Source organism: Lissotriton vulgaris, chromosome 6 (genome assembly GCF_964263255.1).
Source record: "Lissotriton vulgaris chromosome 6, aLisVul1.2, whole genome shotgun sequence".
Taxonomy (NCBI): Eukaryota; Metazoa; Chordata; class Amphibia; order Caudata; family Salamandridae; genus Lissotriton; species Lissotriton vulgaris.
In genome coordinates, this window is record NC_141694.1 from 165,504,660 (window position 1) to 165,576,748 (window position 72,089).

The window sequence follows — 72,089 nt, forward strand, 5'->3', positions numbered from 1 at the left end:
ACTGGACTGCCGACCTCACACATGGATAGAACAATACATGCTATGCCAAATAGCTGTTAAATCGAGGATTCGTTCAATTACATAACTTCCAACACAGCATTAGAGTATACACATATCAGTTTATACAGAATAAGGAAAAGAAAGAATACCATTTTGTACTTGACTTTTTCATACTGTGATGCGCTAAAGTAGCAACACAAATCCAGATTTAACTGTGAACACTTACTTATGAGTGTGAAAATGAGGGGCACCACTGAGGTGTTTAATGTATCAATTGCACTGTATGATGACCATGGCAAAAAGGGAGAGGATGGGATGTGGCATCACAGCCAGAGCTGTCGACTTTGAAGCTAGGGAATCAAATTCAAGTCTTGGCATTGGCATAACAGCCTGTAATTCTGGGCACTTAAGAGCTTATTATGAGTTTGGCGGACTCGAGACTGCCAATCCCTTAGTGACAATCCGGCTGCTGTGTTCGAGGACACCCAAAAGCCTGCCACAACACTGCCCGCATTGCCAGGATCCTGTATCCCACAGTGCTGGCGGTGTTCAGATGTCGAGGAATGGAGGCGGTGTAAGGCCCGGCACCGCCGTCCATATTCCTTCTTGCCATTCCGCAAGCCGTGTGACCACCATGAAAAAGCTGGTGGAACGGCAATGAGGGGGCCCCAAACAGGGCCATCTGGGCATCTTTTGTTATGTGACTGGGGGCACATGTTGTGCCCCTATGCCTGCACTGTCGTGTATTCACTGTGTGGCATGCACAAGATGGTACATGCTAGCAGCGTGCGAACGACAGTGCATGCACTGATGGGCTGCTGCATTGGCGTCATGCTCACTCAGTGAGCCGAAGCATATAGTTTGCCAAAATAACGGCCAAAACACCACCTGTCCTGTGGTCCAGTCGTAATGTAGCAGTCTCAAGACCACTAGCATAGTGGTCGTGGTGGATGCTGCTTTGAGAGTCCGAACACTGAAGTCGTAATAAGCCCCTTAATCTCCTTGTACCTACCAAAAAATTGAATGTGTCCTTGTGTTAGGTAACTGGTGCTCTCATGTAAACTGCTCCAATATCTTCGGGTCAAGTTTGTGCTAAATAAAAATGCAAAAAACAGGGACATTTTAAATCATCAACATGATCACTCATTAGTGAACTCTGGATGTGTGAGGCTTAATATCTAACAGTGGTAACAATACATCACTCCATCAGCCAAATACTCCATTACAAATGGATAACTCCAGAACTGCAAGCTAGAGAGTGACCGCCAATCATCTAATTAATACCTTTGTGTATGAAGTGTGTACGGTGATAGAATTATATACTGAATCAACAGGAGTGCATAGTCATACCAGGGTTGGTAATGCATACCTAATGCCAGGAGTTAAAAAGCATACTTACTGGTGGATCTAGTCATTGTAAAATACATCACAATTATGTGCTGGTATGACAGACAACGAGCAAATGTGATCATGAAAAGAATGATAATAACTGCACATCAATAACTATCAACGCACACGTCTTGTAAGGTATTTTGTGAAATGCGTCTAGTCACTGGAGGAAAGACGTGGTAAACCATAAAAGCACTACACTGATTAATTCAGATAGTTTGTTTTATCCCTCTTTGACCATCTGGAGAAGACATATTCATCTGCATTTGTTAAGTGCATGGAGGTTGGTAACATTTCCACCTTTTAAGTCTGTTCTAACCACTTCAAGTACTGTCCACTCTACGTCATCCACAATGTGTTTCTTGTCAAGATATTGTGCAACTAAAAGAGCATGAGGAGTGACACAACTGATTCTGCTTCTGCGTTGGCAAATACGTTGTTAAATCGTCTGTGTTGTCTGTCCTAGGTCGTTTTGTTAACATAGGTATTTAATGCCATTAATCACATTGGTGGTGTTCCAGCTGGAGAATTTCTGAGTGTAAGCCGGATTTACGAAGATGTGATGCAGCGCAGCACAGCAAGACAACTTGCTGCGCTCTGTCACATGGACAGGGCAGGAATGCACCATATCTAGTAAGATAAGGTGCATTACTGCTCCCTCCCTGCACTGATGAGTACAGTGCAGCGTAGGGCCAATGCAGACACCTATGTACCATGGTACAAGTGTGCCTATGTTGTAGGCAGGATTGTTTTTGTGCAGGAAGGGACACTTTCCCGCAAGAAATAACCCTTAGAGGCTTTTTCCTCTTTCTATATGTACTGCAGAATGCACCATGCATGGAAACAGGAAAAACAAGAAAATAAGTTATTTCTCTACATTGAGCCTTCGCTGTGGTGGCATTCATTTTTGAGAATTCCCAGGTTTACTTCTGACAGTAAATCAGAAAATGCGCCAAAAACCATGGGGGGATTTAATAAATGTATGACATTACAATGCAAACATTTACAACGCATGCCTTGACAACACAGTTTTTACATCGCAACATCCATTACAAGGCATGTTTTTACAGGTATAGAGTCAAAATATCGAGTTTTTATTATCGACTAGACATAATATCGATAATTTTAATATCGAATAGAATGGACATAATATCGAATCAAAAATATAGAATGGACATAATATCGACTAGATAGAATATAGACAACAAAAATATCGAATTTAAGGTAAGTTAATAATAATTTTTAATTTTTGTGTAATATAATTCTGTAGCGGGTTGTGGGTTTATAGGGGAATAGGGTGAGAAGTAATTTAATTATAATTAATTAAATATGTTATTTTATTTATTGGTATTTATTTAGAATTAATTGGTAATTAATTATTAATTGGTAATTATTTAAAATATAATTGGTAATTAATTGTAATTGATTAATTGATAAATATGTTAATTTTAGTAATTTATTTTTTGTAGCGTGTTATGGGTTTATAGGGGAATAGGGTGGGAAGTAATTTAATTATAATTAATTAAATATGTTATTTTATTTATTGGTATGTATTTAAAATTAATTGTCAATTAATTTTTCCTTTGTAAATAATTAAAATATAATTTGTAATTTATTGTAATTGATTAATTGATAAATATGTTTCTTTTATTACATTATTTTCTGTAGTGGGTTGTGTGTTTATAGGGGAATAGCTTCGGAAGTAATTTAATTGTAAGTAATTAAATTTTTTAAATATTTATTTTTGTGTCTAATTTTTATTTATTTTTATATTGAAAAATAATTTATTGGTAATTGGTAAATAATTAGGGGCCCCATTAGGATGGCGGGATGGCTTTGCCCGCCCGCCATCCTATCGGAAATCGGGACCGCCCGCCCTAAGGGCGGGGGTCCCGCACGCACCATTAGGATGTGCCCACCACTGTGGCGGGCACATCCTGTATTTTTAGTATTGTGGCAGGCGGAGCTCTGTGCTCCGCCCGCCACAATACTAAAAATGCTTTGCAGCATTTACATAATCAAAGCGGCAGGCACCGCGCGGTGCCTACCGCTTTGATTATGTAAATGCAGGGGGGTACCACAGGTACCCCCGTGTGCCACCCCCCTTTGGCCTTCACTCTGGGGGCCCACAGGGGGCCCCCAGAGTGAACACTGCATGCCTTTCCGTGGCGGCATTGCCGCCACGGAAAGGCATAGAAAAATGCCCATTGTAATATTGCGGGCGGTGTCTGATAGACACCGCCTGCATGTTACTCATTTTCCGCCCCGGCCGCAGGGCGACCAGGGCGGAAAAGTGGCGGGCGGTGTTTGGCTCCGCTGCGGTCCCCCGCCATTGTAATGTGGTGGGGGGGGAAAGGGTGGCGGGCGGGCATTTCTGTCGGGCGGATCGCCACCGCCACCATGGCGGTGGTGATCCGCCTGACATCATAATGGAGCCCTTAGTATTAGTAGGTAATTTCTATTATTAGTAAATTTGTAATTTTATTGATTAAATAATATATTTTATAAAATTGTAAAATATTTTAATTATTTTGTAATTGGTATTAATATTTATGTTATTTATATTTATATATGAAGTATTTACTTTCCCTACTGTTGCACTCACTGGGGTGGGAATAGTAATTTTTACCCCTACGCTATCCAACACTTTCCCTACTGTTACACCCTCTGGAGTAGGAATAGTCATTTTTATCCCTACGCTATCCAACGCTTTCCCTACTGTTGCACTCACTGGGGTAGGAATAGTAATTTTTACCCCTACGCTATCCAACACTTTCCCTACTGTTGCACTCTCTGGAGTAGGAATAGTAATTTTTACTCCTACGCTATCCAACACTTTCCCTACTGTAATGGCATGCGATGTAAAGGATGCTGCGATGTAATTACTACCTTGTAAAGGTAGTGCGTTGTAATGACTGCGTTGTAATGGTTGTTTTCTGGATTGAATGTATTTTTTTATTTGAGGAGTTTTATACAGCACGAACATGATCCATGATGGTATCAGAGAGCTGAACACAAAAGCAAACAAGTTATACATGATCCAGAAAAATGTTAGCTATAAATTAAACTCATAATCAAACATAAAAGTGAACAATGCAATCAAGAATGAATGGCAACCAAACAGAGTTAAATAACAAGCTGCCCAGCTGATTCGGGCTCCAGTGGCGTTCACAGGGAATAGTTATTAGACGTAATGGGGTAACCCAGTAACCCTCAGAACCTGGGTAGTTTAATTGGACAAAAACAATGGTTCTGTTGGGAAATCACATTTACATTGAAAACATACGAATAAATACTGGTAAGGACATATCCTCTGAATGAAATGTCTGAAAAATAAATTTCAAAGGAAAACGAGAAAAAAGAAAAACACAACTGACCATAATGACGTTTGTAGACACATCTTTTGTATTTTGCCTTTCAAATGATTTGATACTCAAGTTATTAAGGAACACAGGGAATAGTTAAGCTGAAATGAGTTCAAAGAAACTATAAATAGAATCTGTTCAATTGAAGCATCTTTACTTCATTTTTTAAGGAGTTAGTCGAGGGGTTTGATCTGATTTCCAGAGGTAGTACTTTCCTTTTTCTTAGGGCTAGACCAGAGAAGGAGTGTTTGTATGTTTTCTTTTTATTGAACTCATTAGGTTTCAACAGTAGGTAGTTAGCGCTTGCTAAGGAATGACAGTGACCAGACATTAGAGTTTCTTGGCCAAATAAATGGGCGTGTTATAAAGAAGGGCATTATGAGTCATGCATGCTATCTTCAGGTGGATCCTTATTTGAAACGGTTGCCATTTTACAAGTTTTAGATCTGGTGGGATCTGGTTAGGTCTTTTGGATACCATGATGAGCCTAGCAGCAATGTTTGAAAGCTTCAGAATTTTGGTAAGAGGTTCCATGAACAGGTTGAACATTGTGGGTGACAGCGTGGATCCTTGAGGTACTCCTTTCAAGAACGGAGAAATGGCAGAGAGGGTGTGATTGACTTTTATTCTCTGAGCTCCATTATATAGGAATGAGGGAAACCAGTTTAGAACAGGACCAGATAGACCATTCCTATTCGCCAGGGGGTTCAGCATGTTCTCATGTTTGACCATATCAAACACAGATGAGTGATCAAGCAGAATATTCAGGCAAAACTAATTCTCCGGCAAGGGACCCCTTCCCAGTTCAAAGTAATGTGAGGCAGTGACTAACGCTGCGTTACGTCACTCCAGATTTATTATGTCATGCAAAATGGCAAGGGCCGCACAATCCTTTCATATATTTGGCCCCGAGTTTGACATTTTTAAGTTCAAATGTTGCGTTACAATGCACAAAGAGGAGGCTCTGCTGTGAGCACACTTAAATATGGCAATTGCTATTAATAATTTCTTTAAGCTGTTACTGTCATGATTAAAAGTCGTAACATGTTACCCTGACACTGCTAACATTCTTGGTTTTAGGTTCTAGTAATATTTCATGGAGGATATGCTATTCCCTTTTCCTTGTTTATTTTACAAGTGATTTAGAGTGTCCCCTGTTCAAACATTTATGTATAAATGTATCTGATTCAGGAAAAAATTTCAGTTTTTAATTGTGTGGGATCCAGAACCAGTCCAATGTGTAGATTGTCCCTTAGACTATGCAGCTGGTGGCTATTGTTCTTTTGGTTTCTTGAGTGACATGCTATACAATTTACTGTTTTCATGCAATATGGACAAATCAAGGTATTCTAATTCTTCATTGCTGTGGAGTGAAGTACTTCTCAGATCATTACTCTGACCATTTAGGCACTAGATAAATGCACATAGTTCTGCTAAAGAACTCCTGCCATGCCATGAAAATATTGTCTATGTATCAACATATGTGCCCATGTTGTGAGGTGCACATGCTATGGTTTTCACTCTTTGTTGATAATCCTTTTTTCAAAATCTCCAACATACAGATTAGTTATGTTTGAAATAAAATAAAAACCCTAACTACGCCTTTCTTCTGATCAAAAACTAAAGTAGTTGCATGTTACAGCAATGTACGGCCAGTTTGTATCTACCTGCACTGCATTTTAGTGTCCAGAGTGTTGCAGAGTAAATTTAAGGCTCTGTCCTAGCATATGTTAGTGTTCAATGACTCAGGAATCACTAGAATATCTTGTTCAATGTTAAATGGCATATCTTTAATAGTGTTATTGAATTGCAGGTTGCTTCTGACATATGAAGGAGATAATTCTATGGAAATCACTATGGCTAACCTGTGAGTGCACTCAGTCAGACACAAGATGGGAGTTGGTCCTGATGATGGTTTGTACTTTTACACTATAAAATATTATGCAGCAGACTGTATCCAAGGGGAGATCCAGGAGGACAAATAACTCTAGTGCGAGGCCAGTCAAAAAACAACATTGATGGCACAAAGCTAAGTATGAGATGAAGTAAAATATCAGCCCCTCCTGGAAGTGTTTCAGGCTAAATGCAAGTTGCAGGGATTTCTCTTGTGGATGTTCACTTTAGGAAATTGATTTTTTTCTGGAGCCCCAATAGGTGAAAAATACCAGGGTAGTAGAATATATGTGTTGAGGCAGATGAACTTCATATAGGATTTTGAAAGCTCATGGCATGTCCTGCAGCTGTGTAAAGAAGCTGTCCTTATGGCTTGACAGGCGAGTCACCTAGCATAGTGAAAATGTGGGATTACAGGACAACAGGTTGAAGAATCACAGAGTGCACCGAGGGCAGTAGTGAAACAAGACATGAAAAGGCCACTTGCAGAATGTGACCAGTGCCCTTGGGATGCTCAGAAGCTTTTGGTCACCAAAGTGGGCCAATTTAAGGGTGGGGGAAATCCGCACCGCAGGCACTGCATTACACCGTTGACAAAAGACAATTGAGTTGAAATATACCATGGACTCCCACAGTCACTGCTCCGCCGTCTCCAAATTGTACAAAATCAGGCTGCCAGACTTATTTATAAAACTCCAAAGTGGCAATCAGCTAAACCACTATTGCGCAAACTGCACTGGCTGCCAGTTGAGCAAAGGGCGGCCTTTAAAATTGGCTGCCTGACTTTCAAGGCTCTCCACTGCACTACTCCTGATTTCCTCAAAACATTGATCATGCAGCACCGTCCAATGCGCAACCTCTGTTCGGCTCACCTTCACCTGCTGGTCGCCCCTACAGTAAAACTCAAAAAGTTTGGCGGCCGCAGGTTTGCCCACCTGGCCCCTAAATTATGGAATCCTTTGCCCTTGTTAGTCAAGTCCAGCTCCTCCCTACTGAATTTTAGGAAACTTTAGAAACCCCGGCTTTTCACCCAAACTGGTTATTCCCCCCCCTGCAATCTCTGCACTCTTTCTTTTAGTGCCAGGAAACTTATGGTGTCAGCGCGCTTTATAAATCTCGGTTAAGATAAGATAAGAGTGTTGTCATACCCCTGGACTGTGAACCTTTCATTGAGCTTCAGACTTTCCAGCAGGACTTAGACATAGAAAATATGTCACATGACAACCCCTGCAAGCTCAGATCAGCCTTGAAGGAGACCTCATTGAAAACTTTGCTAGAAGATGAAAATCTCAGATCTTTAAAAGAATAAGCAGTCATGTTATCTTGTTAACACCTTTGTCACATGGTGCTGCTGATCTTCGCCCCCACGAACCAGCAAATGTGAAGCTTTTTCACGGACAGGAGGCAACACCTCCTGCAAAATAAAAATTTCAGGATAAACTGTTTCAGTGACGTCAGCCCTCTATCATAGAATTTTTGGGAAGTTCAAAACCCCTTCCAGTATTCCAAGTAAAAGATCTTTTACTGCTGTAAAACAATCTGTTAGAAATGGGGTCTCTGGTTGGCAGAGGTATGCACCTTTTTTTAAGTAGGGACCATCATTCTAACCAGGGTAAGTGTAGTGCACACTAAAGGCCCGATTACGAGTTTTAGTGCTGCGGGCAGTATGCCATCACTGCGCCCCCACACTGCCAAAACTTACTGCCACCAGCCAGATTACTTTAAAGTGGCGGGCACGCGGCGTGGCTGTCGCAGGTCGATGCCTATGAAAAGGGCACCACAATGGGAACGCCTCTCAAGTTTCCTGCATGGCATGGACTCGAAAGTCCATGCCCTGCAGGAACTGTTGTGCATGCACATATGGTTGCACATGTTATGCCCCCCTGTGTGCATCCACAAGTGTAGGAGTCACAGTGGCCCCTGGTGGAGAGGAAACTCATATTATGCTTGGCAGGACTGTGGTAGTCCCGCCAAGCATATTGCGATCTCCTGACCATTACGCCACGTATGGGGAAAGGAGGTTCCTTGGCATCATCAGCGGTCCCAGGGTGGTCCGACCGCCCATCTCGTAATGGGTTGGTTGAACTGCTGGTGCGGCGGGCTGGACAGACTCCACTGCACCCCTGCGAGACTAGCAGGCCTCAGACTGCACGATTCGTAATTAGGACCTAGGAGCTTACCTGCTCTCACCCTCTGGTAGCTTGGCACAGAGCAGGCCAAGTGATGTGTCAGTTCCTGATGGTGGTGCAAGGTCCTTGAAGCTTTGTTGCCCAGGAATGATGTGGAGTATGAAGGAGGTTCTGTGTCGGCTGCTGGTGCGAGGCCTCGGTTCCTGAAGGTGACATGGAGTTGATGATGCATCAATGTCAAGAGCGCAATGCATTGATTTTACGGCAACCATGGTGAACTGCTGGGCTGAAGGTGTTGCGTCGATTGGAAGACACGCAGGGCCGGCGGAGTTGGAATAGGGCATCACAGACTTCGGTGAAGCAGTGTTCAAAACTCACAGAGAGGCGGTTCTTCTGAGGCACTGTGGGAAAATGTAATTGTAAATGTAAATGTAAATGTGTTTGTATTTATATAGCGCCTTCTCCCAAGAGGTCTTGTAGCGCTGTATTCATACCGCTGTGGAACCATTCCTGGCTTTCCTGTGAGATGTCCACTCCTGGGCACCCCCAAGGTGAAGCCAGGCATCCAAGCGCTGCTGGGGCCGTTGTGGAGATTAAGCAAGCTATGGCCCAGAGTCACAGAGTAGGACGCATGATTAGACTAGGCACTGAGGCGAGAATTATCAGATTCGGGGAGATTGAGTCCAAGAGCTGCAGAGGCGGGAATTGAACCCCGGCCCCGGGCCAGACCTCTGCATCAGGGTCTGCGGCACTAACCATTGAGCCACGCTTTTCCACTTGGGGCTGCGTTGTATGTTGCAATCGATGCGTCATGCACTCGGCGAGCTAGCACCACGGCTTTAATGCAGGCAGCTGCGATGCATTGATTTTGCAGGGGTCCGCTAGTTTGGAAATTAAACTTTGGAATCAATGCATTGGTTTCTTGGTTGCAGTACCAACACTCACTTCCACGGGGCCAGGACAAGATTTGGCACCACTTGACAGAGCAGGACTCACAGCAGAGGAGCCCAGGTGCTGGTAGTAAGATGCAAGTTAAGTCCTTGTTGTCCCTGCAATTTCAGCAATATGAGGCAAGCCCAAACAAGCCCTTGGGGAACCTTTAGATGTAAAGCGTAGGTCCAGTACTTTCACCCCAGGCAAGAAGCACCAAGCAGAAAAATAACACAGCAAAGCAAACAGCAAAGTGGCAGTCCCTCCTGACAGCATATCTTCCTGGCAGATTGTCCTCAGTCCAGAAGTGCTCTGATTATATGGGGTTAGAGATCTAGTACTTGTAGCCATTTTGGCCTTTGAAGTAGGGAGACTTCAAAGAAAGGTCTTTGTAGTGCCAGGCCCCGCCCTTTCTGGCCCTATCTCCGGACACACTACAGGATGGTATGCAGCTCTTTGTGTGGGACTAGCACAGCCCTATTCAGGTGAAAGTGTCCACTCCTACCTCCACTCTAGCTCAGGACGACCCCTCAGCCTGGTGATGGTCCATCAGGATATGCAGGGCACACCTCAGCTCCCTTTGTGTGACTGTCTAGAGGTAATGCACAAAGCACAGCCATCACCCTGACCCAGATGTCTATTCCAGGGACAGGCAGAGGCACAGAATGGTTAAAATGAGAAAATGGCAACTTTCTAAATGTAGCATTTTCAGACCTGCAATTTAAAATCCAACTTCACTAAAAGATGTGTTTTTAAATTGTGAGTCCAGAGACACCAAACTCAAATTTTATGTGTGCTCCCAATTGGATGCTACAAGACAGCTCCAATGCTAACCTATGGGAGAGATATACCTTTCTGTAGTTAAAAACAAATTTAGTAGTTTTGCACTACAAGGACATGTAGTATTCACCAGCACATGTCCTACCTTTTAAATACATACACACTGTCCATGGGGTTGCCTATTGCCTACTTTAGTGGTTCTAATAAAAGGAAATGTTTGGGTCTTTCAAGTAGGTGAACTTGCCTGGTCGAAATGGGGGCTCTGCAGTAGCAGGCCTGAGACATGTTTGAAAGGCTACTGATGTGGGTGACACAATCAGTGCTGCAGGCCCACTTGTAATATTTGATTTACAGGCCCTGGGCACATGCAGTGCACTTTGTTAGGGACTAACTGTAAATAAAAATGCCAGTAATGGACAAACCAAATTCTGTTACATTTTAGACACAGAGCACATGCACTATAGCACTGGTCAGCAGTGAAAACGTACCCAGAGGAGGAACAAGGCAAAAAGGTTTGGGCTAACCCTGTAAAAAGGTCAATTTCCAACAGAATCCTTAGTCTGTTTTTACAATAGGACCCTAAAAAGCTTTTGGAATATTAGGAACATGTCAGCAGGCAATATGCAGAGAAAATATAAAAATGAGCAAAATGCACAGCACTCCTTAATCTTAAACGGGTGTCCTGTCTACCTGTGGATAACCTTCATGGCACAGATTTAGGATTACCATGCATATACCAGGAAACGTACAATTTTTTAAAAAATTTACAGTACTTGCTTCTGGGCTCTTTATGAGCAAGGACACGGACCTTTCTATTTGTGCTAATGGTATATGAATACTCCCATTTTATTTCCACATTAGATGCTATTGGGACAATTCACAAAGTGCCCTCGTGAATCATGAACTAGAAAATAATTAAATAATTTTCATACAAATTTTCAATTACATGTTTTTTCAAGAGGACACTGGTTCAGGAGTGGGAATATATTCAAGGGTAATTGATTCTTCTTAGATTATTGCACATTGGTATTCTCAAACTTACATTAGGAGGCCTCCTTTTTTCCTATCTATCCTTTATGGAAACCTTAGTCCAGGTTGGGGAGATCAATGCACATTTAAGTCTGTTATTTAGTAGTAAATATAAGAGGGGGAGCGGATGGTAATGGAAAATACTTACTATAAAAGGAAGATGTTTAGGGAATAGTAAGGAGTGGTTTAGGAAGGGTGAAGGACGGGTTTAGAGATGGAGGTGTACCCACCCAATAAAGTGAGACTGTTGAAACTACTACATCCACAAAGATCCCAAAACAGTCATAATTGTACTCCAGCTCAGACTAGAAGAGGAGTAAGTACAGAACCATATGTGGCCAACCACTGGTATTGGAGCACTCTCCCATAGAAAGTAATAGGGAGCGGGACTTTAAATCGAACCCCATAGAAAATGATGCAAAATTGATTCATTTACTTTGACTTTTTAAAATCTATATATGGATTTGATTGCATATATACATATGTATATATTATCAATGAAAGAACAAATGGCAGACCAAGATCAAGCACATTCAGTCCGTATGTACTATAAACACGAATGGGGATGCAGTTACTTCCCACACCCGCAGTCCAGGGGTGTCAATAGTAGCCAAATTCAGAGAGAATGGAAGTCAAGTTCAAGTTCATGTGTATAGCGCACTACTCACCCAGAGGGTTCCAGAATTGCTTCTTTTTATTGAATAAATCTTTAAAACTGGCACACAGCCGACGCGTTTCGTTCCCGATTCTTGCCAGAGGGAACTTCGTCAGGGCTCCCATACATTCTGCTGGTCGAATAACAAAAAAAGATGTATATATTATGGAAATCGGACCAAATGGGGCAAAGGTTAACCTCAATCATGGTATAATTTGCGAAGTTTCTCGCACCTCCGAATAATAATCGGGGCCAATGGGGCAAGAGGTTAGCCACAATTATGGTATGGTGGGCGAAGTTTCTCGCAATTCCAAGTGATAGGCCTAAGAGCTTCCTATGCAGTAATGTAGAACTGTAAGTAGGGTCCAAAAAGTATTTTTTCCATCAACGAGCTGTGAATTTATGGAGTAACGCTGTATAAGCTGATGAAGAAAAAGTCTCTTCGTAGAGTGGCTTGATAACCATATATATGTGTGTGTGTGTATATATATATATATATATATATATATATATATATATATATATATATATATATATATATATATATATATATATATATATATATATATATATATATATATATATATATATATATATATATATATATATATATATATATATATATATATATATATATAATATTTATACATATACATATACATATTACCAGACAGAGAGTCATGAAAAATATAATGTACAGCTTAAGCAATGGTATTATTCTTCACTCTTGACACATGATGAGTACATGTATCTCAAGATAGATTTCCCGACTACCGCTGTATTTTATTTCATCCCAAAGGTGCATAAAGATCCATTAAACCCCCCAGGACGCCCAATAATTTCAGCAATAGATAGCGCACTAGAACATACTTCCAAATTTGTTGACTCGTTTTTGAATCCCTTGGCAAAAACACTTCCTTCGTTTTTGCTAGACACTGGTGACTTTCTGAAAAAAATTTATGATACACCATGGGAGGATGACTATCTGTTGATTACTATCGATGTGGCCAGCTTGTACACCAGTATCAGACACGCAGATGGAATTCGTGCTGTCAAACATTTCTTGGGTACAAGAGCGATTAGCTTATGGCCACATACACAAATGCTATTGAGTATGGTGGACAAGTGTCTAACCAGTAACTTCTTCCTATTCTATGGTCAGTTATTCCATCAAATTTGTGGCACTGCCATGGGCACCTGCTTCGCCCCCAGCTATGCTAATTTGCATATGGGCTGGTGGGAGGAGCAGGTGGTCCGGACGCAGTACCAAAAAGAGTGGGAAGAAAATTTTATCCACTGGAGTCGTTTTATTGACGATTTATTTTTGGTCTGGAGGGGTACTGAACTTGAAGCTAGCACATTCATATCTAATCTTCAGAAGAATGAGCTAAACCTATCCTTTACCAGTACCATAAGCAAATACAGTGTCAACTTCCTAGATTTAACAGTGTATGTTGAAAATGGGAGGATCCAAACTAAACTTTACAGAAAGCCCACCAGTGGCAACACTTTGTTGCATGCTAAGAGTTTTCATCCTAAGGCCCTCAAGAGCAGTATACCCTATGGGGAGAGTCTCAGAGTCATGCGAAATTGGAGCACTGTTGAGGAAACTGAAAAAGAACTAGAAATACTTAATATGAGATTTAAAGAACGGGGTTACCCCACATCTTGGATAGCAGAGGGAATTAACAAAGCCTCAAAACTGAAGAGAGAACAAATTCTCTTCGGTAACACAAAAGTTAATAATGATGAAAACCAATGCAGATTTATAACAGGTTTTAGTAACCAACATGTTGAGGTGAGGAGAATACTCAACAAGCATTGGCGCATCATTAAGAATGACCCTGTGTTAGGGAAAGAAGTCCCCAAGAGACCTCAAATTACTTTCAAAAAAGCGAAATCCTTTAAAGACTGTTAAGTGAGCAACACCTTAAAGAAACCCCAACCCAAAAAGACTTGGCTTGATAAAAACGGCTTCGTAAAATGCACTAAGTGCAAGGCATGTACTCATGGCATAAACTGTAGCAAGTACAGATTAGGCCTTTCCAGCAGAATGGAGAAGATAAAGAATAAATATACATGCAAGACCGACTGTGGGCAGCACAATCAACGAAGCATACAAAAGGATATTGCAACACCTGCGAGCAATAAAAAATGCGGACAGAGCTTATCCTGTAGCCAGACATTTTGAAACAATGCACAACAAAGACACAAAGGGCTTGACATATTGTGTAATTGACTCGGTTCCAGCTAGTCAAAGTGGGGGCAATAGACTCAATAAGTTAAGGAAACTTGAACCACGTTACATAATCAAGTTAAACACCAAGCAACCTAACGGTCTGAATATTGAAGAGGATTTACACAGGCATTTGTGAAATTAGTCAGTCGGTAATAACAAGTAGCGGTTGCTGCAAACAAATTTTTTTTTTTTTTTAATTTGTTTTTATTGTTGCATCAGGTTAACATAATCAGTAGTTCAAGCATTACGAGGTGTGGCGTCAACATTCCGCCACATCCAATCAGAATCGTAACATTTTCTTTTTTTTTTAGATTAAACAACAAACAACATTCAGGTGTATAGCTTGGTCTTACAGAAGCATGTTAAGTATACATCATCTTTCTAGTTGTGTCAGGCCAGCGGGCCAGATTTCACCACCCACAGGTAATCTTACCATCTTCTATGCCAGAAGGGCGTGGGAGGACTTATGCAGCCCGCACCCATGCCACCCTGCCCCTCCCGCAATTCCACTTTTACTCTACCTCATCCTCTGAACTATCTACATCTTCTTCTTCAGGTAGTGGTTCACAAGGCTCCCCCCTGTATGCGTTCCATGGCAGCCATATTCTGTTCCATTTACGTGAATTAGCCCTCTACTGATATACCACCCGCTCCACCATCATGAGCATATCCATATTTCTGCACCACTGTGTCAAAGTCGGCGTCTCCGACGCCCCCCACTTTTGCGCTATATCTCTTTTCGCTAGCATCATCCCTATAACCCCCCATTGCCGCCCATGTGGTGTCAGGTTGGTCGGGCCCCACACATTTAACAGACAAATTCTAGGGTCGGGAGTGAACGGGAGCTGTAGCGTCTGGGCGACCGTGCGTGCCACTCGCTTCCAGTAGTCTATTATGTTCGGACAGGACCACAGGGTATGGAACAACGTTCCCTCCTCCCCACAATTTCGTAAACAATACGGGTGATCTGCCCTTTGGAATTTGTGTAGGGTGGTGCGTGTGTAGTACACTCGGTGTAGTATCTTGAACTGTATCAATCGGAATCTTGCTGAAATTCCCGCTTCTCTAGGCGAAGCCATTGCGGCATTCCAGTCTGCCTCGTCCAGGTCACCAACATCATCCTCCCACTTTTCTCTCAATTTCTGTAATGGGTCAGGCAGGTTATTCACTAATTTGCGATATGTGAGGGATGTAGCGCTAGCTTCCATGTAATCAGTGAGTAGGCGGTCCTCTAAAGGGGCCGATTCCGGGACCATAGTACCCGGTGTCAGTGCACCCAGTAATGCATGTCTAATCTGTATGTATCGATATGTCTCAGTGGTGCTCAGCTCATACTGTTCTCTCAGAGTGTCAAACGGAACCACCCCATCCCTTGTCCACAGATCACCCACCGTGGAAATCCCTATAGTGTCCCAGTGGTCAAATCCTTTACTACGTCTCAGGTTTCCCAGTGACCTAGAATCCCACAAGGGTGTGAGCTGTGTAATCACCCCCCCCACTTCAGACGGCATTGAGCTCTATGCCACAATGTTACAGTGTGCTTAGTCGGGCCGATCAATTTTGCCGTCAGGCCTTTGTTATAAAGCGGGGCCAGAAGTGTGTTTGTGCCAAGCTGCCGTCTGTCCGCTAAGTACGCCGGGTCCTCCTGCGGTGCATGCAACCATTGGTTAATCACCTTGAGGGGCGCCGCCCAATAGTACAATTCCAGGTTTGGGAGCGCAATCCCCCCACTGTACCAATCTCTAATCAGTTTCGCCTGCGCTACCCTCGCCGGTCTGTCTCCCCACAACAGGCCTGACAGTTGCCCCGTTATCTGTTTGAAAAAGGAAGGCGGGACCAGTGCCGGCGTATTTTCCAAAACATAGAGGAACCAGGGCAGCGCCATCATTTTGAAAAGCGCCGCTCTGCCCAATAACGTCAGCGGGAGTGTCTTCCAGTGGCGCACGTCCGCTTTCAATCTGTCGAGCAGTGGCCTTAGATTCATATCCTGAAAGGTCACGTGATCTCACGTGATCTGAATCCCTAAGTATCTAAAGGAAACGGCCTCTACCATCAAGGGGCAGTCCACCTCCAGACTTGGCGGGGTCCCATGCAGCATGTAGAGCACCGATTTCATCCAGTTAATCTTGTAACCTGAGGCAATTCCCTGCCGCTCACACAATGCCAGTAATACTGGAATCCCCTCTGCCGGGTTCGCTAGGTATATTAGCATATCATCAGCATATAAGGACACTCTGTCCTCCCAGCCAGTACCCCAGGTAATGCCCCGCAGCAGCGGCGTGGTCCTAATGATAGTTGCCAATGGCTCCAATACCAGGGCGAACAGTAGCGGTGAGAGCGGGCAGCCTTGTCTTGTGCCCCTTGCTAATGAAATGACTCTCGAGATGTGTCCGTTTGCTGACACTCGCGCCATAGGATTCTTATACAGTAGCCTGATCCACGCTATGAATTTTGGGCCGAAGCCCATATGGTGTAGGACTGCAAAGAGGTACCGCCACTCTACCAAGTCGAACGCCATTTTGGCGTCCAATGAGAGGATTGCTGCATCGGTTGTCAACAACGGAGCCCTCGCCATAACACCATGCAGGCGTCTGAGATTCAGTGCCGTACTTCTGTGCGGCATAAATCCCGATTGGTCCGGATGAATGAGGTGACTAAGGTGAGGCAACAGCCTGTTGGCTAATAATTTCGCCAGGATTTTGCTTTCGGCATTGAGTAGGGAAATCGGCCGCAGTCCTCAGGGGGCTTGCCTGGTTTCGGGTTCGCCACAATGGTAGCCATGCACTGATCAGATGGCAGGTGTCCTCGTTCTAAGCTGTCTATGTACATGTTGAGGAGCGGTGTTGTGAGCGTTTCCGACATGGTTTTGTACCATTCAATCGGGATTCCGTTGGGGCCCATGGCTTTTCCTGGGTGTAGTGCCGCAATAGCTGATTGTACCTCCTCAGCCGTCAAGTCTGATTCTAGGTCTTCAACATTGTTCTGCAACAGGGTGCGGGTGGGCACTCCCACGAGCGCTGTCTCCGCCATTTCCCGCGTAACCTCTATTTCATAGGTATATACCGCCTGGAAGTGATCAGCCAGGAGTTCGACTACCCGGGCGGGGCGGGTGTGCATTGCCCCCGCAGAGTCTTTCAATTGTAAGATAGTCCTCTGCCCCTCCTGTTTTTTCTCTAGCCAGGCTAGGAGCTTACTCGCCTTATCTCCCACATCGCATATCCTATTCGTAATGGCCGCTATGTCTTCGACCACTCTACGGCGTAGAAGATCAGTATGACGTTGCTGACACAGTCGTAGTGCGTGGAGCGTGTCTCTGGTCGGGTCAGTCATATGAACCTCATTTGCCTTGGCGAGTCTGTCCTCTAGGTCTAGTAGTTCCATTTTCTGGGTGCGCTTGTAACTCGTTATAGTGGAAATGGCTTGGCCTCGGAGAACCGTTTTATAGGCTTCCCACAGGATCGATGGGGATGAGACCGAGCCATTGTTCTCCGTGAGGTAACACCTTGTCGCTGATTTAAGAGCTTTGTTCACCTGTGGGACCCTAAGGTAGCCCGGGAATATCGGGTATATGCGCTTTTGGGACCGCTCCGGGTTGGAAAGAGTCAGCGTCAATGGGGAATGGTCCGAGACACCCCTCGGTTTAATTTGGACGTCATCGACAGTGAGCAGCCCGTGCCCCGGTGTAAGGAAATAGTCGATCCGTGACAGACTGTCATGGACCGCTGAGTGGTAAGTGTAGTGACGGTCAGTCGGGTGTAGGCGCCTCCAAAGGTCTATCAGGCCTTGTGCTTCTAGGAAGTCATTCAGCCGGGAGGGCCCTGGAGCCTGTGTTCGTGTCGGGAACCTATCTAGTGTATTGTGCGCCACTGCATTAAAATCCCCCCCTACAATGAGGTCTCCTTCTGGGAGTTCCAACAGAAATTTCCCCAGTTCTGGGAGAACTATTGTGTGCAGCGCCGGCGGAACGTACGCCGAGACTACATTCAGCTGTCTCCCTTCCCATTGTCGGAGTGCTGCAAACAAAATTTAATATTCATTTGGATCAGGTACAATTTTGTGGGCAGTACTTCCGAAAATGTGTATTACACTTGGCAGTCAACAATGGTCTAAGAATGATTATAATGTTAAGCTTATTTACAAAAGTCATAACTGGTGTGCTCAACAAACACACAGTTATGCTTTAAATAATGAATTGACCGATTTAATGCATTTGGTTAAAATGTATTTATTTTTGTTTAGGCAAATGTGTATAATGACATTTTGCGAGCAAATGAATCGGAAGTCTGTCTTTCCGGTCGATTGACAGGTAGTCTCGATGACGTTGCATGAAAGGTTTTCCTTTAAATAATTGCTGCGCGCTTTCAAACCGTAACCAGTGACCAAGGCTACTGTGTAGTCGAAACGCGTATGGCAGCGGCAAAATAAATACTATTTGAACAATCTCACACGGCGTGGTCGTTTAATGATGGATTGCAAGCGGAACTCAGTCCAAGGAGTTCCATGGTGACGACGCAACTCTCGTTAAGGTGGAGGCAGTAAATGCTTGGATATTTCTAGCATATATATATACCGGCGCCAAAGTTATTCCCAATAGAATGTTGCGGATTTCCTATGGAAACTAGGTCCTAACTATATATACCTACTGGCGACCGCCAGTAGGTAATATATATATGTATATGTATATGTATATATATAAATAATAAATATATATTTATTATTTATACATATACATATACATATACATATATATATTACCTACTGGCGGTCGCCAGTAGGTATATATAGTTAGGACCTAGTTTCCATAGGAAATCCGCAACATTCTATTGGGAATAACTTTGGCGCCGGTTAATGAATGTACGCGATTTTCTCAAAGAAGATGGCCTGTTACGCTCCGCTCTTTCCCTGAAAATTTTGGGGGGATTCGTGAAGCGGGAGCCAAGAAAAAAGGGGTGCCCCAAAACGTGTTTTTCCCCATGCAATTTTCCATAGGATGATTAGACACGGCTACAGCCCGAACGGATGAACGGAATTACACCAAACTTGGCAAAATGGTAGAGCCCGGTACGCAGTACGCCCTTTTGGTGTAAATCCCTCCAGAAGTTGTTAAGAAAATTGGATTTTAAAAATATATATATCTATAGGCATTGCACCGTGCACTCACTGTAAGCTTACTGTACTCTGTACCTTACCGAGTACGAGCTGCATGCTGATTGGCTGCCACTGTCTGTCAACACTCCAAAACAGAAATTGTTGGCAGCCATCTGTTCCTCGGTAGACTGAGGCACAGGAAAGCAGAAAAACAAACGTGTAGAACTCAAAAAGGGGGCAGGGTAGAAGTACCCTGACCCCCATAGGCCTGCTCAATTGTATTTATTTTTTTAAATCATGGGGTGCGAGCACCGTACGCGTACCTAAGGGGAGGTATGCGTACGGTGCGCCTACGGTGCGTGCACCCCGTGATTTTTTAAAAAAAATACTTGTTTTTGTCCTGGGGGGTCCTTCTGGGACCCCCTGAGCAGGCCTAGGGGGTCAAGGTGCTTCTACCCTGCCTCCTTTGCGTGTTTTGCACCTTTGTTTCACTGCTTTCTTGTGTCTTGCTTCTACCGAGGCACAAGATGCCTGCCAACACTTCCTGGTTTGGAGTGTTGACAGACAGTGGCAGCCAATCAGCATGCCTTTCACAGGAAAGCAGCATGCTCATTGGCTGTCAACACTCCTAACCAGGAAGTGTTGGCATTCATCTTGTGCTAGGTAGACCGAGGCACAAGAAAGCAGAAAAACAAACGTGTAGAAAAAAAGGGGGTAGGGTAGAATCACCCTGACCCCCTAGGCCTGCTCAGGGGGTCCCACAAGGACCCCCAAGGCCACATTTTTTTTTTTTTTTTAAACCCGGTATGTTTATTTAAAAATTACCCCCAAGAGGGACCAAATCGCGGGGGCATAGTGATAAAGAAGTGTGGGGGGTGCCCAATCCTCCCCACACTGCCCCGGGGACCGCCGCCCTCCTGGCGCATACTGGAGGCTCCTGGTGGGTTAGTTGCCCCTATGGACCCTCAGTATGCAAGGAGAATTAGTTCCCCCTCTGCAAACATGCCCGGGGGCTGCGTTGCAGAGAGGTGTAAAAAAGGGTGTGGCCTCATTACACCTCTCTGCAATGCAGCCCACTGGCTTATACTGGAGGCTCCTTGTGGGCTAGTTGCCCCCAGGTTCCCCTAGTATGCAAGGGGAATTAATTCCTCCTCTGCAAATGCGCCAGGGGTTGCGCTGCAGAGTGTTGTAAAAAGGGGGCGTGCCCTCTGAACACCTGCCTGCAAAAATGTAGAAAATCAGTATAAAAAAAATAACAATTAATGCATTTAAAAATTGTCATTTAAAAAACCTTTGAAATTAAATGAAAAAACCATAGGTTTCAGGTCTGATATAGTTAGGAATTAGCATTTAAAAAACCATTGAAATTCACTAAAAATAACATAGACTTCAGGCCTTATATAGTTAGGAATTAGCATTAAAAAACTTTGAAATTCAGTGAAAAAACCATAGGTTTCAGGCCTTATATAGTTAGGAATTAGCATTTAAAAAACCTTGCAAATTCACTGAAAAAAACATAGGTTTCAGGCCTTATATAGTTAGGTATTCACATTTAAAAAACCTTGCAAATTCACTGAAAAAACATAGGTTTCAGGCCTTATATAGTTAGGAATTAGCATTTACAAAACCTTTGAAATTCACTCAAAAAAGTTTTAGGGGCGTTATAGTTGGACATTTCACATTCAAAACCATTGAAATTGCACCTATATAGTTAGTTGTACTAACTATATTTTGCGCACCCGCAATCCACTGCTGATGATGTCACATATTAGATCATTAATGACATGGTCAGTGACATCACTGATGGCATCTCAAATGACATCAGTGAATATATATATATATATATATATATATATATATATATATATATATATATATATATATATATATATATCTGCAATACCTCGCAGCAGCAGCACTCCACCCATCAAGTGGAAATGCGAGGCATGGACCAACTTGTTGCAGCATTCAATTATTTATTGTTCCCAAAACAGCTTTGCCACGACACGTTTCGGCCGTCCCTGCGGCCTTGATCACATGACAATGCATTGTGCTCAGCCCATGTTCTCATAGACATAGAAGTTTTACTATCCGCATGAATGCATTTAAAATGCTATGATTATTGGAAGAAGCAATTTGTATAAATACAATAAAAATGTATCTTCAAAGTACAGTTTCTGTTTTCATGAAACATGTAATAAAAATTGTAAATTTCATCAGTATTACTGTATTTCCTCTCACTGCTTGAATGCATTTGATTCTATAACATATATAATCCAACATATGTCTTTTCAACATGAAAAATTAAATCTGAATATTAACATGTGCCCACCCAAACGTGAAAAAAGTTTTTTTGAAATACATTTTCTGATTTTTCTAAAAACAAAAGATCAAAAGATATTTTCGGACATTTCATCTTGGCATAATGAAACAAATCATAGTTGTAAGGCAGATTTATACATAAAAAGTTATTGTAGCCAATAAAGATTCACTTTACACTACAAAAGGTATATTTCCTTATGTTCTGCTTGGAGCCTTGTAGTTTATAAAATACTTAGCACTTTAGATATATTTCTTTTCTAAGAAATAATAGGTATCTGTTAGCCACAATTTTTTAGAAGGATCTCCTTCAATTGATAAAGTGACATGGTGCTACAGTACAGAATTTAAAGTGACTCATGCTACAATAAGTAAAAACAAAAGCTGAATATCATATGGTATGAACATTCATAGATATATCGGTTTGCTCATCATTTCATGGGGATAATCAGTTAGCTGGGGACAGGGTTTTTGTAAACTTTATACAGTTGATCATATGACTACGGACATTAAAATATATATATATATATATATACACTTATTCTACACACACTTATTTAATCGTCTGTGCAAAATAAAAACCATTAATAGGACCTCATATAAAAGGGGAATCGGTGACATGTTAAAAAATAGCCAAATAAAAGACATATGGATAAAACCTACCCTAATGCCTAAAATATACAGCTAAAATCAATCATGACACGCAATAATTATACTGAGATAATAAAAACCTAGTGTTTCATATTTAAAAATTCATTAATAGTAATTGAATAAATATGTATAAATACACCATTACACCTAGGCAGTCTTAATATTACAAAATTCCAAAAGGGTCCAAAAATATACGGTATATACATGTATAATTTCATGTCTCATTGAATGATCATACAAACAGAGCCTCATACATAAATATGTTGTTTACAAATATGTATGGAGGTCCTCAGTGGTGTTTAATCCTCCTGGCCACTTGGAGTCAAATTCTAGAATGTAGTTGGTCTCTGTTCTTCTCATGCAAGCCTCCCTATCCCCTCCTCTATTTGTCACAGGGATGGATTCGATTGCATAATATTTTAAGCATTGAGGTTTACTATTGTGACATGCTTCAAAGTGCCTAGCAACCGGATAGGTTTGATCCTTATTGATTATTGCTCGCAGATGCTGCAAAATTCTTTTATGTACCGGCAGCTGCGTACTACCAACATATCTAAGATGGCATTCACATTCTAGAATATAGATACAGTACTCAGTCTTGCATGTAAGATGTTGCTTGATCTCTCTGCTTGACCTAGGGATAAAAGTAGTATATTTCTTCATGTTTACCCCATACTGACATGCTTTACATGACAAGCATTTAAAAAAGCCCTTGCTTTTAGGCATCCAATTTTTCTTTCTAAAGCATTCCTGGCTGTTTTTAGATAAAATATTCCCCAGGCTCTTAGCTTTGCGAAAAGTTATTGATGGATTTGAGGGCATCCGATCACCTATAACTGGGTCATTCTGAACAAAATGCCAGTTATGTCTGACTATACTCCATAATTCTTTTTCTTGCTTGGAGTATGTCAGAATTAACCTGATCGGATTAGTATCTGTACTCTGGAATTGACTCTTGTTACTGTTATATTCCAGGAGTTCACTTCTAGACTTTAGCTGTGATTTTCTCATGGCGGTTTCCACTATTCTTAGACTGTATCCTCCTTCCACAAACCTTACTAAACTTTCTTGTTGTTTTTAAACCATATCATCATCATTACTACAGATACGACGGATGCGAAGCATCTCACCGTATGGTATAGATTTAATAAGTTGTTGTGGATGAGAGCTTGTGGCATGTAGTAAAGTGTTACCAGCCGTTGTCTTTCTAAAAAGGGTGGTGCTAAGAACATTGTTAGATAAAAAAAACTGCACATCTAAGAATGTTACCGATTCCTTGCTAATACTAGAAGTAAAATTTAGATTAAGATCATTTACATTTATCTCCTGTATAAAATTTAAAACACTTTCCTCTGAGTCACGCCAAACAATAAATAAGTCATCAATAAAACGAAGCCAAGAAACTATATTGGATGTACAGTATTGGTCAAATTGTCGCCTGAGGACCAGTTCCTCCCACCAGCCCATAAATAGGCAGGCGTAGCTTGGGGAGAAACTGGTCCCCATTGCCACACCCTGAATCTGTTGGTAAAATTGGCCGTTAAACATAAAATAATTATTTTCCAAACAGAATGATAACATTTCTAAAAGCATCTTTGAATGATGAGCAAACTCCATGGGCCTAGTGCCAAAGTAATATTCACATGCACGTAGGCCATCCCTATGTTTTATACATGTATATAAGGAGCTTACATCCAATGTTACTAAGAGCAAATCAGAATCCCATTTGATACCTTCTATTTTTCTCAGGAAATCACTTGTGTCCTGAACATATGAATCTAGTGATTTCATATGTGTTTGTAGAAAATAGTCTATGTATTTTGAAAGGTTTTCTAATGGTCCACCACAGGCAGCAATTATTGGTCTTCCTGGTGGTCTAGTTAGGCTCTTGTGGACTTTGGGTATAAAGTAAATGTAGGGGACTAGAGGGTGATCTCTTTTGATGAACTTAAACTCATCCCCACTCAACAATCCTAGTCCCTTCCATGCCACCAGACTTCTGCATCGATTTTCCTGCATTGTCCTGTATTTAAGTGGATTGCTCTTCCTGTAGCATTGGATGTCATCCAGTTGGCTATATGCTTCTTGTAAATAGTCTTTAATCTGCCATAAGACAATGTTTCCGCCTTTATCAGAATTGCAGATTACCAATTCTGCTTTTTGTAGTTTTTTTACCAATTGATTCAATTTCCTTTCTTGGTTTGTGTATTTCTTGCTCTTATCACTGTTCGCGCGGGCCAGTTTCTTAATTTGCGCCACCAATGATTCACTGAAGGTGTCCAATCCATCATGTGCTGCCAGTGGGATGTACTTGGATTTTGGTTTAAATGAGGTAGTTGGTTTTGTCTGGCCACTCATTAGAACTCTTTCCTGTGTTCCTAGGCTATCTTCATTGCCCAGTTGACACATATCATGGAATAGTCCAATGGCACTGACAGTCAGTTCTGTGGCTCTCACTTCAGACTCTGGCTTCCCTGCACCAATGGGTGTCGATTTATGCAGGAACAGTTTTTTTAGTTTAAGTTTACGTATATACTGGTAAACATCTGCCCTGGTTCTTGTGTAACAGAAATTTGATTCTGAGCAATAGCTCAGACCCAAGCTTAGTAATTGGTTTTCTGCTGCCGTCAGGTCTAGGGTACTCAAATTGATAATAGATTTTGATTGTGTATCTTGAGACATACTCCCATTGCAGTCCTGCGGCTCTCCAATATTTCCTATAGGGGTTTCTTTCCCCCGATCCTGACCCCGTTTGCTTGGATTTCCTTTGTTTTGCGGCGTTGCGCCTGCCCCTCCTGCGCTGGGCTTTTGTTGCACCGCTTTGCCCTGGAATCGCGATCTGAAAGTGTCTTTTCTGTTTTGTTTTAAAATATCCAGCTCTTCCCCCAAAGTCAGTTTAATATTGGCCAGTCTCCTTGCATCCTCATTGTCTGACCCACTCTCTGCAGCCGAGCTGTTTATTGATGACTCATCAGTTACTGCTTTGGCAGCTCCTATGTTGGTAGTGCTGCGTTTACTCGCTATGGCCACTCTAAGATTGTCGTAGCGGCGTGCAAATGTAAATATTTGCCCGATGGCATAATCGTCCCTGTCCCTTTTGAACTTATGGATCTTTCTAGTTTTTATTTTTTCCTCCTCTTTGGCCAATATGGCTAGCATGTCTTCGCTTAATTTAGTTGTTTGTGCAGTTTCTTTATCGACCACCTGGGTCTTAATTGTGTCCTCCAGGGCATCTATTTTCTTTTGAAGTTCCTCCCCATCAATTTCAGCATATTTAACAAAAATTTGCATCAGGTGCCGGGAAGAATCTAAGTTACATTCACCCCACTCGACCATCATAAGTGGGTTTGGTGCTTCGTAGCTGGGGTCCAGAATAATGCGCGGCCCCCTTGGTACTCTCCCAACATCGAGGTACCTCTTGAGCGAGCGAGCCTCCCACCACTTTGACTGTTCATGATGTTTTAATTTTTCTAACTTTTTGAAGACAGTTCTTATATTGCTAGATTCGGCCTCTGCTGGTTCCCCACTAATTTCTCTGCCATTGTTCGTTCCGGTTTCCAACTCGTCCGAAAACATTTCTTGTGCGGCAAGCTCCCGAGCTCTGCGTGCATCGCCTGACATTGCTGTATTTTAAATGGGATTGCGTTTTCTGCGCTGACAAACACGTTGATACTGACTCTTTTTGCACACGGAAAGCAAACTTTCTCCTCGCTGGCGCTGGCGTTTACCAAGCCTTACTCAGATCAATGCGCTTACCTCCCCTCTCCAGAGCGCAAATCTTTATCGAATATAGTCAGCGACCTTACCGCAGTCACGGTTCCCTCTTGGCATGGTGTTGGATCCTTGCCTGTTCAGCCGAACGGCTCGTCGGACCCTCAATCCATGTCTCAGTTTCCGTTAACTGCAGGTCGCATACTTTCCACGGGTTTCTTTCCTTGCCCGCTATTGGTCGTTCTGGATGGCTTCACTCCTTCCCTTGAATGGGATTTGAAAGGTGCCCCCGGGGTCCCCGCCAAAGCTGCACCTCGCGGCGAAGAGTAACGGAGATTGTAGGGGACACAATAGACCGCATGCTGTGGAGTCTACTTGTAGAGGAGGGGTCCATCACCGACAGCAATCCAATGCCGGTATAATATCTGCAATACCTCGCAGCAGCAGCACTCCACCCATCAAGTGGAAATACGAGGCATGGACCAACTTGTTGCAGCATTCAATTATTTATTGTTCCCAAAACAGCTTCGCCACGACACGTTTCGGCCGTCCCTGCGGCCTTGATCACATGACAATGCATTTTGCTCAGCCCATTTTTAAAGTGCAAGTGCGTCACATGTTCTCATAGGCATAGAAGTTTTACTATCCGCATGAATGCGTTTAAAATGCTATGATTATTGGAAGAAGCAATTTGTATAAATACAATAAAAATTTATCTTCAAAGTACAGTTTCTGTTTTCATGAAACATGTAATAACATTTTTTAATTTCATCAGTATTACTGTATTTCCTCTCATATATATATATGCACTAACAGCCCGTCCCGACCTTGTCCGGGAGCAACAGGCAGCTTCCCCGCCCCCCGCCCGCCCCTACATTGTCCATTATGCGGGCCCCCACCCCAGCCTTCCCAGACCCGAGCCACCTCTCAATGGACTTTGGGTCCCCTTACCTCCGCCGGCGCTCCTCCATCTAAAACCCCTGTGGCTACACATCACTTTTTCCTCCTTTTCCTCCTGTAATGCACCGTTTGTCTTTTCGCCGCCTACCCGGCCCGTCCCGTCCCCTGCCCGGCCCGTACCGTCCCCCGCCTGGCCCGTCCCATCCCCCACCCGGCCTGCCTGCCACACCTGCCCCTACATGAGTGCCCTTACCTATGCCGGCGCTGCTCCTGCCAGTCCACTCGCACCACCGCTCCTTCCCTGTGCCATGTCCGCCGCTCCTCGGACGCCGCTCCTCCTCGTGCTCCTAACGTGACCACGCACGTCACGGCCGGCACTACCTTTGAGGGACTACTTTTTTTTTATATCTAAAATTTTAAATAACGTTTATTTTTTTACATTTATGTAGCCTATAACCATCTACACACCCTGCCGATTTCAACGGTGTATCGGGTGTATAGATTGTCACAGTTGTTCCCGAGTTTACCCGCCTGAAAGCCTGCAAGTTTCTGCTTTATTATAGTAGTATAATATATATTTATATATATATATATATATATATATATATATATATATATATATATATATATATATATTACCTACTGGCGGTCGCCAGTAGGTAGTTATAGTTAGGATTTTTTTCAATGTTAAATCTCAAAATTCTATTTGGAATAACTTTGGTGCCGGTTGACGAATCTGCCTGAAAATTTCCTCAAAATGGCCTCGTCGAGCTCCGGTCCTTTCCTGAAAGTTTGGGGGGGATGCGTCAAGCGGGGGCCGAGATAAAAGGGGGTCCCAAAACGTGTTTTCCCCATGTTAATTTCCATAGGGCGCTCAACTTCACTTTTAGCCCGAACGGCTGAATGGATTTTCACCAAACTTGGCAAAATTGTAGGGACTGGTAGCCCGATGTGCCTTTGCTATGTCTCAAGATATGTGCTTCAGTGGATTTTGAGTAATTTAGGTTCAAAAAAATATATATATCTATGGGAGGCCCCGGTACGCGCACCGGGAGAGCTTCGGGCGCGCCACGCGACTTGCGCGCAGAAAGCTGATTGGTTCTTGGGTGTCTGTAAACAATCGAAACAGTCCGGAGCGGCCGCCATCTTGTCTCTCGGTAAGATCGAGAGAAAAGAGGTGGCAATAACAAAAGGGGAAATGAATAAAAGGGGGCAGGGTAGACACCCCCTGACCCCCTAGATTTGAAGTGGGTGGCTGAAAAGGCCCATATAAAGCACAAAAAAAAAAATAATAATAATTTTTAATTTTCACGGGTTTCGCGCCCGGTACGCGAACCAGGCAGCGCTCCGGGAAGCGGAACAAAGAGAAAAATAGAAAGACAGGGTGTAAAAATTTAAGCAATTTTGTTATAAATGGAAAGTAGTTCTGAAAAGAACTGTTTTTTTATTCTTTTTCTTCTTTTTATTTTTTTATTAATTTTCTGACCAATGTTTAGATTTTTTGGAGTTTTTCAAATTATTTTGAGGTTTTTTTTGTGTTTTTTAGGGGAAATAACAAAAAAACAGGGTTTGAACATGTCTCAACAGGAGCAAAAAAAAATAAAAAAAATAAAAAGGATTCATTGTTTTCTCTTCTTGTTGCATTTATGATTTTCTCCAGCTCGGTTAATCAAAGTAATACTCTTTTCTCCAAAAGAAATAGTTCCTCCACAAAATATACAAACTATTTTGTAGTTTTCAAAAGGACTTTGAATATTGGGGACCATTTCTCGGCCTTCTGGTCCGGCGAATGATGTTTGTCCACTGGAGGTGCTGGGGATGACATTTGGGGGGTTGGCAGCAAGATCCCTTACTTGTGCTTGGGAAAGATTATTAGGATGCCACCGCTCCATGTGGCGAATCATTGTATGATTCCCAAAGCTGTATTTCTTGTTGGGGTTGCCACGAGAAAGTACATGTTTACATATCAAACAAGACACCTTGGATGCATTGACCTTCTTTTGTCCAGGTGGAATTTTAAAAAATTGCCATATGTAGTGCTCTTTAATATGGCTCTGCCTTGGTGTTTCTGGCAGGAACTGCTGCCTTACTTCCTCTTCCTCCTCCTCCTCTTCGTCCTCATTATCTTCCTCTCTACCAAAGTCCAGTGTTGGAGGTGGTCCTTTTGGTGGTGGTGGTGGAGGTGGTTGCTGAGAAGCACCAGCTGCAGCTATTACAGAAGCCATTGTCAAAAACAGGTCTTGCTCTCTGGAAGTAGAAAGTAAGAATGAGGTAAAAAGGTGGGGGCTTTCATCATTTTGAAAAAAAAAAATGTCTGAACCAATGAAAGGTGTTATTTTCAGGTCACATGACCTGTTACGCTTACGTTACGCGCCTCGCACCGCGCCCCGGAGTGCTTCCGGGGCGCTGCGCGTTGCGCTCTGTAGCGCTTCCGGGTGCGCTAACGCAGCGGGTCATAAGACGCATCACGCGGCTACGCGATAGGTCACACTTACGCGACACGTCACAATGTTGTTTTCGATCGCGTCAGTTGCGCTAATGGAACGTTTACCGTGGCGCGAACCGGGGCGCGATCAAAAGTTACGCTAACGGGGCGCTCCCCGGGGCACGCACCGGAAGCGTACCGAAGCAAAATTTAAAAAAAACAAAAAAACTTTCATACATCCAAAAAAAAATATTAAATACATAGAAAAAATTGTATTCACACAGTTTAGTTACTATCCAATATATTTAGTGACACACTACAAATTAGTCAAGTAAACAGTCAATCACACTGCTACTAAATCCTCCATCCAGACACTTATACATCCACTTATTCTTCAATGCGGATTGCTATATATATATATATATATATATATATATTCAATGAAAAACGATAGGTTTTAGACCATATATAGATAGGAATTAGCATTTAAAAAACCTTTAAAGTTGATATTTTACTCACACAAAACCATTGAAATATGCATAGAAAATATAGTAGAGTATAGTACATCAATACTCACATATACTAGATTAAAACATATGTCGTTACTGATAAAGACACTAGTGAGACAGTCATTCACTCACTAACACACACATATACACACTCATCCACCCATACAGTCCTGCACATATGTCTTCAAAACACATACAGTGAGTCAGTCATTGATGCATCTATATGCTAATACCCCCACCAAACCATACAGACACTCATACTGATACTAAAAAAACATCTAATAACCCATATACACACACATGTAGCTACTCACCAACCCATGCAGCCAATTATACACAAAGTGAAACACTGATACATCTATTTAAATATTTATACATTACTCGCTAATATATGTATTTACTAAGATACACTTAATAAGCCAGTTAACCAATCAATTTTTTTTTAAAACATTCATTGAAATACTTATTTAAACATTTATTCTTCCATCGACCTTTACATATACATATATAAAACATATTTATTTATCAGAAAGACCCACATTCACTGGATGGTGTAATCAGTGATGTCATGAGTGATGTCACTGACCATGTCATGAGTGATGTAATATGTGACGTCATCAGCAGTGCATTACACGTGCAAGTTATAGTGAGTCCAACTGACTTTCAATGGTTTGATGTCAGTAAAATTTCCAGCTAACTATAACTGGTGTGAAACCTATGGTTTTTTCAGTGAATTTAATAGGTTTTTTAAATGCTAATTCCTAACTATAACTGGTCTGAAACCTATGGTTTTTTCAGTGAATTTCAAAGGTTTTTTTAAATGCTAATTCCTAACTATAACTGGTCTGAAACCTATGTTTTTTTCAGTGAATTTCATAGGTTTGTTTAATGCTAATTCCTAACTAAAAGTCTCACTTTATAAGTAAGACTGTTAGCGCTCTAGTTGTTTAGAACACTCTGGTACATTCTGTCATTGGGCTACAGTTGGGCTACATCTGGCTGATATTTGGGCTACTTTTTTTTTGTCTCTGGTGGCCATCTTTGGGCTACATTGAGCTACATTGGGCTACATTTGGGCTACATTTTGGCTCTAACATATATATAGCCCAATGTAGCACAATATATATTTTTTTCAAAGTTAATTTTCGTAAAAACCACTTGAGAATAGGGCTACCAGTCCCTACAATTTTTCCCAATTTTTTTATTTTTTTAATTTTAATTTTAATTTTTTTTGCTTTGGAGCGCTGCCAGTGCGCCCCGGGGAGCGTCCCGAAAAGCGTACTTTTATAAAGCGCCCCGGGGCACGATCCGGGGAGCATCCCGTAAGCGCCAATATTGCGAACGAAAACATGATTGTGATGTATCGCGTAGCCGCATCCGCGTGATACGCACGGTGTAAGCGCAACCGGAAGCACTCGAGCGAATACGATCGTGCGATGTAAACATCCGATGCGCTTACGCGACGCGACCTGGGGTGCGTAGCGTAAGCGCGTCTGGTCATGTGACCTGAAAATAACAATTTTTATTGGTTCATAACAGTTTTGGTTTCATAATGATGAAGCCCCTGGTCATGTGACCTGAAAATAACACTTTTCATTGGTTCAATAATTTTTTTTTTTCAAAAGGATGAAAGACCCCACCTTTTTTCCTTATTCTGACTTTGTCCTTTGACTTAGGAAGACCTGTTTGTAGCTCTCTCTACTTTTTTGCTCAAAATAATGGCTTCAGTAATAGCAGCAGCTGGTGCATCTGCACCACCACCACCACCACCACAACCACCAAAAGGACCTCCTCAAGATATCATTGGTGGTCTTCAAGAAGAGGAAGAGGAGGAGGAGGGGAGTTCAAGATGGCTGGAAGAACACAATACCCCATACCAGCCAAGACCACACATTATTTGGGAGTTTTTTACTCTCCCAGAGGGGAAAATAAAAGTAAATGCACCCAAGGTCAGTTGCAAAATTTGTGGCATGGAACTTTCCAGGGGAAACCCAAATAAAAAATATTCATTTGGGAACCACACAATGATACCCCACATGCACCGCAAACATCCTATAAACTATTCTGCTGCAGAAATGAGGGAACTGGCCAGTAACCCTCCCCGATCAACAAGAACCAGCTCAAAAATGAAACAACCCACTGCGTCTACACCAGAGGAAAGTGAGACGATGCTGTGCATTCAGCCCCGATTTGCAGATTTCAGAATTATCTGTAAATATTGTGGGAAGACCATCTCCTACGGAGAACAGAGAGCAAAGCTCATCGTCCTTGCTGGGGACAACCATAAATGCCCCAATCAACCCTAATGTTTTCTTTTCTTTTAGTTTTTTGCTCCAGTTGAGCCATTTTCAATTCCCTGTTTTTTCGTTTTTCCCCATGAAAAATACAAAAAAAATCTAAAACTGTTCAGAAAATCCCAAAAAAGTACAAAATGTTCAAAAAAACAATATAAAAAATATAAAACAACAAAAAGAAGAAAAGAAACAGTTCTTTTTAGAACTACCTCCGATTTCTAAAAAAAGGCTACATTTTTTAAAAACTCTATCATTCATTTTTCCTCATGGTACGCTCCCCGGTCCGCTCCCCGGTGCGCGTACCGGGCACTCCCCCCGCGCCAAACAAAAAAATAAATAAATTTGCCCCGCGGGGCCCTTTTTAAGCCCCACGTCAAACCTAGGGGGTCAGGGGGGGTCTACCCTGCCCCCTTATGGTCATTTCCCCCTTTGTTTTGGCCACCTCTTGTGTCTCGATACTACCAAGACACAAGAAGGCGCCCGCTCCGGACTGTTTCGAATGTTTACAGACACCCAAGAGCCAATCAGATTTCCGTGCGCACCTCGCGTGTCGCGCCCGGGGCGCTCCCCGGAGCGCGTACCGGGGCGCTGCCATAGATATATATTTTTTTTTGAACCTAAATTACTCAAAATCCACTGGAGCACATATCTTGAGACATAGCAAAGGCACATCGGGCTACCAGTCCCTACAATTTTGCCAAGTTTGGTGTAAATCCATTCAGCTGTTCGGGCTAAAAGTGAGGTCGACCGCCCTATGGAAATTAACATGGGGAAAACGCGTTTTGGGACCCCCCTTTTATCTCAGCCCCCGCTTGACAAATCCCCCCCAAACTTTCAGGGAAGGACTGGAGCTCAAAGAGGCCATTTTGAGGAACTTTTCAGGCAGATTCGTCAACCGGCGCCAAAGTTATTCCAAATAGAATTTTGAGATTTAACATTGAAAAAAATCCTAACTATAACTACCTACTGGCGACCGCCAGTAGGTAAAATATATATATATATATATATATATATATATATATATATATATATATATATATATATATATATATATATATATATATATATATATATATATATATATATATATATATATATATATATATATATTTACAAAGTCCGCTCTGACGTGCTGCCTGCGGCCCCGAGGGAGGTGGCACCAATGCCGGCCGAGCACGCCGGTAATCGTGATTCCAAAAGTTCCAAATGACAGTGCTCTCAGACCACAAAACAACGCGACTCCAACTGCAACTCCAAGGGTGTTTATTCACCTAACAACATGTTTCGGCTGCGGACAGCCTTGATCACGTTAGGTTGTGTGTCAGTTTCAAACATTGATAAAGGCTTCAAGTGAAAAAAACATAGAAATGGGACTTCCACATGTGGTACACATCGCTAGTCAAATAAGCTCTGAAACCAATGTAAAATTAAGATCAAATTACATATTAGAGGTCCAGCAGGCTGCCCAAGTTATATTGTAAAAAATGTAAAGTAAACAATACGTTAACCGCCAGGTTGCAAACATTTTCAAATTGACGAAAATACGTGCCTTTAAATGATGTATGCCCTCGGTATAACATGAATACCAACAAACTCTACATTGTCGAGTTAAATAAGAAGTGCAATGCTACATACGTGAAACAACAGTATAGGGCACATTCGGCGCCATGATTGTAGTTTCTTACGCGCTAGCAGTTGAGCACATGAGAGCAGCAAAGCGCCGAAGTCGTGCGCGTCATTCAGCAAGCAGCAACAAATTCATGCAGCATGACAGTAAATTACACGTAAAAGTCAAAATCATGAATGAAAGGTGCAAGAGACAACATTAAGTCATGGTGTTTCCTGGCAAACTAATGACGGTGCAATACGTAGAACTGATTACTGCACCACGTAATGTATGTAAAATACACAAAAGGGTACAGGACTTGCAAGTGTTACCTGCGCAAAAATGCAGAAGTGCCTAAAGTGACTGTGCACCTAGGTAAATGTCAAATACATTGACAATACAGTATATAATATAACTAATTGAAAGGACAGGTGTCCCGAGTGACCCAGAGTGGCACGAGAGGGGCCTGCTAAGGACACATCCTAGCGAGAAGTCAGGAGTCCAAAAGAGAGAAAAAAGCCCCCATTCAGGGCTTACTGTGCTCATAAGAAACTGACGTGCTGACAGAAGAGTGAGTGGCCGTGCTCGTGAATGAAGTCAATGATTTCCGTGTGACTGGAAACCTCAAAAAAGTGCAGTGGTGACGAGATCCGGTACATGGTGCCAATCTATAAAAAACATGAGAGAACAGGGTCAGAACTCCACATGTTACATAAAAACACTGCGAGCATCAAAACGAGAATAAACAGTGCATTAAAGGAAGAGAACACAGAGAAAAGCCTGTTGTGACAATTTACAAACAGTTACAAAAAGTACTAGCAGAGCACATGAGTGTCAGGAAGTGAGTCATTCTCTAAGATGTACTGCCAACTCCTCATCCTGGTTCAACCCTCCTGGGGCCTTACTCTGAAACTCAATGATATACTTAGACTCTTTTTGTCTTAGTTTCAAAGTCCTATCTCCTCCCCGGGGGTTTCTTTCAAGTTGCTCAAGAACATGGAAACTCATCTGGGCTGGGTTGGAGAAATGTTGTTCTGCAAAATGTCTAGCTACCGGGTATTTCTCGTTTTTGTTGACAATGGCCCGGTAGTGTTCGAGAACACGATTCTTGGCCTGTTTGGTACTGCTGCCTATGTACCAAAGGCCGCATGGACATTCAATAACATAGACAACAAATGTTGTACTACAGGTTAGGAATTGTTTGAGTTCCTTTTTGACCCCATTGTACTCAACCGATTTTTTATGAGTACTGTATCTGCACGCCTTGCAGTGACCACAAGGAAAGAAACCAAACAATCCTAAATTCTGTACTTTGGGGTGGTGCGTGATATCACTTTTCACTACCATATCCCGTATGGATCTACCCTTCCTGTAGGTTATCAAGGGTCTGTTGGAAATATCTTTGCCGATCACACTGTCAGCAGTGAGAATGTTCCAATTCTGGGATATGACTTTCTGTATCTGTTTGGACTCAGTGTTGTATGTGAGGATGAGACGGGTATGTTCCTCCTCACATGACACGTTGGGGGTCTTCTCTTCTAGAGTTTCTAGTCTAGAAATCTCATCTGCCCGGGTTTTGGCCTTTCTTATTACCCAGGCAGGATAGCCTCTGTCCCTGAATCTGGATATCATTTCTAGGCTGACTTTTTCATACCCCTCATTGGTGCTACAGTTCCTTTTTGCCCTGAGCAATTCACCATAGGGGATGCTCCATTTGAGAGTCTCAGGATGACTACTCAGAGCATGAAGGACGCTGTTTCCTGTGGTGGACTTTCTAAACAGACTGGTTTGGAGTTGACCTCTTGTCACCTCTACTTTCACATCAAGATATTCTGCGGCAGTGCTGCTGATGTGACTGGTGAGTACAATGTTCAAGTTGTTGTTGTTTAGCTTTCTGACAAAGTCTTGTGCCATATCAGCAGAACCCCTCCAGATTACAAAGAGGTCGTCAATGTAACGCCACCATGTGCTGACGTGTTGCCAATACACTGTGAGATTAGGGTCAGAGCGAATGCTTTGCTCCCAGTGCCCCAAAAAGAGGTTCGCAAAACTGGGAGCAAAGCACGAACCCATCGCCGTCCCAGTGGTTTGTCTGTACAGGACCCCGTCAAAGAGAAAATAGTTATTGCAGAGACAGTATGTCATCATGTCTATCAGCATCTTGCTGTGATCTCTAAAACGGAGAGGGCGTCCTGCCAAAAACCTCTCGCACGCTTCCAAACCCTGGTCATGGTCAATGATGGTGTACAAGGATTGTACATCCAAAGTGATGAGAAGATTCTTGTCTTCCCATTGCACACTAGAGAGTTTCTTAAGAAAGTCTTTTGTGTCCTTAACGTAGCTGGGAAGATTGTGTACCCAGTCCCTCAGGAAAAAGTCGACATATTTCGATATGTGTTCAGAGACACACCCTCTTGAAGATACAATGGGTCTACCCGGGGGGTCTACTGCATTTTTATGGAGTTTAGGGAGTAGGTACAGCACCGGGAGTATAGGGTGATCGTTCTTAAGATACCTAAATTTCTCCCACTCCAAAATGCCCTGATCCTTCCATTGGATGAGTTTATCCCAAATGTTCAAGATACTGTTATTGTAGAGATCATAGGTGGTGGTGATGTAATATTTCCCATCACCTAGTTGTCTTAAGGCTTCTTTGGTATAAGCCTAGCGATCCATGATAACAATGTTACCTCCCTTGTCAGCGGGGCGTACAACCACCGACTTATCCTCCATCAAAGAGATGAGTGCCCTTCTTTGTTGTTGGGTCAGATTTTGTTCTCTGGGACCTCCCCTACCCTTGTTCTTGTATTTTAAGCCAATCTGTTTATTGACACATTCGTGGAAGGTATCAATGTTGTCATGGGGCATATTGGGAATGAAGGTGGACTTGGGTTTGAAACCAGAGAGTGAGCTACTATCCGTAACAAAAGCCGCATCTCTTAGCAATTGTGTGGCAGAGCTGGTCTCTGGTTCTTCATCATTGTCAGCTGTTATACGATCTAACTCTATGATGTTGATGATGTTGTCCACATCCCCAATACAAAAGTCCTCATCGGCAATTACATTGGTAGTCTTACCTTTGTATTGGTTACCACCCAATCTCTTAAGTTTGTGCCATTTCTTTAGCTTTAATTTGCGTACAAACTTAAAGATGTCGATTCTGGTTTCACTAAACCCAAATGACATCGAAGGGCAAAAGGAAAGGCCCAAGCTTAGAGTAGACTTTTCTAAAATGGACATGTGTCTTTTGGAAAGATTGATAATAGTTTTATTTACCATTTCCTCGTCCATTATTGGCCTTTTTTGGAGCGTGTTACCATGTTCTCCGCGTTGCTTTTTGCCTTGCCTCTTTTCCCACCTCTGGAAAAGCCTCTTCCCTCGGTTGTTCCTCCGGTTCCTCTTCCCCGTGCTCGTCCTCTGCCCCTTGGTGTTTGTGCCACTGGTGCCGGAGTCTCCACTCCCGCCCGTCTGCTCCGGCGCAGATGGCGGTATTCCTCCAAAAAATTCACCTTGGTTGGTCTTGCCTCCGGTACATTTGTTTCTTCCATTGACGCATCAGACTCGGTGCCACTTGAGATCATAGTGGTTTCTATGTTGTGAGTTGAGGTTTCAGCGGCATTGGATTTCTTTTGATATAAGTGATCATATTTGCGACTAAACGTGAGGATCCTGCCACTATCGTAATCGTTGTAGTCGCGATCCAGCTTCCTTTCTTTTCTCGCTTTTATATCGTCTTCGTAATGTTTGAGACGTGATTTCATGGGGGTCATCAAAGTCTCAACTGTTTGTTCATCAGCTTCTGACTTGATGATTTCCATTAATTCTTTGATTTGTTTTAACAGTTCTTCCCGATCAATCCATGCGTACTTCACCAAAATCTCTAGCATGCGTTTGGAACTAAGAGCAGAGTTTTCTGACAAGTCTTTGAGCATGGCTGGGTTAGGCGTTTCATAGGTGGGTGTGGTGAAGATCCTTAAGCCCCGTGGGACCATGTCTTGGTCCAGATAGTTTTGGAGCGAAATTGCCTCCCACCATTTGGAGATTTCGTTTTTCGTTTTTCTTCAACTTCTCCAGTTTATCTACTTTGTCCTTAGTTGTTTGTGGGGACTCGGTTTTATCTTGTCTAATCTGACCCAACAACAAAGAAGGGCACTCATCTCTTTGATGGAGGACAAGTCGGTGGTTGTACGCCCCGCTGACAAGGGAGGTAACATTGTTATCATGGATCGCGAGGCTTATACCAAAGAAGCCTTAAGACAACTAGGTGATGGGAAATATTACATCACCACCACCTATGATCTCTACAATAACAGTATCTTGAACATTTGGGATAAACTCATCCAATGGAAGGATCAGGGCATTTTGGAGTGGGAGGAATTTAGGTATCTTAAGAACGATCACCCTATACTCCCGGTGCTGTACCTACTCCCTAAACTCCATAAAAAGGCAGTAGACCCACCGGGTAGACCCATTGTATCTTCAAGAGGGTGTGTCTCTGAACACATATCGAAATATGTCGACTTTTTCCTGAGGGACTGGGTACACAATCTTCCCAGCTACGTTAAGGACACAAAAGACTTTCTTAAAAAACTCTCTAGTGTGCAATGGGAAGACAAGAATCTTCTCATCACTTTGGATGTACAATCCTTGTACACCATCATTGACCATGACCAGGGTTTGGAAGCGTGCGAGAGGTTTTTGGCAGGACGCCCTCTCCGTTTTAGAGATCACAGCAAGATGCTGATAGACATGATGACATACTGTCTCTGCAATAACTATTTTCTCTTTGACGGGGTCCTGTACAGACAAACCACTGGGACGGCGATGGGTTCGTGCTTTGCTCCCAGTTTTGCGAACCTCTTTTTGGGGCACTGGGAGCAAAGCATTCGCTCTGACCCTAATCTCACAGTGTATTGGCAACACGTCAGCACATGGTGGCGTTACATTGACGACCTCTTTGTAATCTGGAGGGGTTCTGCTGATATGGCACAAGACTTTGTCAGAAAGCTAAACAACAACAACTTGAACATTGTACTCACCAGTCACATCAGCAGCACTGCCGCAGAATATCTTGATGTGAAAGTAGAGGTGACAAGAGGTCAACTCCAAACCAGTCTGTTTAGAAAGTCCACCGCAGGAAACAGCGTCCTTCATGCTTTGAGTAGTCATCCTGAGACTCTCAAATGGAGCATCCCCTATGGTGAATTGCTCAGGGCAAAAAGGAACTGTAGCACCAATGAGGGGTATGAAAAAGTCAGCCTAGAAATGATATCCAGATTCAGGGACAGAGGCTATCCTGCCTGGGTAATAAGAAAGGCCAAAACCCGGGCGGATGAGATTTCTAGACTAGAAACTCTAGAAGAGAAGACCCCCAACGTGTCATGTGAGGAGGAACATACCCGTCTCATCCTCACATACAACACTGAGTCCAAACAGATACAGAAAGTCATATCCCAGAATTGGAACATTCTCACTGCTGACAGTGTGATCGGCATAGATATTTCCAACAGACCCTTGATAACCTACAGGAAGGGTAGATCCATACGGGATATGGTAGTGAAAAGTGATATCACGCACCACCCCAAAGTACAGAATTTAGGATTGTTTGGTTTCTTTCCTTGTGGTCACTGCAAGGCATGCAGATACAGTACTCATAAAAAATCGGTTGAGTACAATGGGGTCAAAAAGGAACTCAAACAATTCCTAACCTGTAGTACAACATTTGTTGTCTATGTTATTGAATGTCCATGCGGCCTTTGGTACATAGGCAGCAGTACCAAACAGGCCAAGAATCGTGTTCTCGAACACTACTGGGCCATTGTCAACAAAAACGAGAAATACCCGGTAGCTAGACATTTTGCAGAACAACATTTCTCCAACCCAGCCCAGATGAGTTTCCATGTTCTTGAGCAACTTGAAAGAAACCCCCGGGGAGGAGATAGGACTTTGAAACTAAGACAAAAAGAGTCTAAGTATATCATTGAGTTTCAGAGTAAGGCCCCAGGAGGGTTGAACCAGGATGAGGAGTTGGCAGTACATCTTAGAGAATGACTCACTTCCTGACACTCATGTGCTCTGCTAGTACTTTTTGTAACTGTTTGTAAATTGTCACAACAGGCTTTTTCTCTGTGTTCTCTTCCTTTAATGCACTGTTTATTCTCGTTTTGATGCTCGCAGTGAGTTTTTATGTAACATGTGGAGTTCTGACCCTGTTCTCTCATGTTTTTTATAGATTGGCACCATGTACCGGATCTCGTCACCACTGCACTTATTTGAGGTTTCCAGTCACACGGAAATCATTGACTTCATTCACGAGCACGGCCACTCACTCTTCTGTCAGCACGTCAGTTTCTTATGAGCACAGTAAGCCCTGAATGGGGGCTTTTTTCTCTCTTTTGGACTCCTGACTTCTCGCTAGGATGTGTCCTTAGCAGGCCCCTCTCGTGCCACTCTGGGTCACTCGGGACACCTGTCCTTTCAATTAGTTATATTATATACTGTATTGTCAATGTATTTGACATTTACCTAGGTGCACAGTCACTTTAGGCACTTCTGCATTTTTGCGCAGGTAACACTTGCAAGTCCTGTACCCTTTTGTGTATTTTACATACATTACGTGGTGCAGTAATCAGTTCTACGTATTGCACCGTCATTAGTTTGCCAGGAAACACCATGACTTAATGTTGTCTCTTGCACCTTTCATTCATGATTTTGACTTTTACGTGTAATTTACTGTCATGCTGCATGAATTTGTTGCTGCTTGCTGAATGACGCGCACGACTTCGGCGCTTTGCTGCTCTCATGTGCTCAACTGCTAGCGCGTAAGAAACTACAATCATGGCGCCGAATGTGCCCTATACTGTTGTTTCACGTATGTAGCATTGCACTTCTTATTTAACTCGACAATGTAGAGTTTGTTGGTATTCATGTTATACCGAGGGCATACATCATTTAAAGGCACGTATTTTCGTCAATTTGAAAATGTTTGCAACCTGGCGGTTAACATATTGTTTACTTTATATTTTTTACAATATAACTTGGGCAGCCTGCTGGACCTCTAATATGTAATTTGATCTTAATTTTACATTGGTTTCAGAGCTTATTTGACTAGCGATGTGTACCACATGTGGAAGTCCCATTTCTATGTTTTTTTCACTTGAAGCCTTTATCAATGTTTGAAACTGACACACAACCTAACGTGATCAAGGCTGTCCGCAGCCGAAACATGTCGTTAGGTGAATAAACACCCTTGGAGTTGCAGTTGGAGTCGCGTTGTTTTGTGGTCTGAGAGCACTGTCATTTGGAACTTTTGGAATATATATATATATATGTATATATATATATATATATATATATATATATATATATATATATATATATATATATATATATATATATATATATATATATATATATATATATATATATATATATATATATGTATATATTTTTTTGTTTTGTTTTTTTGGGATGGAGGCATGGAGGCAGAAAGCGTGTAGATATATATATATATATATATATATATATATATATATTTCTATGGCAAAATGAAACCCCTCATTTTGTTCCTTTTCAAATTAAATGTATTAAGTGATACCACTTTATTCCAATCTAGATGACTTCAGGTGTGCCATACTTTTGTCATAAGTAAGACTGTATGGGCCGGGATGCCCGCCACCCCTCACAACACCAATTCCCCATGGGAGGAGACAAACACAGATTTGAACTTTGGGAAGGCGGGGGGGCCTCACGACCCCCCCGGTAGTATGTATTAAAATATGAAACAAAATTTAAAACTTTAAATTAAAATGTTTCATGAATCATGTACAAATTCGACTTTAATTACATCTTGAAGAAGACAGGTTTTCCAGGCTAACCTTAACAAATCTCTAATACAAAGGTTTCCTAGCCGAGTCTAGCATCCTGATAAATGCATTACATTTTTGAATTTGTACAAACTAGCATTAAGGGCCAACGGCAAGGTCTTAACCGGTGTCAGATCCCTATCACCAACTTCCCGCCCTCACGGTGTGAGTGGCGCATGCGCAGAGGACTTTACCCTCGCAGCCAACTGTAACTTCCCTTATCGTGGGGGCCCCCTTTCACTCGACGCCATCTTAAGGTCGTCTGAGTTCGTGTGCGAGGTATCCGTATGAAGGACAGCGTGGACTCCCCCCTTCCCCACACTCTCTTCCGCCGGAGCGGATATCCGGCCCCCCGGAAATTCGTGGGAGGGGCATATAGCCGTCTCCCCCTGGGAGGGGCCTATGGCCGTCTCTCCCTGGGCGACCCATCTGTAGTGGGTGCCGCCCCCCGTGGGAGGGGCCAATGGCCGCCTCCCCCGGGCGCTCCCATCCATAATGGGTGGCGCCCCCCCTATGGACCTTGAAATCACTGCTCACCGATCATGACCTTACCGCCCGACCAAAGTATAAATACGACAATTGTTTTACCTACTAAGGAAAGAAAAAACTATGCCTAAATTTGCAACAGCTTGATAATTCATCGATTTCAACATTGCTACAATAGGAAAAAGGTCCTAAAGCAAAACACAATCTTTATTGAATGCATTCCTTTATGACTCTACAAAGGAAAAATGTCCTACAAGCAAGTATTCAATTACATGCATACAAAGTCATACATTTATGATGCAAGGAATGACTGTCATACATTTTTATTACATCAAATAACACCGACGATATTTCTTTATTTCACAAACTCTGCAACAAGGGGCTGGTGGGTGGGTCAAAAAAGTGCAGCTTGTTCCCTTGAGGGCTCCGGAGCGACAAGTGGTGCAGCCTTCAGAGCACAGGAACAAGAGGAAGCTTCGTTGGATTCCCACACTATTTATCCAGCTGCGAGAGGGCGGGGCCCGCCTCAGGCACGCCCATCAGTGCACGGACTTCCGGGCGGGTGTTTAGGACAACCTCTTTTTGGGCGGGAGGAGCGCGTTCCGGCCACGCCGCTTCGGGCATACCAGCCGGGACACGGCCCCCGCCCACAATGGTTTCCCGGGGGATCGGGGCACCCTTCCATACGTTCCCGGGGACCGAGTGGTCTCCCCTTTCCATATGGGCCGGGATGCCCGCCACCCCTCCCAACACCAATTTCCCATGGGAGGAGACAGACACAGATTTGAACTTTTAGAAGGCGTGGGGCCTCACGACCCCCCCGGCCGTATTTATTAAAATATGAAACAAAATTTTAAACTTTAAATTAAAACGTTTCATGAATCATGTACAAATTCAACTTTAATTACATCTTGATGAAGACAGGTTTTCCAGGCTAACCTTAACAAATCTCTAATACAAAGGTTTCCTAGCCGAGTCTAGCATCCTGATAAATGCATTAGATTTTTGAATTTGTACAACCTAGCATTAAGGGCCAACGGTAAGGTCTTAACCGGTGTCAGATCCCTATCACCAACTTCCCGTCCTCACGGTGTGAGTGGCGCATGCGCAGAGGACTTTACCCTCACAGCCAACTGTAACTTCCCTTGTCGTGGGGGCCCCCTTTCACTCAACGCCATCTTAAGGTCGTCTGAGTTCATGTGCGAGGTATCCGTAAGAAGGACAGCGTGGACTCCCCCCTTCCCCACACTCTCTTCCGCCGGAGCGGATATCCGGCCCCCGGGAAATTCGAGGGAGGGGCATATAGCCGTCTCCCCCTGGGAGGGGCCTATGGCCGTCTCCCCCTGGGCGACCCATCCGTAGTGGGTGCCGCCCCCCGTGGGAGGGGCCAATGGCCACCTCCCCCCGGGCGCTCCCATCCACAATGGGTGGCGCCCCCCCTAGGGACCTTGAAATCACTGCTCACCGATCATGACCTTACCGCCACAGGCCAGATAGTTGACTGACTATCTGGCCCCCCCACACCTCCTACAGGTCATGTCTCCTCAAACCCACTAGCCAAGCTACGAAGTCTCCTATCAGTAAGTCATTCCCAGCCCTGGACAGATGCACCCCATTATTCAAATAACAGTGATCGCCCCTGATACACCCATGCGAAATGCTTTGGAGATGAGCTGAGTGAAACAGTTTCTCTATTTTGTTGTTGACCCTCTTTACCGAGTGGTTCAACGCTGTCACAGACAAACCTCCCCGCCATATTCTCCTGGGAATCATGTGGGACCAGGCAATCGTACATCCTGGGAGCCTTTTGGCTAACCAGCTAACTACAGACAGTCTTCCCAGCCTCACCAAGTCATTGCCCCCCACGTGCACTATGACTACAGATGGCGGTGACCTGTGCCGCCCTAAGAGTTCCTCCACAAAATTTTGCAATCGGTCAATACAGAGGCCGCCCTTCCCATGGTAGGTCACTCTGAACCCATATTCCTCAGATGTGTGGATCGCATCACCTGCTTTGAATATGTCCCCGGCACGCCTCACGTATGAGTGGCCCACGACCCAGACCACTCGATTTCCATCGGGTGATCCCTTCCCGACGGTCAGCTGATGCTGGGCCGATCCCAATTTCCGCCCCGCGTCACAGGCTCGCGAAACTGTAATCCAAACAAAAGACAACAAGCGTGAGTGCATTTTCATCAGTCTTTTACAACATGTGCAGTAGCACATATCTCTTGAAACAATTCGAGGACCAGCGGCCTAATTGTTTCACCTCGTCTGCCTGCAGACCCCGAGCCGTAGCCTCCGTAGCGGCCCCTATTCTAAATGAATGGGTCCCAAAATCACACGGGTTCAAGCCCGCTGCTGGAATCGTAATTGCCAGCACCCTCTGAAATTGAAATCTTGTCAAAGGGGTGCTGTCCATATGTCTAAGCAGGGCCCCCCCCATGTTGTCAACCTCTGTTTCAGGTAGGCCTCCACATGCCTCACTGGACAACCGGGATTCCCCGGAGCGCGCTGCAACACTACACTACTCCCCATGGCCTCCTGGTCCGTTTTTGACCTGGCTATTGAGATCAGCAGAGAATCCCCCCTTACTTGGATGTGATCCCTGCGTAGACCTCCTTCCACATCTTTCCTATTCCCTGCCACAAGTTCACTCACCCGCAGGGCCTCATAGAATGCCAATGCGAAACCTGCTCGGAATAGTACTCCCTCGCTGGGCGAGGAGCATGTCTCATCCAGTTTTGCCAGTAAGGTGGTCAATTATCAAACCCAATTGGGTGCCTGTTATCCTGTCTGCGACCCTCAAGGCGCCGCCAGCCGCGGAGAGCCTTCCTGACTAAGAAGGAGTCCGTCGGGTCCCTTATCCCGTGGAGCTGCGCCATAAATGATATGGCGGCCTTATACCTGTTGGTGGTTGCCGCCGACCGGCCTTCCTTATGAAGAGCCACCAAAATTTGGAGCAAGGACTCATCCCGCCCCCATCTATGCTCCCCTACCGGCCCCAGAAAGGCACAGTATGAACGGAACACCCCTTCATAAGCTTTCCTCATCCTTGGCACTAAACTGGCTGCCACGAGGTTTTGTAGTCCGGGGCACCGATCTGCCATAGTGCTTCGGGGAAAGGTGCCGCCACTAGCTCCGCTGTGGGTAGATAGTCCCTGAAAGCCTGCATTTTTGAACGAGAGAGTGCATCAGCTGCATTATTTAGTACACTCGGCACATGTTTTGCCCTGAACTGTACGTTCAATCTCATGCATCGCAATACAATCTCTTTCAACAGTCGTAAGGTCCATTTGCAGCGTGCTGCCTGCTGATTAATGCATTCGACCACTGTCATGTTATCTGACCAAAACACCACTGAGCAGTCCCTAAAGTCTTCTGGCCATGCCACCAGAGCCACCCAGATGGGGAATAATTCCAAGAAACCAATGTTACCTGTTAGGCCGCTTGTTCGCCACCACGCCGGCCATGTTTGTGCCGACCACCGGTTCCCGAAGATTGCACCAAACCCCACGCTCCCCGCTGAGTCGGTCCATAAGCTGAGCACCACCGACGAGGCTGGGGGTTTGCTCCATACCACTCGGCCGTTAAAGTCCACCAGGAATGCCAGCCAAATGAGCATGTCCTGGCGAACCTCTGCCGACAGTCTAGTGCGGTGGTGTCTTTCCTTAAGGCCCACCATAGATTGCGCTATGGATCGAGAGAAAGGGCGAGCCATCGGTATCACTCTCAATGCAAAATATAGCTGACCCACTGTCTGTTGTAACTGGTGCAGGGTCACTTTTTCCGTTCGGAGACATTGTAACAGGGAAGCCCTAAACTTGGCAACCTTTTCCAACGGCAAACGGCAACACCCCTCTTCCGAGTCTAGTTCGATACCCAGAAACTCGATTGAGGTAGCCGGCCCTACCGTCTTACCCGGTGCCAACGGAACCCCGAAACACTGCATGAGCACGCAGAAGTCCTGCAATGCCCGTGCGCAGTCCCGAGTGCCCGGTGGGCCAAGAAAGAGGAAATCATGCAGATAATTCATCACATGTTTGTGCCCTGTGGCCTTCATGAACACCCACTCCAAAAACGAGCTAAACATTTCAAAATAAGCACATGAAATCGAACAACCCATAGACATGCACATATCCATGTAATATTTCCCCTGAAACGTGAAACCCAGCAGGCGCTGGTCTTGACGATGTACTGGGAGCAATCTGAATGCAGATTCAATGTCTGATTTAGCCAATGATGCCCCAGGGCCTAGGCGATTCAACATTACCACAGCATCATCGAACGATGCATACTTCACTGAGCATACCTCTGGGTCAATCGCCTCGTTCACTGAAGCCCCCCTCGGGGCCGAAAGATTGTGAATGAGCCTATACTCCCCCGGATTTTTCTTTGGGACCACTCCCAATGGGGAACACACAAAATCAGCCACTGGTGGATCGCCAAATGGCTCTGCCACCCGCCCCATGCTAACCTCTTTTGCGATCTTTTTGGGGGCAACTGTCGGGTTGTGTTGAATCGACAACTGATTTCTACAGGAAGAGCTCCCACGAAAAATGCCTGCCGGGATCCTGAAGCCATATGAGAAGCCATTCCTCAGAGTCCCGGCAGACGCATGATCAGGGTATTCGTTTAGCCAGGGGGTCAAAGCCAAGATATCTATGGGCGAAGATGTTTGCTTCCGAGGCACCACATCAATCCTGCTTGGGACCCCCTTTTCCTCCTGTGCCACTGGATTTTGATCGGCAACTGGTTTCCGGGTGTGAGGAATTCCTACAGCCCGCGCACGCGTGCCAGAACCTACACGTTTCATGGGGCCTGCTACAAGTTCCTTTGTTAAAGCCCCAACACACCCCTCGCTTGCTTCCGTTCTTGCCCAACCTAGGTTGGGACTCCCCCCCAGAGCTAGCCCGAAAGGGCTGTGACTGCCTCTGAGGGAATACCCCAGAGCCGCTCGCGCTGGCCCCTGAAGCACTCGCCGGTCCTGGCAAGAGCTGCGCATGCCAGGACACTGTATCTAGACAATCCCATGTCAAGGCTGCATTGAATTCCTTCGCTTTTCTAAATGCAATATCATAGCCTTTCCATTCATCACCCCCATACTTCGCATGGAAACTCGTTATTCTACTCTGATAACATGCCAGGTCAGTCAACATCTCTGGTGTTCGTTCCCCGACAATTGCTACAAAGATAGAAAAGGCTCTGATCCAGTTCATCATCGTCTCATCGACCCTGAACTCTGCCATCTTAGCCCGCCATACACTGGGGTGCCACAAATCTTTCTGGGTCTTTGCATATTCTAATTCACGATGATCAGTCAACAGTGAAAACATGTTAATATACTTATTTGCCCACACCATCTCTTTCGTAGCCATGGGAACATGTTGAGCTAAACTCTCCCGCCTTGAGGGTACTGCACCTTCCCCCACCATCGGTAACGATCCCTTACCGGCTTCTGCCGCGCTTCCAGCCGAATCCGTTGTTTTCTCCCGGTTGTCCGCCGCGACCACCTACGCAACCTGCAGGGGAATAGAAGGTACATTCGCCGTGCCAGGCATCCCTTGCCTGCCGCAACTGCTCGATAATTATTCTGGCTTCTTCAGCCGGGTCTCCCGCAGCCGCTGATCTCCCTGTTCCCTTCTTTAGCCATGGTAACACCGCTGCTAACTGAAGCACTAATTCCGGGGGCATCTGGTCATCCCCCAGTGGCGTGATAACCACGGGGATAGGCAACCCCCCATCCGGTCCTGGTACCGGGCTGGCCGCTGGCGCGACTGGAAACGGTGGAGTTTCTACTGGGACCTTGGGCCTCGCCGGGACCCGCCTTCCCCTTCCCCTTCTTACCCTTATCCCCTGGGGTAACGTTCGGCAAGGCTGGCCCTATGACCCTCTTAGGCCGCCCCGAGGGGGCATTCTGGGCCACCACCTGTTTCCTGATGGCCGCTAAGCCGCGATCTAGCCGGTCAACTTTACCCAACTTTCGGTCCATCACCGCCACTTGGTTCACCAGCGACCGCAGCATCCTTTCCATCTCGAGCTCTTTCCGGATTTCTTGCCAGGCATGTCTGTGACCGATCCGTCCGACCTGAACGAAGGTGACTCGATCTCCAACCACGCCTTGATAACTGAAAGAGAAAGACAAAGATTACAAGTTCTCAAAAAAGTGCAGCTTGCTCCCTTGAGGGCTCAGGAGCGACGAGTGGTGCAGCCTTCAGAGCACAGGAACAAGAGGAAGCTTCGTTGGATTCCCGCACTATTTATCCAGCTGCGAGAGGGCGGGGCCCCGCCTCAGACACGCCCATCAGTGCACGGACTTCCGGGCGGGTGTTTTTAGGACAACCTCTTTTTGGGTGGGAGGAGCGCGTTCTGGCCACGCCGCTTCGGGCATACCAGCCGGGACATGCCCCCCGCACACAATGGTTTCCCGGGGGATCGAGGCACTCATCCATACGTTCGGAGGGACCGAGTGGTCTCCCCTTTCCATTAGCGTTCTAGTTGTTCTTTAGAACACTCTGGGACATTCTGTCATTGGGCTATAGTTGGGCTACATCTGGCTGATAGTTGGGCTACATTTGGGCTCTTTTGTCTCTGGTGGCCATCTTGGGAGACTGCATATCAGAATTTTTTTAATGAAATATAAGAGGATTTGAGAAGTCACTCAAAATGTGCCCTCATTTTTCTTTCTTCAGCACTAATAATAATTTCTATGGCAAAATGAACCCCCTAATTTTGTTCCTTTTCAAATTAAATGTTTTAAGTGTTAACACTTTATTCCAATCAAGATGACTTCAGGTGTGCCATACTTTTGTCATAAGTAAGACTGTTAGCGCTCTAGTTGTTCTTTAGAACACTCTGGGACATTCTGGCATTGGGCTATAGTTGGGCTACATCTGGCTGAAATTTGGGCTACAATTGTTTTTTGTTTTGTCTCTGGTGGCCATCTTTGGGCTACATTGGGCTACATTTGGGCTCTAACATATATATAACCCAATGTAGCCCAATATATATTTTTTCAAAGTTTCAAAGTTAATTTTCGTAAAAACCGCTGGAGCATATATCTTGAGACATAGAAAAGGCACATTGGGGTACCAGTCCCTACAATTTTGCCAAGTTTGGTGGAAATCCATTCAGCCGTTTGGGCTAAAAGTGAGTTTGACCGCCCTATGGAAATTAACATGGAGAAAACACGTTTTGGGACCCCCTTTTATCTCGGCCCCCGCTTGACGAATCCCCCCTACATTTTCAGGGAAGAAGGGGAGCCGAGCGGGCCACCTTCTTTGAAAAATTCGTGAAGATTCGTCCACCGGCACCAAAGTTATTCCCAATAGAATGTTTCGGATTTCCTATGGAATGTAGATCCTAACTATAACTACCTACTGGCGACCGCCAGTAGGTAATACATATATATATATATATATATATATATATATATATATATATATATATATATATATATATATATATATATATATATATATATATATATATATATATATATATATATATATATATATATATATATATATATATATATATATATATATATATATATATATATATATATATATATATATATATATTCACTGAAAAAACCATAGGTTATAGACCATATATAGTTAGGAATTCGCATTTACAAAACCTTATTTTACTCACACAAAACCATTGAAATTCCATATATAGTTAGTTGCACTAACTATATATCGCGCACCCGCAATCCACTGCTGATGATGTCACATATTACATCATTCATGACATGGTCAGTGACATCACTGATGACATCACTGATGACATCTCAAATGACATCACTGATGACATCTCAAATGACATCACTGATGACATCTCATTTGACATTACTGATCACATCACTGATGATATCATTCATGTGATAATGCGATGAACCTCTTCAGACTCTAATATAACCTTAGATACAATCAGTGTAAACAGACACTCACAGACTGTCACTCATCCATGGAGTTACTCACACACCTAGTCAGTCATGCAAAGAATCAATCACACCTCCATTTCCTAAACTATACAGTTATACAAACTTTACTTATTCAAACATATACTAACACATATTTACTCTCTTATACAATCCTTGATACAAGTTCACAATGATCCATACAGCCACTCACACATTCACTGGCTCTTATGCACAGTTATTTATATATGTCAACTCTCACATGTACTGTGTTTTACATATCTACTTACTTTGACATGTAGCACTGAGATATCCATTCACTCACCAATACACTCATGCACACAGTCAACCGCCCATACAGCTGTTTCCACATGCACTTTTGAAACCATACATCTAGTGAATCAACTGCTCACACATCTATGCACAGAGTCATACACCTCCCAGCCACCCACACACACACTCAGTCTCCCATACAAATACTTGGGCAACCAATCAATAACCCACATAGTTACTCATATAGCTACTTATCAACACATGCAACAGTTTACAGAACAACAGACATAATGATGCACAAATTAAGACAGTTTAGTCACTAACCCATGCACTCAGTGAGACACATTTAATCACTCACTCATACAGTCAGTCATGCACCTACTAAATCCTTCATCCAGACACTTATACATCCACTCATTCTTCAATATGTAAGACATATTTTAACTTTACAGAAACATACAGTCACTGGATGTTGTCATCAGTGATGTCATCAGTGATGTCATTTGAGATGTCATCAGTGATGTCATCAGTGATGTCAGTGACCATGTCATGAATGATGTAATATGTGACATCATCAGCAGTGGATTGCGGGTGCGCGATATATAGTTAGTGCAACTAACTATATATGGAATTTCAATGGTTTTGTGTGAGTAAAATAAGGTTTTGTAAATGCGAATTCCTAACTATATATGGTCTATAACCTATGGTTTTTTCAGTGAATTTTCAAGGTTTTGTAAATGCTAATTCCTAACTATATATGGTCTATAACCTATGGTTTTTTCAGTGAATTTTCAAGGTTTTGTAAATGCTAATTCCTAACTATATATGGTCTTTAGCCTATGGCTTTTCAGTGAATATATATATATATACATATATATATAAACATATATCATCTGTATATCTATATAAATACGAACATAAATGCATGCATACATATACTTATATGCATACAGATGCATGTTATTTACATGAAAGTTGAAAAAACACTAATAAAAGCAAAGCTAAAAAGCCACCTCATTACAAACAGAATGGCTTTAACTTAAACGAGGGCGAGATCTATTGCATTTTCAATTCTTGTTTACTTTGGTTCCATCAAGAAGGCATTCAGATGTGTCACACATTTGCCATAAATTCTGAATGTTAGCACTCTAGTTGCACATTAGATCACTGTAGTAAAGCTACTGCTCACCAGGGACGTCTGCTGCTGGTATTCAAAGTGCATGTTTCAGTCTGCATGTCAGAATTGTTTTAATGAAATAGAAGAGGATTTGAGAAGTCACTCAAAATGATCCCTAATTTTTCTTTCTGAAGCACTAATCATACTTTCTATGGCAAAATTAACCCCCTCATGTTGTTCCTTTTTAAATTGAGTGTTTTCAGACTTACCACTTCATTCCAATCAAGATGGCTTCTGGTGTGCCATACTTTTGTCATAAGTAAGACTGTTAGCGCTCTAGTTGTTCTTTAGAACACTCTGGGACATTCTGTCATTGGGCTATACTTGGGGTACATCTGGGTGATATTTGGGCTACATTTAGGCTCTTTTGTCTCTGGTGGCCATCTTGGGAGACTGTATGTCAGAATTTTTTAATGAAATTGAAGATGGTTTGAGAAGTCACTCAAAATGTGCCCTAATTTTTCTTTCTGCAGCACCAATCATAATTCATATGGCAAAATATACCCCCACATTTTGTTCCTTTTTAAATTAAATGTTTTAAGAGTTACCACTTTATTCCAATCAAGATGGCTTCAGGTGTGCCATACCTTTGTAATAAGTAGGACTGTTAGCGCTCCAGTTGTTCTTTAGAACACTCTGGGACATTCTGTCATTGGGCTATACTTGGGCTACATCTGGGTGATATTTGGGCTACATTTGGGCTCTTTTGTCTCTGGTGGCCATTTTGGGAGACTGCATGTCAGAATTTTTTAATGAAATAGAAGAGGATTTGAAAAGTCACTCAAAATGTGCCCTAATTTTTCTTTCTGCAGCACTAATAATACCTTCTATTGCATAATATACCCCCTCATTTTGTTCCTTTTTAAATTAAATGTTTTAAGAGTTACCACTTTATTCCCATCACAATGGCTCCAGGTGTGCTATACCTTTGTAATAAGTAGGACTGTTAGCGCTCTAGTTGTTCTTTAGAACACTCTGGGACATTCTGTCATTGGGCTATACTTGGGCTACATCTGGGTGATATTTGGGCTACATTTGGGCTCTTTTGTCTCTGGTGGCCATTTTGGGAGACTGCATGTCAGAATGTTTTAATGAAATAGAAAAGGATTTGAGAAGTCACTCAAAATGTGCCCTAATTTTTCATTCTGCAGCACTAATCATACTTTCTATGGCAAAATATACCCCCTCATGTTGTTTCTTTTTAAATTAAATGTTTTAAGAGTTACCACTTTATTCCAATCAAGATGGCTTCAGGTGTGCCATACCTTTGTAATAAGTAGGACTGTTAGCGCTCTAGTTGTTCTTTAGAACACTCTGGGACATTCTGTCATTATTATTATTATTATTATTGCATTTCTTATATAGCGCCAGAATCAACCCCCGAAGGGGTATCTCCGCGCTTGCCTTGGGAACCCGTCCTGGTTTTTCCCTGTGAGATAGCCCCTACAGGGCATCCCCAAGGTGAAAGCCAGGCATCCCGCCGCAGGGGGCTGTTGTGGAGATTAAGCAAGCTTAATGCCCAGAGTTGCATAGTGTGAACCCATGATTAGGTAAGGCACCGAAGCGAGAATTATCGAGTCCGTGGACATTTGAGCTCAACACCCTGCCGCGTCGGGAATCGAACCCTGGTCCCGGGTCTGACCTCTGCTTCAGGGTCTGCCTGCTCTAACCAGTGAGCCACACTTCTCACATCATTGGGCTATACTTGGGCTACATCTGGGTGATATTTGGGCTACATTTGGGCTCTTTTGTCTCTGGTGGCCATTTTGGGAGACTGCATGTCAGAATGTTTTAATGAAATAGAAAAGGATTTGAGAAGTCACTCAAAATGTGCCCTAATTTTTCATTCTGCAGCACTAATCATACTTTCTATGGCAAAATATACCCCCTCATGTTGTTTCTTTTTAAATTAAATGTTTTAAGAGTTACCACTTTATTCCAATCAAGATGGCTTCAGGTGTGCCATACCTTTGTAATAAGTAGGACTGTTAGCACTCTAGTTGTTCTTTAGAACACTCTAGGAGGCTGCAGTAGAACACAAAGGAATCAACTGACAGTCTCTGTCCTTGTTGGATGTACATGTTTTACTGAGAATGTCAGACTTCATTTTCACATGACTGAGAAAGATAATGTGAATTTACAGAAAATATGCTTTCAGTTTAGCTTATAGATCCCCTTCCAAACCACTGTGGGAAAATCATGAGATATTAGTTTTCTTTCAAACAATATTCATGATATCACAGCAGAAGGTTTTTTCACATGGTAAAATCACCTTAGAACCCACCACAATTCCTAAAACGAGTATGGTACCATCAACAAATGATTTATAATGTAACTAAAGTCCTAAAACCCTCTATTAACTACAATGCTTTTTAACGAGGTGCTATCATGTATATTGGTCCCAAGATGGCTGCCAACACTTCTTGGATGAAGTGCTGACAGCCAATCAGATCAGATGTGTGGTTAGGCTCCGCCCAGATATATATCTTTTTTTGAACCTAAATTACTCAAAATCCAATGGAGCACATATATTGAGACCTAGCAAAGGCACATCGGGCTAACAGTCCCTACAATTTTGCCAAGTTTCGTGCAAATCCATTCAGCCGTTCGAGCTAAAAGTGAGGCCAACCGCCCTATGGAAATTAACATGGGAAAAACGCGTTTTGGGACCCCCCTTTTTTCTCGGCCGCCCCTTGATGAAACCCCCCCAAATTGTCAGGGGCTGCTCAGAAACAAAATGTTCCATTTTCCTGAAACTTTCAGCCAATTCCGTCCACAAACGCCAAAGTTATTAGACATAGAATTTTCAAAAATCCCATAGAGAAAAAATCCTAACTATATATACCTACTGGCGACCGCCAGTAGGTAATATATATATGTATATATATATATATATATATATATATATATATATATATATATACATACATACATATGTATATATATATAGATATATATATATATATATATATATATATATATATATATATATATATATATATATATATATATATATATATATATATATATATATATATATATATATATATATATATATATATATATATATATATATATATATATATATGGAAAACTCGCCCAAAATTCCCAGCTCTGCCGTGTTTGTTCTCAGGCTGGAAAAGATGAAGAGAGGAACCCAGAAATGGTGCCAAACAAAGTGCGTTTATTCTTGCTCAATTTTGCTCAGCATGCCCGCCATTACGCGTTTCGACAGTATCCACTGTCTTGATGACATGATGTGATCGCAAAGCCACATGGGAAATATATACAGTGTTGACACAAAAGGTGGACTAATCGTATCCACCCACATATGTAAACAAGTTTCAAAAGAAAGGAAACAAACAGGGGACTATACAAATAATTTACAGTCTTCCTGGTCATAGATATATATATATATATATATTCACTGAAAAAACCATAGGTTTCACACCAGTTATAGTTAGGAATTAGCATTTAAAAAACCTATTAAATTCACTGAAAAAAACATAGGTTTCACACCAGTTATAGTTACCTGGAAATTTTACTGACATAAAACCAATGAAATTCCCACGTTATAGTTAGTTGGACTCACTATAACTTGCGCGTGTAATGCACTGCTGATGACATCACATATTACATCACTCATGACATGGTCAGTGACATCACTCATGACATCACTAACTTATGTCACTAAACTTTCCAGGTAACTATAACTGGTGTGAAACCTATGGTTTTTCAGTGAATTTAATAGGTTTTTTAAATGCTAATTCCTAACTATAACTGGTGTGAAACCTATGGTTTTTTCAGTGAATTTCATAGGTTTTTTAAATGCTAATTCCTAATTATAACTGGTGTGAAACCTATAGTTTTTTCAGTGAATTTCATAGGTTTTTGTAACTGCTAATTCCTAACTTTTTATAGGGCCTCATACCTATGTGTTTTTTAGTGAATTTCTAAGGTTATTTTTTAGCAAATATCTATAGCTTAAAAAGGTATGTTTTTCTAAAAATGAATCCTATATTGTATATTAATATAATATTTTTTTTTAAAGTGTATTCTTTTTTTTTATATTTCACTCTGGAGCGCTCTCCCTGCTCGTACCGGTGAGCCCCCCGGTGCGCGTACCGGGCGCGTCCCGTCAGCGCACCAACAAAAAAAAAGAAAAAAAATAATGAAGGAGTGAGCATGAGGAATGGGGACAAAGAGAGTGGTGTAAAGAGAAAGAGAGCTAGAGGGAGAAACACAGAGGGACTGTGTAATAGATAGTAAAACAGAGAAAAGGTATAAGAGGAAGTAACTGAGAAAAGGAAAATGAATAAGGGAGCGAAAGAAGATAAGAAAGAGGAAGAAAACTAAAGCAGATGTTCTGGGAGAATGTGAATGGGTGATGAGAGTAAAAGGAGGGAGAGTAAAGGATGAGGAATGAAAGGTAGTGACGGAACCAGAGAAAAGGAACAGTGGTGACGGAGGGAAAGAAAATAGCAGTGAGTGTAAGTAAAGAGGAGTGAAAGAGGGTGGATAAAAGTGAATAAGGGTAAGACATGGGGAGTGACAGAGAGAAAGAACAGAGAGAGTAAAGGAAGGAGTGTCAGAAAGGGACTAAGTGAAGCAGAAAAAAAAGGAAAGAGAGGGAGTGTGGGTGAGCAGGGGCACTGAAAGAAGTTGAATGTGGTAGTAGAGTAAGGAAAAGAGAAGTAAATATGAAGGATAAGAATAAGTGAGGGAAGCAGAGTAAGAAAGCAGGGGTGAGGTAGGGTGAGAGAAAAGTAGTGAGGTTAAAACAAAGGATGATGATAAACTACATTTTGTAGTCACACTTACCATATAATTAATGAAAACTTACTTGCATCTTTAAACTACACTTTGTATCTGTGAAAGACAAAAGAAAAAACAAGGTATAATTAGTAAAATATATATTTTAAAATAGAAGAAACAGGTCAAGAGGCAAAAAATCAAAAAAGTGTACTAAGAAATAAAGCAATAGTGAAGGATACAAAAACAGAAATAAAGTAATGTAGAAAGAGAAAAAAGAAAATGAAAAGGAGGACATACCTGATGAATTAATGTTGCAAATTCTTTTAGATTTTGAAAAATCACAACAATAATTTGTTATTTAAAAATTAAAAATTGTTTGAGACATTATTCTTTTTTATATGTAAATTATGAAATAGTACCAAAATAGATATAATATAAAGTGACACTTAAAATATACTATGCAATTTTTTTGTGTTACATAGTAAGTTTGCTCATAGTTACTTCCTTTCTCCCACTATATTATCTCCAATGTGTATTTAACATCTCTTTGTCATCTCCTGTCTCCATATTGTTTCTGCTTTCCTGACAGACTATGGTATGAATTCCATATACCACAATAACTTCTGTAACAACATGCAAGATATCTACAAAGGAGACGGTGTATATTAAATTTTAGACTCTGCATTGGTACCTACATGTTGGTACTTAAATAAAAAAAATTAAAAAAACAACAAAAAGAACAATTAATAAACATACAATTTTTGAAAAGTCTGTCATTCTTTTTTCCCATAGTACGCTCCCCAGTCCGCTCCCTGGTGCGCGTACCGGGCGCTCCCCCCGCAAAAATGTAAAAAAAAATTACTGGTTTTTTTGCCCCGCGGGGCCATTTTAAAGCCCCCACATCAAACCTAGGGGGTCAGGGAGGGTCTACTCTGCCCCCTTATGGTCAATTCCCCCTTTGTTTTGGCCACCTCTTGTGTCTCGATCCTACCAAGACACAAAATGGCGGCCACTCCAGACTGTTTAGAATGTTTACAGACAACCGACAGCCAATCAGCTTTCCGTGCGCAAGTCGCGTGGGGCGCCCGGTACACGCCCCGGTGCGCGTACCGGGGCGCTGCTATAGATATATATATTTTTTTGTACCTAAATTACTCAAAATCCACTGGAGCACATATCTTGAGACATAGCAAAGGCACATCGGGCTACCAGTCCCTACAATTTTGACAAGTTTGGTGGAAATCCATTCAGCCGTTCGGGCTAAAAGTGAGGTTGACCGCCCTATGGAAATTAACATGGGGGAAACGCGTTTTGGGAACCCCCTTTTAACTCGGCCCCCGCTTGCCAAATCCCCCCCAAACTTTCAGGAAAGGACCGGGGTGCCACGAGGCCATTTTGAGGAAATTTTCAGGCAGATTCGTCAACCGGCGCCAAAGTTATTCCAAATAGAATTTTGAGATTTAACATTGAAAAAAGTCCTAACTATAACTACCTACTGGTGACCGCCAGTAGGTTTTATATATATATATATATATATATATATATATATATATATATATATATATATATATATATATATATATATATATGAATATATATATATATATATATATATATATATATATATATATATATATATATATATATGATATATATATATATATATATATATATATATATATATATATATATATATATATATATATATATATATATATATATATATATATATATATATATATATATATCATGGTGTGGAAACTGAGCGAAACAGGGAAGATATTTAACCGTGAACTGTGTCACTGATATCAACAGTTATTATAGAATGATAGGCCATCATCATTTTATAAGATAATCAAAAGTTTCACACATCACATAGTCAACAATATCATTACATTAATGCTCGCCAGAATTATGAAATTTGCAACTCGTAGATCACTATGCCATCCACATAAAAATCCATTCAGGTTATAGTCTTGTAGTTCTCAGCCAAGTGTTTTGCGGAACCTGTGATTTTTCAAGGCCGATAAGAGATCATAAAACACAATGAACACCCTAAAATCAGACAGTTATATTTCCATATTGAATATATGATGTTATCCCGCATTCCTTCATACCGCATACCATCATTCTGCATTTTTTACAACGTGGGACAATTACTCTGCAAAGCCATAATTCCTCAAACTTTTACAACGCATATGACTTTACCACGCATGCCATCGCAGCGCAAATGCTTGTGTGATGAAGTCATATACTTTGTAAAAGTACTTTATAAAAAAATATATATATATATATATATATACATATATTTTTTTGTTTAAATAATACATTTTTTCTTTTAAATTGTATTATTTATATGCGTATATATATTAATATTACCTATATATATTTTTATATTTATTTAATTTTTTAATTTTTTAATTTCCCTTTACACCCTAAAAACAAATCCCACCCGAGTCCCTTTAAATACCCATGCACCCCATAATCATAACCCACCCTGTACCCCAAAACTCAAAACTACCCTTAACCCTAAAAATCCCCCTGTACCCCATAACCCAAACCTAGCCCTGAACCCTAAAAATACCCATGTACCCCAAAACCCAAACCTAGCCCTTAACCCTAAAAATACCCCAGTACCTCAAAACCCAAACCTAGCCCTGAACCCTAAAAATACCCCTGTACCCCAAAACCCAAACAAAAATACCCCTGTACCCCAAAACCAAAACCTAGCCCTGAACCCTAAAAATACCCCTGTACCCCAAATACCCAGGTACCCCAAAACCCAAACCTAGCCCTGAACCCTAAAAATACCCCTGTACCCCATAACCCAAATCTAGCCCTGAACCCTAAAATACCCCTGTACCCCAAATCCCAAACGTAGCCCTGAACCTTAAAAATACCCCTGTACCCAAAAACCCAAACCTAGCCCTGAATCCTAAAAATACCCCTGTACCCCTAAACTCAAATCTATCCCTTAACCCTAAAAATACCCCTGTACCCCAAAACCCAAACCTAGCTCTGAACCCTAAAAATATCCCTGTACCCAAAAACCCAAACCTATCCTGAACCCTAAAAATACCCCTGTACCCCATAACCCAAACCCACCCTTAAAATACCTCGAACCCCTAAAACATATACCCCAACACCCCCAAACTAAAACTATATTCTTCCCTTAAACTTAAAGTATTAAAAACATATGCTTTTACCATTCATTCTTTTACAATGGATTTCGTTGTAAAAGCATGCGTGGTAAAAGCATATAAGATGTAATGGCATGCGTTAAAATAGTATTGCGGAGTAATTGTACTTTCGTTGTAATAGTATGTGGAGTGAAGGTATGCAGAATTAAAGTTGCATTGTAAAGGTGTTTACCTTCCATATTATATACTGATTAACATTACATCAGAAAATAAGGAAGGTCCTGAGCATAACACATATAGAATTCCAATAGAAATACCCCATCAAAATCCAGTATGGCAAACAATGTAATATAGAACAGGAACATGTGCAATGCTTATTTACATACATACACATGGTTAGGTACTCTTTTTTATTGAATGAACATCCCATATGCTGTCTGAAACTTTTGATTATCTCATAAAAATTATGATTCTCTATCATTTTATATTAAATGTTGCTATCAATGATACAGTAAATGGTTAAATATCTTGTCTTCTCCATTCAGTTTTAAAATTCTCTTTTTTGAATATAAATTATATATATATATATTCACTTAAAAAAACAAATGTTACAGGGTCGTTATAGTTAGCAAATAGATTTTTTTTAAAGTAGAATTTCACTGAAAAAACACAAAGGTTACACAGACATTAAAGTTAGGCTCAAATTTCACAGGTACAAAACCAGTGAAATTCGGCAGTTATAATTATCTGAGATAACTATAACTGTAACATGTGCCCCCACAATGCACTGTTTATGACCTCACATATTATATCACTCATGACATGGTCAGTGACATCGCTGATGACATCTCAAATGACATCACTGATGACATTATTCACAGAACCACTTACACACCTACTCACACCCTGATGCAACTTCTCATACACCAACTCACACACCCGCACAACCACTCACATGCCCATTCACAGACCTATACCAGGGCTCACACACCCACTCACTCTTCCATAGAGCCACTCACACACCCACTCACTGACTCAAACACTCACTCACACAACCATTCACTCACCCATATAGCCACTCATACAACCAGTTACTCACCCATACAGCCAATCACATACCCACACACTCACCCATACAGCTACTCACACACCTACTTATTTACCTACAATTTCACTGACATGCCCATTCACACATCCAATCAGACTCTCACTCACCCATACACACTCACACAACCACTTACATACCCATTCACACATACATACAAGCATTACCTCAGTACATATGTTTAACAATCAATGTCATCAGTGAAGTCACCTACCATGTCACAAGTGATATAATATGTGAAGTCATAAGCAGTGCATTGTGGTGGCGTAAGTTCTAATTAGCTCAGGTAACTATAACTGCTGCATTTCACCGGTTTTGTATGAGGGGAATCTGGGTATAACTGCAACGTCCCTATAACCTTTTGTTTTTTTCCGTGAATTTTTAAGATTTTTTAAATTTTATTTCCTAACTATAACATCTCTGTAACCCTGTGGTTTTTAATTGAATTTCTATGTTTTTTTAACTAGTAATCACATTTGCAGAGTGATGAACATAGGACCTCCAACCAGCTCACAGGAATCCTGCTGTGTCATACTTACTGGAGGTAACAGGAGGGCTAGAGGTCCCCCAAGAACCCTCAGCATCCAAGAGGACTTCATTCCCCAACCAGCAGTGCATCAAGAGGTGTATTTGCAAAGTGATAGAGAAAGGGGGCATGGCCTCCTAAGTCCTCTCAGCATTTGCGCTTTGTGGGACTTACTGGAGGTAATAGGAGGGCCTATTGACCCCAAGGACCCTCAGCATCCAAAGGGACTTCATCCCCCCAGCAGCAGTGCGCCAAGAGGCGTGTTTGCAGAGTGGTGGAGAAAGTGGGTGTGGCCTCTGAATACCTCTCAGCATTCCCACTGTTTGGGACTTATTGGAGGTAACAGGAGGTCTTGTTGCTGGCCCCCAAGGAACCCCCTTTTGTACCGCCCCAAGGAACCTCAGCAGCCAAGGTGACTTCATCCCCTACCAGCAGTGCACAGAGAGGCATGTTTGCAGAGTGGTGGAGAACGAGGATGTTACCTCCAAACACCACACAGCAATCCCACTGTGTGGGATTTACTGGAGATAACAGGAGGCGTTGTTGGCCCTCAAGGACCTTCAGCAGCCAAAGAGACTTCATCTCCCCACTGGCAGCCTGCCAGGAGGCTCGACTTCAGAGTGGTGCAGAAATGGGGCAGGGCCTCTGGCATTGTGCCGGTAGCTTTTTCTTTTTTTTATTATAAGGAGGAGGGGCCATGTGGCCCCCTCCCTGGGCTTATTACTGCCCCATGGGCCAAATCCCCCAGGTTCTGCCTTTTATTTATTTATTTTTTTTAAACATGGGCCTATTTGGCCTGAGGGACCCCTTCCGTCAGCACCTGGCCACAATACTAGGTGCCCTGGTCCCATTTTTTTTTTAAAGTCCATTTGTAAAGCGCCATGGTTACACTAATGCCAGTGTGTCCCCGCGCTGCGGAAAAGTCAACCAGAAATCAAAGCCCATGCCAAACCTGACTTATCTTTGAGGAAAGAGAAATGTTTTTAATTTTTTCCTAAAGCATCTCTCCTGGGTCTCCATCCAAAGCTCCATCGGGAGGGCATTCCATTGTTTAGCCGCCAGTTGTCGAAAAGGACCGGACACCCAACCTGGCCTTTTTAATAGCAGGAACACGAATCACACCTACCCCACCCGACCTCAGCTGACGTGAAGGAATATGCGGGGACACAAGTTCAGCTAGGTACAAAGGGGACTTTCCCTGCAGAATCCGGTGGCAGACGCAGAGCGCTTTAAAGGTGACTCTTTCTTTAATCGGGAGCCAGTGAAGCGCTGCCCGAGCTGCCCTAGCCGATGACCTTCTCGGGCACCTCAGAATGAGGCAAGCGGCTGCATTTTGCACTCCCTGCAGATGCAGCAAGCATCTAGCAGATGCGCCTAGATACAGAATGTTGCCATAATCTAGGCGTGAAGTCACCAGCACGTGGACCAGCGTCTTCCTAGCCGCCATGGGTAGTAGGTCCAAGGTTTTTCGCAGGACCTTCAGAATTCCGAAGCACGTACCTGCCACCCGCCTAGTTTGGTAGTCGAAAGAAAGGCTAGAATCCAGCCAGACTCCCAGGTTTTTTACCTGTGCACATGGCGTAGGTGTCACCCCCAGGTCCTGGGGCCACCATGCTGATGACCACACAGTTGGGCCTCGCCCCACCACCAGTACCTCTGTCTTGTCGCCATTCAGCCTCAGGCAGTTATCAGCCATCCATGCAGCCAGTTCATGCATGCATGCCCTGAAGCTGGAGGCAGCCGACTCCGGTGCCTGGGTTAGGGAGACCGCCAGCTGTGTGTCATCGGCATAGGATACGACCTTGATCCCAAACCCCTTCGCTATCTCCGCCATGGGAGCAACATAGATATTAAACAGGGTGGGGCTCAGGGTCGATCCTTGCGGCACTCCCTGGTTCAGCTTAATGACCCGGGAGTAGTGCTCGCCATGTCTCACCTGGAAGCACCGCCACAAAAAAAAATGTTTTAACCAGTCCAAGCCCCTACCAGACACCCCACCTTTCTTCAAGCATTGCACCAGAGTGTGGTAAGCTACAGTGTCAAAGGCGGCACTTAGGTCTAGCAGGATTAAGGCCGCCATTTGACCAGCATCTACAAATTGTCTGATGGACTCAGTGGCAAAAAGCAGAACTGATTCAGTCAAATATCTGGCTCGAAAGCCAGACTGGGTCGGGTGAAGAAGATCATGTTCCTCAATGTAAGCCATCAGCTGTACAGTTACCACTTTTTCAGCCACCTTAGCGAAATATGGCAAAAGGGAGATAGGGCGTAGGTTGTCTAGACGCTTTAACTCAAGGTGTGGTTTCTTTGGAAGTGGCAAGACCACAGCTTCCTTCCAGCAGCCAGGGTCACAGCATGTATCAAAGGAAGTCGCCACCAGGTGCCTTATAAAAGGCTCCAGGCATTCCAAGCTACCTTTTAACCTTTATGGGGGAGCCGGTTCCCTAGGGGATCCAGACTTAATACTGCTACAGATTTTAATCAGTTGTTCGGTGGGGGGGTATCGAAAATTCCTTCAGCCCTCCTCCTTCCACCACAGGTTCTCCATCTTCCAGCCCCATCTCCCCGCCCCTTGCCGCTTCCGGGAAGGTGGAACAGATTTTTTCCACCTTTTCGGAGAAAAATTTGGCTATCTGATTACAAAGCCCCTCTGAACCCACAACCGGTGCTGCTAAGCTGGAGATGGAGGTTAAAGCTCTTCCCCCTGCTCAGAGTAATCTACCCTCCAGACCCTTTCCTGCCGTTTACATTCAGCTTTAGCTGCTCTCAGGGATTCCGAATACCACGGGGCTGATTTCTGGGTTCTGAACAGTTTTTTCTTAGCCCAAGGGGCCGTGCAGTCCAGAGCCTCTGTGATGCCTCGATCTATGTTTTTACAGGCTGATTCCGCATCGCTGCCCCCTGGCGGGCCACCCTGCCCCAGGGCCTTATTAAAAGGTCTCTGTGAGAAAACCCCCCACCTCCTACAGACCGCTATCTTGCTGCTGGGTACCGATCTCCCAGTCGTCGAACGTCTGATCGCAAATGGCACCAGGTAGTGATCCATCCAGATAACAGGGAGGGTGGTGTGGGCCAAAATATCCTCCCAGTTCGTAAACAGAGGGTCCAGAAGATGTCCCTTTATGTGGGTGGGGGCCGTGGATCTGAGTTCTAATTGAAAAGTGGCCATTTCCTAGCAGAATTCACTAGCAGTGGGGCAGGTCCTATCATCAAAGTGCAGGCTCAGGTCCCCAAGTACTATGAATTTCTCATAACGCAGGGCAGGTTGTGCTAGATAATCAAGTATGCTGGACACAAAGCCTTTTGCATGACCCGGTGGTCTATAAATAAGGACCCCCTTCACAATATAGTTTTGGTCCGCCTCAAGTGTAAAGTACCCTGCCTCATACTCCATCACGCTGATATCCTTCAACGTGCAGTGGGCATTGTGTTTATGAATGATTGCAATACCACCCCCCCTACCACCAAGTGGCTAATAGCATAGCCCTTGGGCGCTGCTTCTATAATATCCGGGGCCGACTCCGCATCCAGCCAGGTCTCTGTGAGAAACAAAATGTCAATCTGGTCGCCAACCAGTAAGTCGTAGACTTCCAGTCTGTGCTTCCGCCCCTGCACATAAAGTGCAATGTGGTGTCCCCCAGGGATCTTCTCTTTCTCCTCTTCTTTTTAATGTATATATCTTCCCACTTATTTTTGCTTTACAGAAGATGGAGGTCACGGTGTTCAATTACGCCGATGACCTCCAGCTCATTTTCAATCTTTCTGATTCTCCTCACTCTATTCACAATATCCAGTCGGTGATGATTTTTATCAGGGATTGGATGAATTTCAACCATCTTAAACTCAACCCTGACAAAACCGAGCTTGTCCTCACTGGTGATAAACTCAATCCCTGGTCTCCTACCTTTTGGGCCCCTTCACTTGGTCTTCCTCCCTCCCCTTCCTCCTCTGTCAAGACACTGAGGATTACTCTTAACCAACACCTCACCCTACACTCTCAGATCAGCACGGTGGTCTCTTCTTGTTTTTTTATTTTGCGCACCATCCGAAAGCTATCACGGTTTTTCTCCTTTTCAGCTCTTAAACTGATCCTTATGGCTATGGTTCTTTCCCGTTTAGATTACGGTAACATACTCTACAATGGCATCCCGGCCTATGCTCTTCAGCGGCTCCAACTTGTGCAGAACCAAGCCGCCCGCTTGGTTTATGGCCTATCTAAATCACATCATGTTACTCCTCTCCTTTTATCTCTCCATTGGCTTCCTATCAGAGAAAGAGCCCTTTTTAAGTTGGGCTGCATGACTCTTGCTGGGACAGCCCCGGTTTTTATTAAGTCCAAAATTGAACCCTACATCCCCAGTAGACAATTGCGCTCCTCTTCTCTGTCCCTCTTGGTGGTGCCCCGGTTCAGGAAAAGTACAAGGGGAGGTTCCAAGTTCTCTGTTCTCGCCCCTTTGTTTTGGAACTCCCTTCCTCTTTCCATTAGAACGGCAGCATCTTATTTGGAGTTTCGCAGTACCTTGAAAACCCTTCTGTTCTCACAGGCTTTTACCATCTAAAATACTTTGCCACCTGTTTTAGGATCCTACCCTCATAGCGCCATGAAACAGCTAGGTAAACGAGTGCTTAATAAATACCTTTACATTCAAATTCAAATTCCCCAGTGACTGGCAGTTCACTAAGCAACACTTGAGTTCAATGATTGCCCTCTCGTCCTCCCCGCTACTGCCAAGGGTAAATGAGCAGAATCTACAACTTCTCCTTTTATTGTCGCACACCATATTATGTTTACAACATTCCATACAGTTCCATACAGTTCTTGGGAGCTATACTGGGAGCTACACTGAAAATCTAGTCTGTCTTTTTGGCCCTGTTGGGACCCTGTGAGACCCCCCCTAGTGTTTCTACCCGGCCTCGTTTTCTTTTTTGATAAGGTTTTTTATGTGACTTGGTTCAGCAAAGTCACAAGATCAGATCTCAGCACAAGATCCCAGATGGGGGCTATATCTTAAAAACCTTTACATTCCTCTGCAACTTCTGAACGGATTTACACCATTTAACAAAAAGGTTGCTTTCTGCACCAACAGCTACCTTTCTCCCAAATTTGGTAACATTTCAATCAGTAGTTTGGGCTGTAGCAGTGTCTAAAGTTTCCTATGGAAGATATCATGAAGAAAAAGCATTATGGAACCCTCCTTTTCCTCAGCCCCCACTTGATGGATCACTCCAACATTTTCAAGGCAGCAGCTGAATTGACTGGCAATCTAGTTTTGAAAATTGCCAGAGGATTCGTCAAATGAGGCTAAAGTAATTGGCAAATGAGAAAAAATGGAAACAACATCCTAACTATAACTACCTACGGGTGGCCACCAGTAGGTAACACACACACACACACACACACACACACATATATATATATATATATATATATATATATATATATATATATATATATATATATATATTACCTACTGGCGGTCGCCAGTAGGTAGTTATAGTTAGGATTTTTTTCAATGTTAAATCTCAAAATTCTATTTGGAATAACTTTGGCACCGGTTGACGAATCTGCCTGAAAATTTCATGAAAATGGCCTCGTCGAGCTCCGGTCCTTCCCTGAAAGTTTGGGGGGGATACGTCAAGCGGGGGCCGAGATAAAAGGGGGGTCCCAAAACGTGTTTTCCCCATGTTAATTTCCATAGGGCGGTCGATTTCACTTTTAGCCCGAACGGCTGAATGGATTTGTACGAAACTTGGCAAAATTGTAGGGACTGTTAGCCCGATGTGCCTTTGCTATGTCTCAAGATATGTGCTCCAGTGGATTTTGAGTAATTTAGGTGCAAAAAAATATATATATCTATAGCAGCGCACCGGTGCGCGCACCGGAGAGCGCTCCAGGCGCGCCACGCAAGGTGCGCATGGAAAGCTGATTGGCTCTCGGGTGTCTGTAAACATTCGAAACAGTCCAGAGCGGCCGCCATCTTGTGTCTCGGTAAAATCGAGACATAAGAGGTGGCTAAAACAAAGGGGGAACTGACCATAAGGCGTCAGGGATAGACCCCTTTGACCCCCTAGGTTTGATGTGGGGGCTATAAAAGGGCCCCGCGGGGCATTTAAAATATTTTTTTTTTTTCGTTTTGCGCGGGGGAAGCGCCCGGTGCGCGCACCGGGGAGCGGCCCGGGGAGCGTACTATGATGAAAAAAGGTGACAGAGTTTTAAAAAAATGAAGTTTTGATTTAGAAATTGGAGGTAGTTCTTAAAAGAACTTTTTTTTTTCTTCTTTTTGTTGTTTTATATTTTTTTGTGTTTTTTTAACTTTTTGAACTTTTTTTGGCTTTTCAAAACAGTTTTATATTTTTTTTGTATTTTTTTAGGGGGAGAAACAAAAAAAGGGAATTGAAACTGGCTCAACTGGAGCAAAAAAACAAAAAACCCAAAAAATTACTTCTTTTTGGGGCACTTGTGATTATCACCTGCAAGGACGATGAGCTTAACACTTTGTTCCCCATAGGAGATAAGCTTGCCACAAGCAGTACAAGTAATTTTAAAATCAGCAAATCTCGGCTGAATGCAAGGCATCACCTCGGATGTTTCTGGTTCCGAGGAAGTGGGTTGGTTTCTTTGGGAGGGGGTCCTTGATGACTGGGGGAGGTTACTGGCCAGTTCCCGGAACTCTGCACGAGAGTAGTTGTTTGGATGCTTTCTTGTCATGTGCCGAATCATGGTATAGTTACCAAATGAGTATTTCTTGTTTGGGTTGCCCCGTGAAAGTTCATCATTGCAGATGAGGCAAGTCACCTTGGCCGCATTCACCTTTTTTTCCCCTCTGGAAGTGAAAAAAACTCCCATACAATGTGTGGTTTGGGTTTGTATGGGGTATTTTCTTCTGGCAGCCATCTTCTTCTCCCCTCCTCCTCTTCCTCTTCCTCCTCCTCCTGTTCTTGACCACCAATATAATTTGGAGCTGGTCCTCTTGGTGGTTGTGGTGGTGGTGGTGGGCAGATGCACCAGCTGATGCTACTAATGAAGCCATTATTTAGAGCAAAAAAGTAGACAGAGCAACAAACAGGTCTTCCTCAGTCAAAGGACAAAGTCAGAATAAGGAAAAAAGGTGGGGTCTTTCATCATTTAGAAAAAAAAACTGTCCTGAACCAATGAGAAGTGTTATTTTCAGGTCACAAGACCAGGGGCTTCATCATTATGAAACCAAAACTGTTATGAACCAATGAAAAGTGTTATTTTCTGCTCACATGACCCGACGCGCTTACGCTACGCGCCCGGGGCGCGCCCGGGGGCGCGCCCCGGGTCGCGCAGCGTAAGCGCGTCGGAAGTTTACGTTGTGCGATCGTATTCGCTCGAGTACTTCCGGGTGCGCTTACGCCGTGCGTATCACGCGGTCGCGGCTACGCGATACGTCACGATCATGTTTACGTTTGCGATATTGGCGCTCACGGGACGCTCCCCGGAGCGCGCCCCGGGGCGCTTTTCAGAAATACGCTTTTCGGGGCGCTCCCCGGGGCGCGCTCCGGGAGCGCTCCCCCCAAAAATTAAAAAAAAAAAATGGGATAATTGTAGGGACAGGTAGCCCTATTCTGAAGTGGTTTGTAAAAAAATTAACTTTAGAAAAATATGTATTGTGCTACATTGGGCTTAATATATGTTAGAGCCAAAATGAAGCCCAAATGTAGCCCAAAGTAGCCCAATGTAGCCCAAAGATGGCCACCAGAGACCAAAAATTGTAAATGTAGCCCAAATTTCAACTAGAAGTAGCCCAACTGTAGCCCAATGACAGAATGTACCAGAGTGTTAAAAAGAACAACTAGAGTGCTAACAGTCTTATTTATAAAGTGAAACTTATAGTTAGGAATTAGCATTAAAAAAACCTATGAAATTCACTGAAAAAACCATAGGTTTCACACCAGTTATAGTTAGGAATTAGCATTTAAAAAACCTTTGAAATTCAGTGAAAAAACCATAGGTTTCACACCGGTTATAGTTAGGAATTAGCATTTAAAAAACCTATTAAATTCACTGAAAAAACCATAGGTTTCACACCAGTTATAGTTAGCTGGAAATTTTACTGATATAAAACCATTGAAATTCCCACGTTATAGTTAGTCGGACTCACTATAACTTGCGCGTGCAATGCACTGCTGATGACATCACATATTACATCACTCATGACATGGTCAGTGACATCACTCATGACATCACTGATGACACCATCCAGTGAATATGTGTCTTTCTGAAAAATAAATATTAGTGAGTTATGTTTAAATATTTAAATACATATATTAGTGTTTCGCTTTGTGTATAAGTGGCTACATGTGCTGATAAGTAGCTACATGCGTATGTATATGGGTTATTTGATATTTTTATTAGTATCAGTATGAGTGTCTATATGGTTTGGTGGAGGTATTACTTAGCACATAGATGCATGAGTGACTGACTCTTTGTTTGTATGTGTTTTGAAGACAGCATATGTACAGGACTGTATGGGTGGATGAGTGTCTATATGTGTTTGTTAGTGAGTGAATGACTGTCTCACTAGTGTCTTTATCAGTAACTACATATGTTTTAATCTAGTATATATGAATATTGAGGTATATAAGTGCGTATATGTGAGAGTAAGAGATTGTAAGATTTCCTGTTTAAATAAGTATGTGTTTCTATAAGTGATTGTTTAAGAGAATAAATATGTGTAATTTTCAATAGAAGTAAGGTGGAAGTGTGTGTATAACTCTATATTCAAATAAATGGTTGTTCAATAGTTTATTTGCACGTGTGAATATGTGTGTGAGTAACTTTTGGATGAATGTCGGTGTGTAACAGGATGTATAGGTGTATCTCTTCATATGATGAGTGAGTATATGTATGAGTGACTATATAGAACTGTTGGTGAATGAGTGGATGAGTATATAGATAGTGGAAGTACAGAATTGCTTGTTGTAACTGATATAGGTATGTCCATTTTTTAAAAATTTCAGTTTCTATTTTTTAATATGTGTCTCAAGGGTTACTTTACACTGAGAGGAGGTCTGTCACTGTGTCACAAGGATGGTGTCATCAGTGATGTCATGAGTGATGTCACTGACCATGTCATGAGTGATGTAATATGTGATGTCATCAGCAGTGCATTGCACGCGCAAGTTATAGTGAGTCCGACTAACTATAACGTGGGAATTTCAATGGTTTTATATCAGTAAAATTTCCAGCTAACTATAACTGGTGTGAAACCTATGGTTTTTTCAGTGAAAATATATATATATATATATATATATATATATATATATATATATATATATATATATATATATATATATATATATATATATATATATATATATATTCCGAACGGTCCACTCCAGTCGCGGCTAGACAGACGACCAGCACACCATGCCTTCGGTATCAACAAAAAAGTTTATTCACGCCCCTACCCCCACAACAGACGCGTTTCGCCCGGAGGCTTCGTCAGTGTTCACCAGTGTTACATTTTCAAACGCCATTTAAAGACCACATTTCATAGACACAGATGACGGTATGTTGTTATTTCATACAATGTGTGGCGGCCATCTTATAATGTGCAAATGCACAACAATATGACATTTCATGGCGTAAGTGATAGATAAAGTGCTCAGTGCAAATTGTTTAAAAACCATAAGGTGTTCATTGAAATACATTTTTCAAAAGTGCTTGCAGGTAAATAATCAATGGCAAAGATTGTCGATTTCTGCCTAGTGTGTAGTTAAGTTCTTTTCCTTTTGAAACTACGTTGTTAGTCTACCTGGGCAGTATTGTGCCCCCACAATTATGCCCTGAATGGGCTTTTGCATCCTCTCAAGATATTTTATTCCCATTTATCCCATGCTGCCCTGGATGGGCTAAAGAGATGGAACCAGGAGGAAAGGGGGCAACAAAATATTACTTAGTATGGATGTCAAATTATTGTCTGGAGTGTTTGAAAGTGTGCTGCATTACGGGGACTCAGTGTGGAGATAATGGAACAATATACAGTTCTTATTCCAGGTGTATCCACATCTCCTCGTTGTTATTAAGACCCCAGGGAACTGTTGTCTTTAGCCCAATTATGTATCTTGACTCTAGAGTACGGAGTCTTTTTTCTCTGTCCCCACCCCTTTCATTTCTTTCCACTTGGTCTATACAATAAAAGCTCAACAGGTCCCTGTCGCTTTTGTGGAACTCAGCGAAATGTCTCGCTACGGGGTAGGCCTTGTCCCTGTTGGTAATTGCGCGAAGGTGTTCTAGAATTCGCATTTTTACAGGCTTGATCGTGCTCCCTATATAACGTTTTTTACAGGGACAGGTAAGACAGTAAACGGTATACTCGGAATTACAGTTGAGTAATTTTTTGATACATTTGTCGGGTACATTCTCGTCAGTTTTCCCTGGGTAAGTCTTGGTGGTCCTACTATTCTTGCATGCCTTGCACGATCTGCATGGAAAGAAACCAGTGGATTTTGTAATGTGGACAGGTTTTTTCTTCTGTGGGATGAAATGACTTTGGACAAGGTGATCCCCCAGGGATTGGCTCCTCTTATATGTTAAAAAAAAAAAAATATATATATATATATATATATATATATTGCCACAGCTTCTTCTTCCTACGTTCAGTAGATCAAAGGACACGGCACAGCAACAGATGATTTTCAGCGTTCTTTATTTACACACCAGTGCAAAAAGTAACGTGCATCAAATGGACGGTCTACGCGTTTCGGCTCCTGCCTTCCACTGGACCATAGAGTCCCTAGGTCTAGACCTTACTTATATAGTGTGAACAGTGTGAGTACCCTCTACCATTTCCATGGTCATCTAGACCAACCCACCCAGCAAAATGAGCACATGGCCAGTATATGTTTAAAGGTATATACATTAATATGTACAATTAACGTAAAGTACCATAACCAAAA